The sequence below is a fragment of the Pollicipes pollicipes genome, unplaced genomic scaffold, assembly GCF_011947565.3.
Source record: "Pollicipes pollicipes isolate AB1234 unplaced genomic scaffold, Ppol_2.1 Scaffold_4219;HRSCAF=4965_pilon_pilon_pilon, whole genome shotgun sequence".
In the NCBI taxonomy this organism is placed as follows: domain Eukaryota; kingdom Metazoa; phylum Arthropoda; class Thecostraca; order Pollicipedomorpha; family Pollicipedidae; genus Pollicipes; species Pollicipes pollicipes.
Window position 1 is genome coordinate 33,427,830 of NW_023596448.1, and position 68,980 is coordinate 33,496,809.

At 52.4% G+C, this 68,980-nt stretch overlaps 6 protein-coding genes across 12 annotated transcripts in view; 2 read left to right on the top strand and 4 right to left on the bottom strand.

Moving 5' to 3' along the window:
* Nucleotides 1-12,153, bottom strand: part of LOC119095532 (matrix-remodeling-associated protein 7) — a 15,822-nt gene extending 3,669 nt beyond the window's left edge. Inside the window, exons 1-3 of one of the 2 annotated variants that reach the window (XM_037218384.1) lie at nt 12,084-12,153; nt 511-643; nt 63-241 (exon numbers count right to left, since the gene is read on the bottom strand). In XM_037218384.1, coding sequence (XP_037074279.1) covers nt 63-241; nt 511-633 — 302 coding nt within the window. In that variant the 5' untranslated portion in view covers nt 634-643; nt 12,084-12,153. Of the gene's footprint in view, nt 1-62; nt 242-510; nt 644-3,491; nt 3,951-12,083 lie in introns of those variants that run through there. The other variant, XM_037218383.1, reaches the window with a different exon arrangement.
* On the top strand, nt 12,068-14,114 carry LOC119095533 (putative gamma-glutamylcyclotransferase CG2811). 3 transcript variants are annotated; one of them, XM_037218387.1, is made up of 3 exons: nt 12,068-12,113; nt 12,652-12,963; nt 13,698-14,114. In XM_037218387.1, the coding sequence occupies exons 2-3, from the start codon at nt 12,683-12,685 to the stop codon at nt 13,882-13,884; spliced, it is 468 nt and encodes a 155-aa protein (XP_037074282.1). In that variant the 5' UTR covers nt 12,068-12,113; nt 12,652-12,682; the 3' UTR covers nt 13,885-14,114. The 3 variants fall into 3 exon arrangements, with proteins under 3 accessions (XP_037074282.1, XP_037074280.1, XP_037074281.1); XM_037218385.1 differs by having other exon boundaries at nt 12,089-12,162; XM_037218386.1 differs by having other exon boundaries at nt 12,104-12,162; nt 12,634-12,963.
* Nucleotides 14,115-14,216: 102 nt separating this feature from the next.
* On the bottom strand, nt 14,217-19,120 carry LOC119095225 (uncharacterized). Its single transcript, XM_037218092.1, has 6 exons — nt 18,984-19,120; nt 18,621-18,765; nt 18,445-18,514; nt 16,378-16,526; nt 15,656-15,775; nt 14,217-15,262 (listed from the first exon to the last, which is right to left on the bottom strand). The coding sequence occupies exons 1-6, from the start codon at nt 19,118-19,120 to the stop codon at nt 15,116-15,118; spliced, it is 768 nt and encodes a 255-aa protein (XP_037073987.1). The 3' UTR covers nt 14,217-15,115.
* A 10,577-nt stretch (nt 19,121-29,697) lies between these two features.
* LOC119095950 (Golgi to ER traffic protein 4 homolog) lies at nt 29,698-38,788 on the top strand. Of its 4 annotated transcripts, none has more exons than XM_037218810.1 (8): nt 29,698-29,917; nt 33,376-33,516; nt 34,002-34,175; nt 34,803-34,945; nt 35,664-35,802; nt 36,375-36,518; nt 37,201-37,343; nt 37,920-38,787. In XM_037218810.1, the coding sequence occupies exons 2-8, from the start codon at nt 33,404-33,406 to the stop codon at nt 38,054-38,056; spliced, it is 993 nt and encodes a 330-aa protein (XP_037074705.1). In that variant the 5' UTR covers nt 29,698-29,917; nt 33,376-33,403; the 3' UTR covers nt 38,057-38,787. The 4 variants fall into 4 exon arrangements, with proteins under 4 accessions (XP_037074705.1, XP_037074706.1, XP_037074704.1 ...); XM_037218811.1 differs by lacking the exon at nt 29,698-29,917 and adding an exon at nt 32,125-32,209 and having other exon boundaries at nt 37,920-38,788; XM_037218809.1 differs by lacking the exon at nt 29,698-29,917 and adding an exon at nt 32,125-32,244.
* A 1,457-nt stretch (nt 38,789-40,245) lies between these two features.
* On the bottom strand, nt 40,246-58,692 carry LOC119095226 (uncharacterized). The gene is made up of 8 exons (XM_037218093.1): nt 58,675-58,692; nt 57,941-58,059; nt 55,258-55,305; nt 44,898-45,007; nt 44,254-44,377; nt 41,105-43,051; nt 40,828-40,948; nt 40,246-40,644 (listed from the first exon to the last, which is right to left on the bottom strand). Exons 1-8 carry the CDS (start codon nt 58,690-58,692, stop codon nt 40,246-40,248), a joined length of 2,886 nt encoding a protein of 961 aa, XP_037073988.1.
* A 4,053-nt stretch (nt 58,693-62,745) lies between these two features.
* On the bottom strand, nt 62,746-67,309 carry LOC119095577 (prisilkin-39). Its single transcript, XM_037218431.1, has 4 exons — nt 67,228-67,309; nt 65,264-65,484; nt 63,994-64,088; nt 62,746-63,733 (listed from the first exon to the last, which is right to left on the bottom strand). The coding sequence occupies exons 1-4, from the start codon at nt 67,232-67,234 to the stop codon at nt 62,944-62,946; spliced, it is 1,113 nt and encodes a 370-aa protein (XP_037074326.1). The 5' UTR covers nt 67,235-67,309; the 3' UTR covers nt 62,746-62,943.
* Nucleotides 67,310-68,980: the final 1,671 nt, after the last annotated feature.

Consider the following 68,980-nt stretch of genomic DNA (forward strand, 5'->3'; position numbering starts at 1 on the left):
CCCAACACATCCCACTTACTGTCTCTCCTGGCGTTTCCGCTCTCCCAACACATCCCACTTACTGTCTCTCCTGGCGTTTCTGCTCGTCGGTCATGTCCTGCTCCAAGCGGCGGCGCATCGCGTCTCGCTCTGCCCGCTTCAGACGGCCCGGCGGCAGCGGCTCCGTCGTGTCCACCAGCAGCGACAGCGGCTCGTCAGCGTCAGCGGAAGGAGATGTGGTAGAGCTGGGCTCCTGCAGCTCCTGCGGTGAGGCGAATCGTCACTGCGCTGTTATGTGCAGATCAATACAATCAGGACACTATCATGGCGGCCGTGATGGGGCAAGTGATGGGGCAACATATGCCGTTCGGCTGTTACGTCTCATCCCCCCCCCCCCTCCACCTGGGCCGTTTCCCATCATCCGACCTACAACCCGACCGCGCGGATGCGACCAGCCTCCTCATCCCTTACACTCCCTCGAACCGACCCGCGACAGCCGGTTCTGCGGCCGGCCCGGCCCCTTCAGCTCACCGCTTCGCTGCCTGTGTCCTCAGCGCGCCGGCGGGCGGCCTGCCGTCCGGCCGACAGCCCGGTGCCGAGGGTGTACAGCCCTCCGAGCGTCACCGTCACCACCATCAGCACGCAGGTCATCATCAGGTACCAGCTGGAGGGCACGGCGGAAGCACGTGAAAACGGCGACAACGATTAGTGGTGGGCATTGAAGGCGTTTAGCTATAGGATACCTTATTATGCGTTAGGAAAATGGGGCAGAACAATTTTTCGACCTTCTAAATGTCCGCAAAAAACTTTTCGTTGTGTTTTATTCAAATTAAGAAAACAAATTCTAGAGATTTGATAAGTTTCATTCAGGGTAGGTGATTGTTCAAGTGTATGAGTACTCACATGGAAGCCCTCCCTGGCATCAGTGTATAAGTACTGACATGGAAGCCCTCCCTGGCATCAGTGTATAAGTGCTGACATGGAAGCCCTCCCTGGCATCAGTGTATAAGTGCTGAAATGGAAGCCCTCCCTTGCATCAATGTATAAGTGCTGACATGGAAGCCCTCCCTGGCATCAGTGTATGAGTCTTACATGGAAGCCCTCCCTGGCATCAGTGTATAAGTCTGACATGGAAGCCCTCCCTGGCATCAGAGACAGCACGCATTGCATCCAATCGGTTCACGAAGCCAAGGGTACCGCCCCTCGTTCACAGTGTCGCCACCAGGACGCAGGACGACCGGCTCTGCCGACTGATGGGACCGTTCGCTGTGGGAACCGACAGTTGCCTTGGCCTCAGTGAGGTCGCGGCTGCGCTGGCCCTGCCTTCTGTGGCGCTGGTCGCCGCATTTTAAGTCTGGTGGCCCCGGCCGCGAGCCGGCGCTGGTCGCCGCGTTGAGTCTGGTAGACCTGGCCGCAAGCCGGCGTTGGTCGCCGGGTTATGAGGCTGGTAGACCTGGCCGCAAGCCGGCGCTGATCGCCGCGTTATGAGGCTGGTAGACCTGGCCGCCAGCCGGCGCTGGTCGCCGCGTTATGAGGCTGGAAGACCTGGCCGCCAGCCGGCGCTGGTCGCCGCGTTATGAGGCTGGTAGACCTGGCCGCAAGCCGGCGCTGGTCGCCGCGTTATGAGTCTGGTAGACCTGACCACTGCGCAGGCGAGGCTTGCGCCTACGTTTCCGCAGCAGCGGTCAAGAGCTGCTGACGCCGAAAGCTGTAAACACGTAATAGGGTACAAACCGTGCACTACGCCACAAGTGTAATGCAGTGGCTGTGCCATGCGCACCCATGTAAATTTGACTGAGAAAACAAAACTGGCGTTAGTTCCCTCTTGGGAGAGGAAGTCCCCTAAGTGACTCCAACGCCAACGGGAAGATTTACCAGATCTTAGGTGCATTGAGTGACCTCTGATCGGTCTTTACCTGATAAGGAAAATGTCATGCAAGGGACCTTTTACTTGTCTTTTACCTTCAGAATGAAACCAAATTAAACCAGAATAAACTATTCCGAGGCATTGAATGTTGGGCCATGCTAGGAATCACGCCTCCGTCAGGGAACAACTAGGGCTGAAGGGTCAAATGTCTCGATGAATTGCCCTCAGCTTACAAATAAGGAGGGACTGTCAACCTGATGATGCATTCAACAGAGAATGTTTGGCGCGGGTAGGTCATCGGACAGAAAGCTCCGTTGCTACGTTACCATGTTGCTACGCTACCATGTTGCTACGCTACCATGTTCCGTTGCTACGTTACCATGCTGCTACGTTACCATGTTCCGCTGCTACGTTACCATATTGCTACGTTACCACGTTACTTTGCTACATTACCATGTTGCTGCGCTACCACGTTCCGTTGCTACGTTACCATGTTGATGCGTTAACATTACCATGCCCGTCATCAGTCATTTGATATCCCTGAATCTTCATTCGACATTGCTAGCCATAAGGTTCTTAAATGCTCTTGAGAGTGCTCAGGCTTTGAGAAAGCGGTGAGCTCATTGGTGCATCCTTAAAAAGCCCAGTTCCCCCCACCCCCACCCATTTGTTAGATTGTAGGCAAGCCAGCGGATCCTGCTCCCAGCATGAGCTGGAAAATAGCATCTTCTGATCGCGTTCGCATTGGGAAATAAAAATAGTTTGTTTGATATAACTCCCATATGCAATACAAAGCCCGCCGCAAATGGGTAATTATGTCATAAGGAGGGGTCAGCGCGATAGGACATATCAGCTGGTCTAAAACCTATGTGATTTGGCAATCATGGAAACGACGGACCGACCTCCATTCTTGCTTTTTCTGTTCCATAGGGTAATGACTTGTCTGTGCCTACTGGGAAACACACACATGAAAATAGCCTTTCCTACACCAGGGTGCACACTTATTTGTCGGAGCTTCCGGGTCAAAGCTATCATGACTGTACAAGGAACCATCTAGCACCATCTGTCTCGGAGATGATGCATTTTCATTGCTTCCTGACTACGGTGGTGGGAATCGCTGGAGAGCTTACCCAACAAGAAACGCAGCGTGTTTTTGGCCTAGTGGTGAAATGCTGTTTGACCGTATATTTCTAGCCAGTACTTTATTAAGTTGTAAGTTACGTTCTTTTCGTGCGTGAAAACACCATCCTCAGTTTATGCAGTGCTTATAGAATTGAGTCCAGTGCTAATGCTATAAACTAGTCCCTGTGCGAGTCCCAACCTCACCATCCGATCGTGCAATTCCAGTTCAACGGCAGAGTTTATTATTACATATTTCAAAATATTCATGATGTAAATCAATCAACACAAGCCATCAAGGTTTCATACTCAAAACATTGTTCTACAACCATGTGAAATAAATGATTTTAACGAAATACCCCTCTTTTCGTCCCAAGAGGTTATCGCTTCTTGCTAGTTTATCACAATTATGCAATTAAAGTATTTAGGCGGGATTGGAGCCCGAAAGCGTTGAGTGACGTACCATTTGTAAACTTCGTCAGTCAACATACATCGGTAGGTCACCCGCGTTATTCCCGACACTTACTTGGTATTTTCCCAGAGAACGGAGAGGAACACCTTCCAGGCCACGGGTTCCTTAGCCAGCTCCAGCAGAGTCCAGAAGCTCTCCATGGTCATGGTCACGCTGTCCTTGGTCTGGAGATCACCACCCGAATGTATACACTTAGGTCTTCGGCTGGGGTGGTCTGACAGCCCTCGAACAGTGGCACCCGTGGATGAAACACCTGAGTGGGTTTACGGCCGCGAACGAGGTATTTCGGAAGCTGGCGAAAGAGGGGCAGCTCAGAATCCGCTACTGCGCCTGCGCGGCGATGTCTCCACACGCCGTCTGTACGTGGCAGACAGCTGTATGGCTGCGACCGGCGCTGAAGCCAGAAGAAGAAGCCAGAAGAAGAAGAAGCTGGTGAGAGCCGTCACGGTCGACCTCACGAGCGCTGCCGGCGCTCGGGGCACGACGGGGGCACGGGGCGCGTGCTGCCACCGAAGACGTCCGAACGCCACTGGCGCCGATCTCGGAGGATGATCGTGATCCGGGCCCGCCGACGGCGCGAGATGAGCCGGAGAGCAGTGAGGGGAGGGGCATCATCGATGACCTCTGCGAGGGAGGAGGGACGCGTCTCCCTCTATCGTCGTTGAGGGGGTACAGTCCCCTTATCCTTGCAATCCTAGCAATCTTCTTTCAGAAGAAAATACATTCGTCGCAGAGATTTTCACTAAGGAACAACATTCCCAATTTTTCACATAACGAAGTTCCTTCACACCAGTACCATTGCATTCCTATAAATATTACTGTGGCGCTTCTATTAGGACTCCACAAGACCCCCTGACAAGCGACTGAACACATGCAGTGCCTTTCGCGTGTAGAGTTGAAGGGGAATGCTTCACATTTGCATGAGATGTTACCCTGGAACAGCTATCCTGAAGACTATTCGATGCAGTTTATAGCCCCGCCCTTCTAAAAACCTAAACTATGATAGTTTCTAAGCTACACGCCCACGAAGATGTGCAGATTATTCCGGGGAAACTATTGCAAAGTCACCAGGCATCCATGACGTCATAATTATGTTACTTAGATCCTGACATTCCATTGGTCATACAGTGATTAGTGGCAACAACAATATAATTGTTGAGTCGTTCATACCTGACGTTTGTGAGCACGGTTTCCAGGCATCATGGCCGCAAATTAACTTAAAACCAATGTTTTGCAAGGCATGATGACGTAATCAAACAATGACGTGACGTGATGACGTAGTCAAACGATGACTGTTCTCAGAGCAGCCTTTTTCTATCAAAAGGTATCTCAATAGGTTTAAGTGAGTTTCTTGCATCATATATCATGCTTGCTTCAATGCCTTCAAATGTGGAATATTCCTTTTAAAGCTATATTAGTGGGTGATGAGAGCAACACGTGCCAGCAACCTATAGGATAATATAATTTTTGAAGATAAAGGTGAGAACTGATATTTCAAAAAGCTCATTCCCAAAAGTTTGCATTCTTGGCTTTTGGGTCCAGGGTACAAGCTTAGCATGGTTTGTCACTTAGCTTGAACCCACCACCCAAGTCGTGTCGCCCATTTCAGCGAATAAGTTTGCCCCCGTCCTTAAGCCAGATAGGAATGCCTGTCTGGGTCGACCCTCGTTCCCTCACAGCGGTCGTCTTACATCGTTACAAATGCCAGCACGATGCCACTAGGACTAAAAAAAGTCGCCTGGCGATATTTTTATTCGCCATATATATATATATATATATATATATATATATATATATATATATATATATATATATATATATATATGGCGGTATATTATAGTAATCCCCTACACTGGCCGAGCGCACGCGTATATACACATACCAAATAATTGTAGTTTACGAACTACGATGCAATATTCTTTGCATCCTAGGCACGGCAAGCACATCTCCGTCGTACTTTTGCGGTGGCTATAAAACACTAAATAGATATGTCCCTGCAATTTTCCAGATCTTTTCTATTCATTACGCACCTTGAACTGTTTTGTATTTAAGCGTCCCGCATGATCGCACCATTGTATAATAACTTTTCACCCATTAACGTACTGGGATGATAATTCCGAGGACAAGTTTATGAACTTGTCTGTTGTAACCACACTTTTAATGCAGTGCCAAAAAATGCAGCACCCTAGAAAATCACCTTTTCGACAGCTCTAGTGCGATTCAGTTTAGTTTTGAGATGAAGTCGATCTGAGCCGGGCTTGGCCGACCGGGTCAAAATTCTATCATCATTAATGCCTTTTGGGCTAAAAAAAGAGCGGAACGAAGCAAAATTTGAAGTGACCCCTCTACGGATCGCTTTGCACGCAGGACAATTTTTAGGTCCCAAACAGGTTTCTGAAGCTCTAAGTGACTGGGCCCATCAGGTACGGATCATTGCTAATTCAGCACATTCGAAATTCGCTTGATATCTTTCCATCCCAGAAAGTCTTTGACACGCGCTCGGGTGGGAGTGGGGGTCAAATTGCCCCCCAAAGGTTTTTTCCAAAATGGCCTCCGGACGACGCGGCGCAGCCGCGCCAAATTTTGCACAGCTGTAAAAAATGAATAGCAGATCGTCTGGCATCACAAATTTAGATTTACCTTGTAAGGTTTCTGATCTATGGCAGGTCAAAGTCAGGCCCTGGTTTCAGCGAAAGCAATTTCTAGGGAATCGTTCAATCTGATCCAACAACGGAGTGTTAGGCGGAGCCATGCAGCTCTGAGGTGCTTTCTTAGTCAACGCAACAATTGAATGAGCAGATTGCTTTAACCTAAAGTCAGGTATGAAGGTCAGACCAAGGCCAAAATCAACCTGTTTTATGAGATATATTGTGGGATAGTTTCTGGTGCTCATTTCGAATTCATTGATAGCAGGAAACGCATTATACATATTTCATTGACTTTTGCAGGTCAGAATAAGTCATTCACCTAAAATGACCCAGGTCGACATTTTTTTAGGAACATACTGTCTAGCATACATACATACATCATACATACGTAATCTTTGTCGATTATTCCAATGCAAAACTCAAAGCAGTCCTGCATGATTCTGGCCACCATGACGTTCAGGCGGTCAAGCAAGGGCACTGACCTGAAACAAGCATGTGACCTTTTGCTTAGAAACAGTTATGTAGGTTTTGGGGGTACTTTGGGACCAAGCTGAAATTTGACCTTGTTTGACCTTATTTGACCCGAAGGTCATGACCTAGAAACCCTAAAATTTGACCTAAGTGAGTCCACGTACAGGTCAATACCCCCTGTAAATTTGGTGTCTCTAGCTTCCTTAGCTCCTGAGATCTCAGGGAGGTCAAATTGACCCCCACCCGAGCGAAAGGTATCCAGCCGGCCACCCGGGCGCGTGTTAGAATAATTAATGTTAGCATTTAAATAGTGCACTTGAATAAATAATGAAGCAATACTTGGATTAAGGAGAGGAATGAGCGGCAGTTGGTTGTAATAGCTGTGGCGCTTTAATAGTAATGGTTATGGTGCTGATTGGTATCAGCAGCTGGCTGCCAGTTTGACCAGCAGCAATTCCACGCCACTGCTTTTCTGCCCGTGACTGTCGCCGGCTGATATAGGACGGAGACGTGCCGACTGTGACTGCACCTTGCTGGATGGCGTCCCTGTGATAAGTGTGTAAGCTGACGTGTTAAAATCACCAAATACAGATTCTGATGGCATGAATTTTCAAATTGTTAGCGGTCAAGCCTTCTACCTTGGCCATAGGGCTCAGGTGTTCTTGGACGTGCCGTGCAAGCCCAGCAATGTCCGGCATTGGAACTAAAGTACGACAATGAATCCGCTTAGAGCCGGCCACTCTGTGTTCATTCCACCAGCGGCCAATGTTCATGGAAGGAAGGTTCGGTCTGGGGGTTTAAAGTGGTGACGAGACGAAGACGGAAGACGGATCACAGGAGGAATATGGCGTCCGAACTCGCAACAAGTCTGGTCTACTCCAAAGCCACAAGTTTCACACGCTCTCATAAAAGAGCGGTCTAACTCGTGGTGTTTGTGACCCGGGCGAAGTCTTCATGTGAACCTGTATCGAGACAGGGACGACCTATGCACTCGCTCCCGCCTGCGTTTCACGTTGAGAGCCATGTTCGACCAGCCTGACGTCAATATCGGACGTAATGACCAACGGCAATAGCCTGCCGGCAGGGTAAGTGAAATTGTCCTGGCTCACCCGGCGGCGAGGGCCCTTATTGCCACAGGTGGGCGCCTAGTCGATCATGTCGATCTCATCCAGCGTCTCATTTCTGTCTGACACCGCCACGTGCTCCCAGGCGCTTATTGTTGGGCGGATCGATGCTCAGCACGCGTTGTCAACTGGAGCAGGAGATTAGACTGCCGAAGAACAAGCCGCTGGACAGGACCACTGATGCCGTCCTGCCAGACCAGACTTTTCGCGACGAGTTGGAGCAAACTGGTCAGAACGCGGCCTTAAACCGGTTCTGCGATGCTCGAGATTCTTACACAATTGTTAAATAGAAGACAAAAACAAACCCTAAAAATTTGATCCGTTTTATGCGAATAAGCCGTCTTGACAGCCAAACCAAGTCTCAACTCCTGATGTTGATCGTCGACCACCAACCGGCGAGGGTGACCGTGGCACGCCTTTTGAGGTCGCGTGGCTGGATTGATTTGCCAAGATCTTAGAATTAGAGATACCTGACCTCTGAGCTTGTCAATGTGGCTTTTGGAAATTCCACCAAAACCTGGCGCCTGCTCCGTGAATATGTAGACTTCTGACCCTGCACATGGGGACGCATTTGATGTGCCATCGGCTTGAGGCCCTATCGTCATAGAAGGATACGCGCCCTGTGATGTCCCGATACACTTAAATGCTTTTATTAAATTCGTGTACTTTCATCGGCTGGGGTTTCGTTTGAGGTGCTGGCAGTTAGTCCAAAATAAGAGGCCTCTGTTGAAGCGCCCGTGGAGTGCGAATTATGGCTTTGCGGGCACTCTTTCTCGAGGGGCGAGAGCGCCACGTCGACTTGACGACTGAAGCCGGGCCAATGATCTGTTGAGGCTCATGATTGCCCACTCAATAATAACAAACATTGCACGCGTTGCACGTCTTCGATATTATACAATTGGGTCCCCAAAACAGCGCACCGCCCTGGCTCAACAGCCCTGAAAAAGAAGAATACAGGCTCCAACAGCATTCGGCAAGCTATCCGCATGCCATTAAAGAAAAATAAGAAAAAAATGATGCAAGGGTACACCTCATGTCAAACAGAAGCTGCACTGGTTACCTACGGCTACCCGCTTTTCGGGGAGGGGGAGGGGGGCACGACCACCGATCCCATGCAGGGGGCTAGTCACTTAGCATGATTGTGTGAGCAGATCATCACTGATGGTTAACACTTGGCTGAGATTTAGACTTATTACCGGTGCAGAGTGAAAAAATGCATGGATACCTTTGAAATTTTAGCATGATCAATTGAAAGTGGTCCGAAGAAAAAGGACGATTTCCAAGATCATAGTAACTTTTCCAAGGCCTGCATTCGATAAGTTTACGAGTACTTGCCACGTAGCACGGGGTCCAGGAATGTAGATCGGGTAACATTCTTGTAAATTGTACTCCTGTTAAACTAACAACTCTCAGAAAATGGTCAGCGGAAATCAGAGGTAATACTTTCTTCCCTCCCCCCCCCGCCGGTCAGGCAAATTATTCTAATTATTTTGCTGCTTAAAGTTTTTCCGCTCATTTAAAGACCTTCCTACCTTACATCTAGCCGGCCTTTCCACAGGATTAAGGGGTACGTGTTCGTATTTGTTACGCACAGAAGTTTGCCCTTGATTACATAATTAGAGTACAACTGATGTCATTCAATGTAGCATCTTTAGGTGCACTGCAAATATAAGCGATTGGTTAATGGGGTAGGATTCAAGTGTTCGAAATCCGCCGTCCTGAATCCGTAGCACATGCATTTCTCATGAGCTTTCCAACCTCTCAGGGCTTGTTTATCCGACTCGAGCAGCCGCTCTTTGTGGCCAGCCAGCTGGCTGGAAACCAACCTTGTCACTGCCACGTCGGAGTTAAACAGTGCAATGAAGGAAGGCATTGAACCTCCTAGGTTTACTGGGCTGTGAGGTTTACATGAACGAGCAGTCTGCCTTTCGAGGTGCCGTGAGAAATTGTACAAACAAGCATCGCATTATGATAAGGAGTCTTGTTAAGGGCGTAGGCCAGAGAGCCACGTATTTCATTCTATGAACTGGTAACCTCCAGTTCGTCCCATTTCATCACTGTTCCTACCGGTGCGATAACAATCAGTTAAATACAGAAATAGGTACGAAGGAACGATGTTCGCATAATCGGTGAACCACTCGCGACATATTCTATTTTTAAGGGCACGCAACGCACGTCATCGTGCACCCTATTCTGGAACAATCGCCACTTCACTGGTCATATTGACGCTTCACGGCTGTAGTGCAGCCATAGCAATGTGAGATTCGAAGCAGGGCTCTCCACGTGGGCGTCGGAAGGCTTGTAACCGCTTCGCCTTTACGCTCCCGTATGAGTGGGTACTGTATGGGCGTATTTCTGATAGCGTCCCATGTAAATGGCTCATAATTTCACCACTCAGGAGGCTCATAATATAAAACGCAGTTACCGCACACGAGTAGGGTCAGTAAGACCAACGGTATTCGCTTATTCATAAAGATAAACGGCTTAATATGTCTTGTGGCAGAGAAAATGGGGGCAGAGGAACCCAAGGTCGAACTTAGCATATTGGACGACACGCTCATGATGATCTTTCCTTCCAAATTACTTGTGCAATGTATTGTTTCAATGACACATGAAGCATCGACTGCAAAAATACTCAATATTGGAAAAATGCGTGGCTGAAGGCACGCAAGCATGAAGTCAGCTACCAAACAACAATATTTAATGATTTATCCGCGTCGCTACCGTATTTCAAAACAGAAGGCACACTTTCCGTATGGTATCGCATGCCATGGGATAATCACCAAGATAACATCACCAAGATAAATCACATCTGCAATTACCAGAGGACATATTTTCTAATGGCAGTACACATACATATTGCTTTAGGGAGACATAGATGCGTTAATATCTCGAAACATATTACATACTGCCTTGATCAAGGGATGTTACATCAGCAACCAACAACATTATCACCGGAATGTTTGTCTCAAGAATGTGTCCGGTAGTGACAAATCAGGTTTCCCTTCCGAGCGAGCACCTTTCCACATACGACATTAATATGCAAGCCGACCCCACTGCACAACTGAACATGCCGAGTAAGGTTCTCTTGCCGCGAGAACTTCTTCCAGCAGGTACCACGGCGGTACCAAAGGCCTGCTATATGTGTACTTTGGCGCTTATAAGGCGAGCGCTGAAAGCAAACAACTTGCCGCAAACGCAAAAACCTGTTTCACATGCCATTTGTTCAGCTTTGACTACATTTTGGGAAAATGTGCCAAAACATGTTGCTTTATTGCACTGGATCTTGTGAGCCATCAGCCATGCGTTTGCGGCATGCACATCCCTTTTAAGTCCCATGCGCTTAAGTCCCTTTAAGTCCCTAATTAAGAGGCCCGAATATTCCACCATTTACCGACCAAAAACGAATCGGTGCACATCGGTCTCCAGCTAACCAATTTTTGGTGTCCGAATGACATCACTAGCAGAGGCATTATCGGTGAAGCGTTCGTCGTTTACGCTCATGCAAGAGCTGCATCTCGGTGATGACGATGGAGTTGTTTGAAGAGCACGTTGTGTTGGGACTGAGCAGGACCATGACGCGGCTATTTCTGTTCTAGCCGTTTTAGTTTAACAGCAAAGGGGCGGGCCGCTGGCCGCTTCATGACGCGTGAACGGACCTCTGTGTGAGTGACCCGCTGGGGTGCCATAGGACGTGTGAATGTGACTGGGTATTTGACCTGTGCCACCTTTGAGCGCATGAGCTGAACTGCATGGACCCTACCGAGGCCGCAGTGGCCACTTTAGAATGAATAAGCTAAACTGTTTGTGGAGCGCGGCGAGGCCATAGGAGCCACATGGGGTCGCGTGGTCCGAGCTCTTTATGGAAGCTGCTGAGGTCACAGCGGCATTCGCCACCCGATTGCGCACCTGAGGCCTGCTCTGGAAACAGCGCGCCGAATGCCGCGTTCGCCAACAGTGCACCAAAGTTGTCTGACTAACCCCAACCAGATTGTCAGCCCAGATTGGTGGGGTCGACCTTCAAACTGGCCTGGCTCGAGGGCCGTTAGCACGTGTGGTGACACGGAAGCCGGCGGCGGTAAAGACGAGAACGGTGAGCCTGACTGTGTGAGCCCGACTGCGAGATTCCACTAGGTGCGCACGATGCAGTTTAGCTCAAGTTTCCTGAAACCACACTGAGTTCATGTCTTGGTAACAGAACATTTTTCGGTGAGAAGAAAATAAAAATTGTTTACATTTCAAATTCTACATGCGACATGACCGCGCACAGCAGGCGCGCATACGCACCGCACTGGACCGCGCGCGGGGCTCAATGAGGAAAGGATCCAGTGACGTCACATTAACGTTGGGCGGAGAGGGGCCAAAGTCGTCGGTCGGTCCGCCTTGTTCCTACCTCCATTTACCTCGATCATACTGCCTCGAAGAGAAGAGAGGTGCGTGCTGGTGGCCGGTTAAAGATACAAAACTGTTTCGATACAGAAGGTGATGGTTTTTAACTCTGCATTTTAGGCGCCATATGATGCATTGATCGCTAAAAAGGTTATATGACTGCTTTGCCTGACTGACTGTATTTGGAGTGCTTGTAGGAATGTTGCTGTACTGCTGTTTGCAGGATTATTGATTATTTCTATCAAAGTAAACCACGTTCTTGTCTGTTCACATGCTGTTGACAGAGCAGCCGGTCACAGCCCGCACGCCGGTGCGCGCTCGAGCATGCTGGTATGAATTCGGTGTGCATGTGCGCCATGATGCAGAGCTTGAGTCTTACGCCAGCTGTTGGTTTTATATGACGTCATAGTTTGTCAGTTTCCTGCGTCCGCTCACATATAAGACGTTTTGTTGGATATGGGTTGAATATCATTAAATACACGATAAAGTACGTCATGCGGCGTTAAAAAAACGTTCGCTTTCATCACGTGTGGGTGGTAGTCATAAGCGGATTCTCCATCGCAGGGTTCTCCCCGTCAGCAGACACGCTGCGGCAGCTGACCATCAGTGCATCATGTCAACGATGCACGTATTCGTGTACGGCACGCTGAAGAGAGGCCAGCCGAACCACCACTGGATGACGTCAGAGCGGCCTGAGCACGGCCGCGCGTCGCTTGTGGGGGTGGCGCGGACAGTGCGACCGTTCCCGCTGGTGGTGGCCGGTCCGTGGAACATCCCATACTGCGTGGACCGGCCCGGAGAGGGGCACAACATCACAGGCGAGGTGTACCGGATCGACGCGGAGAAACTGCGCCACCTCGACGTGCTCGAAACGTATCCGACGCACTACAACAGGTAAGAAGCTTGGTCTCGGTCACTGCTGTGCGCGTGAAGCGCCACGCGCGCAGGTGATACGCTGCTTTATTACGTCAGCTCGCGTGTGCTTACAAAATCAAACCTGCTCTCGAAGTCTGCATTGACATTGGCAATGCATTGTTCACTCCTTGCGAGGGAGATGAGTGTAGCCATATGCGGTGAAGAGGTGGGAACAACCTGAACGTGGGGTATTCATCACGCCTTGGCGTCGCATTGCAGGGAGGGTTTAACCTTTGCCGGGGCATCAACTAATAGACAAATCAACATGACGAATGAAAAATTCGGGTGGGCTTGAGGTTGTCTAATGGACCGGGAGGGCTGCCATGAACGATCGCTGCCACATGGTTGCTCAGGGAACTGTAGGTGCGAAAAGTTGCGATGATGTTGGTGAGACCGTCCGCAGCAATCAATTCCTTCATCATCTTGACAGCAAATAGCCTGCTTTGCACCCTCGTTGAATGATGGTTGTTGCGATCGAGGGAGTATTCTGTCCGGCTTAATAGATGCTCCTTGGCTTCATCGACGTTCTTGATTCTTCTAAGTAGAGCATAACGTCCGCTTTTTTCGTGAGGGCGGAGCACGCGGCCTTGCACGTACTCCATCAAGGCTCCCCTGTTTGTAACACTGTTCGCTGTACGTGCGACAAGAAGTCGATGTGGGAGCCATGCGTCGCTCCAAGCTGCCTACTTAAAAGCGTGACCACCCTGTTGCAGGAGGTTGGAGGAGGTTACGCTACTGGATGCGCCAGATGCCACCCCTCTGAGCGCATGGGTTTATTTGTGGGAAAAGTACACAGAGGATCACCTGCAGCTGCCTTTCCTGGAGAATTACGCAAATGACGCGGCTTCCGAGCGGCGGTACGTGCCGAAAGACCAACGAACGCTGCAGACTACCTGCTAGCAAAGTGACAATTTGATGTTATGGTAGTGATATTATGATAGAGTGGTTTTACGACCAGCACAGAAGTAACGGCTTTCCGCTCGTAATTTACTTCTCGGGTGATAAGGTGTGGGTTTATAGAAATTTAGCGTCGGTGGCAGGGTTATCTATCGAGAAACCTGGGTTTGACAGCCATAGCGCCGTCGGCGTCCCAAAGTTCCAGTGAACCATCTATTCCATGTCCGTTGAACTGTGCATGTATATATATATATATATATATATATATATATATATATATATATATATATATATATGTTTATATATATGTTATATGTATATGTATATAAATCGTATTGACTTCGAAGTTCCCAACAGCATATTGAGTCTTATGCTATGAATGTATGACTATTTCATAAAGGTATTATATTGGCACCAGTATTCGCGTTCTCCGGTGCATGCGCATTTCATTTCATAAAAAAGCAAACGTCAACATAATTTATGTGTTGGTATGCATGGGACGCAGCGGCGACAGCCACAGCGTGCCTTTGGAAGATGGTGAATTTATTACTGAAAATGGGCAATGACTAAATACATCGCGCGTGGTGTTCGCAAAATATAGACGATACATCAACGCCAGTCATCAAACTCCCGCCAAACCAACTGGACTTAGGTGTTTTGTTTGTTTTGCAATAACAATATTCGCCAACCGCAGAGATGGCAAGGTCATGCATTGCAGCTGCCACACGGTACGGTGCATTTTAGCGAGTGTTGTCGGCAGCCTATGTTATCCGCGCGAAGACGCTGCCAGTGCAACTGAAACCATAGTATGATGCAAGTCATTGCGTGGGCCAACGCAACAACGGGGACCGACGCACGAACACGCCATTGTCAACATGAGTGCCCCCGCAGCATCGTCCTCTGCGCGATCTCGTGCAACTGGCGTCAAACCACACATGACGTCACCGGTCGTTTGCACATCGCACCTCGTAGCAGTGATGCGCGAACCCGAGTGAGTTTTGTGACGTGATAACGTGAGCGAGCCGTGAGTTCTGGACGCATCACCACGTGGCCCAACGTCGCCATGGCAACCCTCATCATCACAGCACCTAACGTCACCATAGCTGGGCGGCTGGCTGGGGTTCGCGCAGCAGTCGATGCATGCTGGCGACGTGATCGTCACATGGCTTCACTGGGGGCTGTGCTGGAAGTCGCTCAGTGCGCTGCGAGATGGCGGCGTGGATGTCACATGGCGTCATTGGACGCCGGGATGGAGTCCGTAGAGCAGCCCGCACAGGATAGCGGCGTGGTTGTTGTCCCACCCGGTCCACAGCTCGGCATCGGCGGCCAGTGCTTTCAGTGTGCGTTCCAGCGCCTCCAGCTTACGTAGATGCTGCCAGATCTGACGGCAGGCCCGATGGCATCAGCTTGGATGCGAGCGCGTGTCGGCATTGCAGCTGGTGACAAAGCCCATGGCGTGGAGAGCGTGTGAAGTGTTTGGTGCAAAGGAGAAAAACGTCCGCCGGGAAAAGCGCGATGATACTCTGTTTTAGCCGGAGAGCACATACCACTGTTCTGATCCTCTGTTTTAGCCGGAGAGTCCTGTAATGACTTCATGAAGCACGTACAACCGACCAACCTTGTAAGTTGTATCGTATTTGCACCACACAGTTCATCACATTGGCTGACGCCGGTGGCGTTCATCTGCTTCGACGTTCGCGGCATTTATCTCCAACACTGCTCTCCACATCTGACATGGTTACCCTTACCGGCGCCAGTGGTCGTGCCACCTCACCTCCGCGCTGTCGGCAAGCACCACCGTCAGCGTGTAGCACGCCCACCGCGCCAGCACCGCGTTCTGAGCGAAGTTGTAGACGCACTCCACCAACGGCTGGACGCCGCCTTGCGCGAACAGCTGGGGGGAGGGGAGACCACGGCGTCCGTCAGCAGACTGGGGGCGCGCGCAAGCCAGACGGACGCGGTGTTTTTAAGTAGCGTGGCGTACTCCCGCACGCGGAGCTTAGCTGGACGACCGCTGTAGAGCTGCTTTGTGTTGAGCCGATACTCCGCTTGATGCCCAGCAGTGCTAAACGTGTACCCCCCAGGGTGTACCTTGAATGGGGTAACGGATACTCCGGCTGGGTGCCAATTTATAGAAACGATCTTCTCTTGAGTGATACGTCTCCCAGGTGACCTTACCTAGGTCACCTGGGTCACCCACTCAAATGACATCCTCGCGGAGCACAGATCCGCTGAATCTACCCGCTCCCAGCACACAACTCCACCCAACCGACCCTCTGCTGGTGCGGCCGCCGAACCGACCCCTTGCTGGAGCGGCTGCCGAACCGACCCCTTGCTGGAGCGCCCGCCGAACCGACCCTTTACTGGGGCGGCCGTCAAACCGACCCCTTGCTGGAGCGGCCGCCAAAGCGATCCTTCGCTGGGGCGGCCGCCGAACCGACCCTTTGGCGGGGTGGCTGCAAACCGACCCTCTGCTGCAGCGGCCGCCGAACTGACCCTCTCCTGGGAGGGGGCGCTGCACCAGCATATCTCGCCGATCGCCTTGATGGTCAGCACCCGTCGTCGCTCGGGCGCAGCCGGGTTCTGCAGGACTTTCAGCAGCGTCTCCAGCGTCGCGTCCAGCACTGACGTCATTTGCGCCCCGGCTGCAGCGTCAGCAGGCATGAGCAGCGAAACGGCGAGCGACATGAGTGCGTACACGGAGGCATGATAAAAACAGTGATCGATTAAAAATGATGATAGCAAAAGCGCAGAATGATAATAATAGCGAGAGGAAATAGCATGGTCACACGTACCTTTTTGCACAAATATAATAACAGATGCGTACACGTTATTGCATACATATGAACAGCGATAATATACATATGGTGGTGAGACGGCAGGCGTGACGGCAAGGTTTGAAACATAGCGGCGGGAAAAGCGACAGGAAATTACATGATCATACGACCTCATGACCGGGCCTTTTCGCACAAATATGATAGCAGATACTTACGCATTGTTGCATAAATATGGGCAACGATAATATACATATAATGGTGAGACAGCAAGCGTAACAGCAAGGGTTAAAATATAGTGACGGGAAGAATAACAATCCTGCTCGCGACATGACTGGACAGATGCAGACTGCAATCACGAGAGATGAGCGCAGATGTTCGTTATAGGGGCACACACAAAACTGCCCTCGCCATGACGGGAGGGGGTCGATGCGGTCCTCCTCTTAGGCTTTCTATGGATGACGCTCCAGCGTGTTATGCGATGGTGCCCAAACTTTCGGTAACCTCTGGGGCATACATTGCTGGTGTTTTGACACGAAACCGTGTCCATAGCATCTCTGGTCCTGAGAAGCAACGGTTTTCAAGTTTTCAGAACACTACGCGGCGATCCAAGGTCGTCGCGAATAGCGAGTGGCAACCGACGACTCGGGAGACTGCGCGCGGTCGGCCAACGCGTAATGATATTTTACGTCAGTGAGGCCATATGTCATAAAGATGTGCTCAAAACACGTGCAAATGGATACCATTACGCTCAAAACTAAACAAAGAGCACGCCTGGTTTGGTTTATTTTAGCGCGGGTGTGGTTTTGTACATTTCGTGCATATGAACATATACAGCTGAAATATTTATTTTCAAGAAAATTTTGACCTTTGACCCGGTCTGCTGGGGTCAGTTATCGATCTGGCAACATACAATTTACTACCAATCGTGGGTCCGCGACACTGCCTTTCTTAGTTTCGAAACGGCAGGAGGAGGGGGAGTGTCGCACCGTCCCCTGCTATCAACGCGCATTAAAAGATTGGAAACCAGGCGATGGTTAACTATCAAAACTCTGAGATGAATAGTTAGAAATAATTCGCAACTTGAAACATACAAAGACACAGGGTAATGAAATGGATTTGCATCCATGAAAACACGCATCGTGGGTGCTAGCCTTGGTAGTACATGCAAAGAATATGAACAAACACAGGAATTCCAAGGAGGATAACTATAGGCAGATCAGCCGAATAGAACACCAAATAAAACCAAAGATTGAGCCGCACCGAAAAAGAGCCAGTGACATTAAAGGGGGAGAGGAAAAACCGGGGCACGCACCAGATTTGCATTGTCTTCAAAACCATAATTTGTATACCGATGAATATGCACATGAATAAATGTCGGCAATGAATACATCAACGCACACCCAGATAATATTTAGATGCTGACATGCCATGTCGCTATAAGCCATACAAAAAAATTCGCACGTCTACAGTGCTCTAAAATGTTTGGGCTGTGCCTCTCCTCCGTCATTGCGAAGCCGCGCACGCGGCGCTGTCGGCCACGACGGCGGCGCGAGACGACGCCTACCCAGGTAGAAGAGGTGTCCGAGACTGACGACGGCCTCGTCGGGCGTCTCGGCAGCGACGCGAGACGACGCCTACCCAGGTAGAAGAGGTGTCCGAGACTGACGACGGCCTCGTCGGGCGTCTCGGCAGCGACGCGAGACGACGCCTACCCAGGTAGAAGAGGTGTCCGAGACTGACGACGGCCTCGTCGGGCGTCTCGACAGCGACGCGAGACGACGCCTACCCAGGTAGAAGAGGTGTCCGAGACTGACGACGGCCTCGTCGGGCGTCTCGGCGGCGGCACGAGACGACGCCTACCCAGGTAGAAGAGGTGTCCGAGACTGACAACGGCCTCGTCGGGCGTCTCGACAGCGACGCGAGACGACACCCACCCAGGTAGAAGAGGTGTCCGAGACTGACGACGGCCTCGTCGGGCGTCTCGGTGGCGGGGCGCGACATGGCGCTGGCGACGGCGGTCTCCAGGTACAGCCAGCCGCCGGTGTCGTGCACGGACTGGGGCATCTCCTCGCCCCGGATGACGTCAATGAGGCGCAGCGTCTCTCGCCTGAGGATAGTGGCCGCAGGGCAGCACACAGGTCACTCGGAGCTCGCCAAACCATGCCCCAGCGTTCATAAGCATAATCTCGTCATCAAAGGCCCTCGGGATGCAGGCTGTATCGTTGGCGTCCAAGACGAGTCCGGTCTGAGGTGCCCACCCCAGCCGTGGCGTGGCCTCTATTCAGACCTCCGCAGAGGCTCGGCCGCGTCCTTCTCCGCGCTCACTTGTTGCAGTTTTGCACGCGCGAGGCCTCGTCGCCGTCGCTGAGCTGAGCCAGCTGGGCGAGGATGGCGCGGTACTGCGTCCTCTTCATCTCAGTCTCGGCCGTGTTCAGGCCGCGACGGTCCTTGGTGTCGGGCATGGCTGTCCCTGGAAGGGGGGAGGGGGGGGGGGGGGGCAGCCGCACGGTCAGAGGGTAGCGGTACCAGAGAGCTCAGGCCGCTCGGGAAGGAGGGGACAAGTGTTGGGGTGACTCGCACCACAGGATAGCCCGACCGCAAAACTGATCTGTGTAGAGTCATGACACGCGCTCGAGTGAAGAGGGGACAATTTGACCCCCGACGGTCCCTCCAGACTTACCTCTGAACAGCGCAGCGCTGCTACACCAAACTTTCTCCAGCTGTAGGCGAGTGAAAAGCCGATATTGTGGTAAAGAAATGCGTGTAACTTGTTGGGTCGCTGACCTATGGCAGGTCCAAATCGAACCATGGCAGTTAGCGAAGGCAACTCCTAGCGAATGGTTAAAATTGATGTGACAACGGTGCGTTGAATCAAAGCATATATCTTTGAGATAATTTCTTGGACAATGAAACAACATAATTTGGAGTTATGACTGATTGCATGGACCTTGGGTGAGGTGTTGCGGTCAAACCGAGGTTAAAATCAAACATCTTTTCGAAGAATCTATTTTATATAGTTTTAACGCCCACTTCGAGTTTCCTGATCGCAGGGAGTTCAACAAACACCGGATTTGAACTTCATGAAAGTCACAGGAAGTCGTTGATCAAATATAACCCCGATTAACTTTTTTAGGAACGTATCGTCTTGCGTAATCTTTGACGCTTGTTTAAACCCAGAAATCAGAACAATCGCACTTCTGAAGGCCATGAAGTTAACACCAGTGACGTTTTGATTAGGACAGCTATCTAGGTTAAAGGTGGCTGCACGGAGAGGTCTGAGGGCACTTTGGACGACAATCAGTTTACGACGGTTGGACGAGTTCACATACAGACACACGCGCCCCATGGTTTGGTGTGTCAAGCTCTCATGCATCAGGGGTAAGCCGACCCTCACCTTCAACCGAGCGCGTCACATTTAACCGGCCACCCGGGCTTAGTATTTCTTTGGCTCCTATGACCGTCTTTATAATGCACGCGTTTCACGGTACATTGGACCGCCAATAATATTTCCTCTTTGGGCAGTTGTGGCCTATGAGTGACGTACCTCATTTTTTGGACACAAATGCATCCAACAGGGATTCATATCCACGGTGAGTGCATTTCGTAACTTCACTGGAATGATCTTTCACGAGCTGGCAGAAACTAATCGATGACAGAGCTCAAAAGGAGACCGAGACATCTTGCAAACCACCACTAAACGATTGCAGACAAATCGTTACCATTCGAGCATCATCTGCGATATCTGCAATGGTTTATGCGACAAACATGCCGCGCCGCGATAGCCCGGCATCGACGTCCAAACAAATCAAAGACGCGATGTTTGGGAAGTTTAGCGCACGTCACCGTCCAAACACTCTGCCATACCTTGTTTCGGCACGAAGGGGGCGAGATGTGTTCAACGCTTGCTCCGTTTGACACTGGTGATGTAATCAACAGCCCAGGTTAACCCTGAGTCCTTAGATAGTCTTCCCCTGAGCTCGCACAGCGGCTGTAGCGAAGGTTCGATGGCGCTGAACACCTTCGATATCCAGCTGGGTATTCACAGTCGCCTACAGACGCCCAGTCCAATAATGAGGCGAGCGAGGTCTTCGCAATCAAATGAGCCGAGGTGAAATGCAGCCAAAGGGATGCAGACCCTTCGAAAAACGGCGAGGAAGACGAAACAAGAAAGCACGAAATAAAAATGGCTTGCAACGTGGCGAATTTATTGACGTTGCCTCTCTCACAGCTCCACTAACCCACTAGTGCCCATACTGGTCTCGCTCTCCGTACGTGTTCGTAGCACGAATGGTTTTGTTACGTTAAAACCAAGAACAAGCATGTTATGCTGCATAGTTGTGCGACAAACATGGTACGTTTTGAGCGAGGTGTCTTGCGAGAACATCTAATATCCTCACATCGTGGTCTGCTACCGCAACAATGCTCTTAAATAAATCCCATGTTACTCAAACAACGTTTTTTAAGGTTCTCCTTTCCCGTTTTATTTTATGCGAAACCCATTGCTGAGTAGATATAGACAGGCACATATACATACACAGCCTTAAATGGCGAAGCCTGTTTAGGCATGATCACATCGGTTTTCCAGAAAAAAACCCAGCATTGGACAGTTCTGATCCTGCAAATCAAATAGCGTACCTACCAGGGATATAATTTCGCAAAACCAGCTGGAAGGGCCCTGACCTGATCCCTGATCAATGATTTTAGATATCTGACATATAATTTTGCCATTGGATTCAGACAATCCATTTGGTTGCCTGGAGAAAAACGATCCAGTGTTTCATGGCTTTTGTTTCGCTTGTATTGTTGGAGCTTTTCTTGAGCACGGTGACGGATGTCGTGCCTATAAAGCTGGAAGACTGAGCTGCGGGTTTGAAGGGGGATCGAGCCATTCCAACTGGATGCGACCCCACACCCCCGGTTATCACAAGCCACAGAAGGCCTATCATCGCATTTGCCAACAATGCCACCTTATAATGCCTCTTAGAATTATGTAACAGCTGAGCCACTGCATTCCTTCAACTGTTACGACCTAGGTACGCAAATGTCGCCCTACGTGTTAACCACACCAGTCTCTAAGCATAATTATGCAAAAAAGCGAAAGTCGCCTCTTACCAAAAACAAACGCCCTCACATTACTCACACGATATGAATTGGTGTTAGCTGGCATCACTGCGTGTCAGGGGCGTAGTTTCGCCATACTAGTTGAGAGGCCTGAACCAGGTAAAGAGGCACAATGTACCCCACAACGTTCACAAACCCTTTTCCCCGAATTTAACGCACTCTCTTCAAAGCTGGTGGCGGACTACCGATCCGCGAGGCTGCGGCCTCCCTTATTGAACAAGAAGCTGCATCCCCGCCAGGTAGCATAATGTTTGTACTAACGCCCCTGGTAAACATCATCACAAATACAGAAAAGCGGCCCTCCAATTCACGCAGCGTCGCCCACATCTACATCAAACTGTCGCCCCTGCCTCGCCAGGCCTCCCCGTCCCCCTCCCTCAGCGCGCGCCACGCCGCCTCCGCCGCCGCCTCGGGCGTGAAACCGATGATCTTTGACCCGGCCAGCGGCCGGACGCCCGCCGGCCGCGCCAGATCGGTCACGTGACGCTCGATCGCCTCGGGCGGTGTGTAGAAACCGCCCAGCACCGGCACCATGTCGGCGCTGACCGCCTCCGGCAGGATGTCGACATTGCAGGCCACTTCCACCCGGCCCTGGTGCGAGAAGGCCATGGCCTGCACACCTGCGGCGGCGGTCATCAGTCAGCAGGGACGCTCCGGAAAAAGCGGGCTTTGTAGAGAGTGGGGAGGTCAGCAAACGCATGAACTGAAAGCGAGCTGTGTGAAACGATGTTGCATGATCCTTGTGCCCATCGCGAGGGAGGCCGCACGCGGAACGAACCTTATTTGGGCTACGCTGTAAATATTCGACTTGGGCGGCGTGGTTCGGCCGCCCCGCTGCCTAGCAGCAGATTCTTTACGGCCAATGGCTGCAGATACACGCGTTTTTCAGCAATATCAACTTGTTAACAGAACAAGTGCCGCATCCATTGCTGGACGTTTACATGCGAGTTGTTTGGTCTGAGAGTTTTGTTCTGCAACGATGCATTATCACGATTTCATCACGCTATCCTGTTGATGGAAAAGTAACATTTCAAATTGCGGAACAGCCGAAGACTATTGGTCGGATTGCGACTCAAAGTACAAAGACCCAGCGCCTTGACACGGGAGAAAACGTGCACCAGCAACAGGGTATGTCGACGTACTTGGAGAGCAACGTTCTCTCGTGCGCAAGCCGAGAACCCACCCATCCTTCGACATTTTTCAGAATTGGTGTCAGGTTCCAGCAGCAAAAGCCGTTGGAGGCGTGGAACCATCTGCACAGTGAGGCAAATGTGGCGACTGCAAATTATTAACAGTCTCAAAAATCCCCAACTCGTGGATGTGCCAATGACGGTGCCCCACTGACGTCACTCTCTCCGAAACCAATCTTACATGCGAGATGCCGTGCTTTAAATGGTAATATATCGGGCCAAGGAAGTCAAATTGCGTGTAATCATGTCTGTTGTAATCAGTTCCTTCTCACTTATTTGTGTTTCTCGCAACGCTTTCATGATTATTGCCGAAACCATTAGCACTGCAAATGCGCCGCGTTTGTAGATCACAGCCTCCGACCTTGATTATTCATGACGGGTCGTTTTCAAGCAGTGGAATTCGTGAATTGGTGCGCGAGCTTCGCATCACTTTAACTTCAGCTATTAAATTATCATGAACGGGAGATTTTCCGACGCTCCGGTCAAACACATTGTCAACAGCTGCCGAAGGTGTTCGGGCCTAGTAGCTTAGTTTTTTTACGTTATCTTCAAGGTAACAAGACAGCTTCAAGGTAAACTTTACAGTCTTCCTTCTCTCTCTCACTCTCTCTCTCTCTCTCTCTCTCTCTCTCTCTCTCTCTCTCTCTCTCTCTCTCTCTCTCTCTCTCTCTCTCTCTCTCTCTCTCTCTCTCTCTCTCTCTCTCTCTCTCTCTCTTTTTTATAGGCCTGCTTGTGCCGCGCCATACAAGCCCTCCCAGTGTGGATTTAATATGTCAAAGCAGATACAAGCAAAGGCAGGACATCCTCGTGCACATGCAAGACTAAACCATGATGCGGTTAGAATACCGCAGTCGATTTAAACGTAAATCGTGAATGGGATTCCTAAAAGGACACAGGAGACGCAACAGTACAATTCAGTCATGCACAAACACGACGTATTATCGGATTAGTATGCCACGGTCATGACTGATGGGGATATTGAACGAGCCATGCAAATACAAAGGCAAGTATCCATCACAGCACAGTCGTTGTATTAGGCCTGAGTCTGGAAAAGGCTTATGCGCAAAAGCAAGCCAAACATAAAACGACCCGTGCCAGTCACTGTTTGTGAACCTATTCACGTCTTCACGTGAATCGGAACTTATTCGGGATACAGGGGGCATCCTTTGCCCCATGCCACTTCATGGTCAAACAAAAGACGAGAGCTATCACCGCTTTGAGGTACACGACAAACCCGCACTCTGGCAGGACACAGATGCGGCACTAGGCACCTGGCAACCCGCCGGGCGTTTTGCCTCGAATCTGCCGGGCGATGGATCGGCCCAGCTTCAGGTCATCGGAGTCCAGGGTGACGTTGCAGTTGGTCATGTACGGGATGGCGCCGAAACCTTAAAACACACGCACAATGCACGTCTTATGTCAAACCTGGCAATGATGTTCCTCGGTTTTTCAAACGTCCTCGCAGAACGTAATCAGACCGGGATAAAAAACAACACTTGATTTTCTATAGCAGCGAGCAAAGATATTATCAATAAGTGACGCTGTGATCTTAAATCTGCGCTACGCAAAGCTGACTTCAGAAGATACAACTGGAAGACGAACCCTGACCCCCACGTCCCTCTAGCCTCCTCGGAGGCCCGCGCTGGCCCCCACGTCCCTCTAGCCTCCTCGAAGGCCTGCGCTGACCCCCACGTCCCTCTAGCCTCCTCGGAGGCCCGCGCTGGCCCCCACGTCCCTCTAGTCTCCTCGGAGGCCTGCGCTGACCCCCACGTCCCTCTAGCCTCCTCGGAGGCCTGCGCTGACCCCCACGTCCCTCTAGCCTCCTCGAAGGCCGGCGCTGGCCCCCACGTCCCTCTAGCCTCCTCGGAGGCCTGCGCTGACCCCCACGTCCCTCTAGCCTCCTCGGAGGCCCGCGCTGGCCCCCACGTCCCTCTAGCCTCCTCGGAGGCCCGCGCTGACCCCCACGTCCCTCTAGCCTCCTCGGAGGTCTGCGCTGACCCCCACGTCCCTCTAGTCTCCTCGGAGGCCTGCGCTGACCCCCACGTCCCTCTAGTCTCCTCGGAGGCCTGCGCTGACCCCCACGTCCCTCTAGTCTCCTCGGAGGCCTGCGCTGACCCCCACGTCCCTCTAGTCTCCTCGGAGGCCTGCACTGACCCCCACGTCCCTCTAGTCTCCTCGGAGGCCTGCGCTGACCCCCACGTCCCTCTAGCCTCCTCGGAGGCCTGCGCTGACCCCCACGTCCCTCCAGCCTCCTCGGAGGCCTGCGCTGACCTACACGTCCTTCTAGCCTCCTCAGAGGCCTGCGCTGACGCCCACGTCCCTCTAGTCTCCTCGGAGGCCCGCGCTCCGGCCCCGCCTGACCTGTTACGCCGAGCCGAGGTCCGGGCGAGCCGAGCTCCACCTGGGCGGGGTCAGCAAGACCCGCGAACCAGCCCAGCTGGCGGCGGCGCAGCGGCAGACTCCGGCGCAGCGGGTCCGCCTCGCCGAACCAAAAGCCAGCGGCGCCCTCCACGCGCGACGTCACGTAACGGCCGATCGCTGAGGAGACGGGGGGGGGGGGGGGGCAGGCGGGGTGAGTCAAAATAAGGCCTGGTCGGATGAGCAATGGATTCAAATGGCGCGCTAGGGTGTCATATCTTAAGTATGCGCAAAAATATACAGCCAATCATAAGATGCTGACGTTATGAGCAAGATGGCGTGCTGAGGTCAAAGAGGAAGTTGAAAAGTAAGAAATTTTCTGACTTGAGCGGCACAGCAGGTCATCACGATCTCTCAAGGTCAATATCCTTACCAAAACCGACCGCAGCATAATGCGGCTTTCCGCGACAATAACAATTTCGAACACAAAATCAGTAATCCGGCGTTACAACACGGTAATGCACACAGTAGTGCCATCCCCGTCCTATTGACAAGGCAAAAGTAAACCCCCAGAAAAACTGCGCGAGTGAGAGCAGACCCGGGCCCGGCCGGCGTTGCGCCAGACCAGACCATCAGACCGTGCGTTTCACGAAGTACAGAGCGAACAGTTGCACATTTAAGGCTGCGGCCGATATGTCCAGCGGATTATGTGCCGCTCAGCAGCTAGAGCGTTCTTGAACCGGAACCAGCTGCAGTGTATTATGTGAGCCGTCTACAAACCAAGTGGCGATCTTAGCGCTGTCTGACCCAGAGGAGCGCCAGGAACCGCCCCGCCCATGCAGACATTTCCGAAGCCGGTCCCGAATGTATCAGGCTGGATCCGAACCGGGCCAGACTGGGCCTCGAAAACGACAGTCGTTTGGTCGAATCCGCTGATACCAAAAACTACCCGAAATATTAGCGTTTTCGGGTATATTAGTCGCTAACACCAAGCAATGAAAACACCTTCAATGAAACCTCATTGACTTTGTGACCTGGTCGTCTGGGCCCAGCCGGACCAACATTAATATTTCAGCGATGTGATGTGTGAATCATTGCCCTAGTTTTCCATGCAGGCCACACCCGCTTACATCCTCAGATTAACACATGTTTCAGTCGCAGAGACACGCACATGTCTTCTTAGATATACTGAGACGACTGCGGAAAATCAATCCACGCACAAACTGCAAACCCTTCGATCCAAACGTCGATATGACGCTGCCGCGGACATGGTCTGACACCGACGGAGCTCACCTCTGGCCAGGGCACCGCACTCGTCCAGCGTCGTGTTTGCTGTCAGGGGATGTACAGGCACGAGGTCGACGGCGCCCAGGCACGGGTGGTTGCCGCGGTGGAGGGACAGGTCAATCAGACCACAGGCAGACTGGCAGAGCGCCACCACGCTCGCACCTGGCGGCGGCGGAAGAGAGCTCTGTGAAGTCAGGGTCTGGCGGATTCGTCGAGGGAAACGTCGGCTTAGAAATAATTGGTAACAAGGACACACAGAGGCGTGCGTGTGGTCTTCTAGTTAATTTGTCTATTATGCAGGGGAAATTACGCGGCTGAGTGGTTTGAAGGCGTTAAACGTGATCAAACTACCCGCGGTGAGCTTCCACTACGAGAAGCTTCCACGGGTCCTCGGTCGTCTTGGGAGGGGCGGGGGGGGGGGTGACAGCACTAATGACCTAACAGTTACATGGGTCGACCGAAAAAAATGAGACAAATATCGCTTCTCTTCCGCCTCAGCGCCCGCCGAACCCCACCGAGCGTGGCTGTCGGCGCTGCCACGGTGAGCACGGTCCGATCGTAGTCCTCGTCCGAGAAGATGCTGAGCACGGTGGCGGCGGCGCGCAGGCCGTGCTCGCGCAGCACGTCCCGGGCGGCCGCAGCGTCGCCGGGCTCTAGCGGCTGGCCCTGCTGCAGCTGGGGGGTGACGCGCAGGGCGGCGGCGGCCACCCGCTCGACAAGCGCCCGCTGTCGGCCGCATGAGACGTTCACCAGGCAGGCGGCCAGCTTCAGTCCGTCCGGCACCATCTGCCGGCGGAGGCTGGTGAAGCGCGCCCACTGACAAGGTTCTGCAATTTTGCAGACCGCCCCGGATGAGTTTGAACTCACAGGTTTGATGCCATCATTCACTGATTATATGTGTATATGAATATTCATCTAAAGTTTTGTACATCTGGGCCGTACGGTGCTGCAAATCATAGCGAACTCATGACGGCGTAGTTGGCTGGGTACATCACAGCAAGGTAACACGAGTAGATAAGCTTAGATCGACCTGTGACATCGAATCTTGATGAGGCCGGACAAGCGGCCGCACCGACCTGCCACAGCGGGCACACTACAGACGTAGGCAGGGGCGCGAGCCGACGGCGGGGGAAATGTGCGCGTGATTTTCGGCACAAAACACCCTGCACTGCTCATCCTCCCTAAAGGGAGGTCTGCCGCCGCTGGGCTCAGGTGTTTATTTGAGGTTCGAGTGACCCTGGCCAGCGCCATTGACAAGAATCGCCCCACTCTACGGCGTGAATCCAAATAACGCAACCAAGAAAACCACCGTTTCTTGAATTGGATGGGGAGAGGGGGGGGGGGGGGCTGAGCCAGTAAAGGCGACCTAACCGAAATATCGATTTCCCCAGAACTCGGCCACCTTGATTTGCGTGCTCGATGCCAAAATTAGATAAAAGTATAGGTGAGTTTGAATTCTTGTATGTCAAAGGAATACCTTCCGATTTGAAGCCAATGTGATGGTGATAGTGATGCGATATGACTATGATATCCACGGTGGTGTGTTTAGGTACCTAGTGTACCAGCAGTCCAGACACTTGCTGCATTTCATTAGCCCAGCATTCCCTTATTTGCTTATATGCTCAGACCAGGTAAAAGATACGAAAAAGATATAAAAAAGAAATGACACCCCGGACGTAACCCACCCACCAAAACACGCCAACAAGCGAGATTCTCTCCGGAATCGCCCCACTTTCTTCTTCAAAGTCCGTCCCGCTGGCTCAGTTGATCAAATCTCCTAGCTTCCGATTCATCCACCGGTGACGGGGTGGGTTCGAGTCGCATCAGGCGCTCGCTATTTGGCCTTGACAGGTATGCTCTGCGGCCATACCATGCCCGGACACTCTTGACTGATCAGGGGTCCTCCGTGGATTCTCCCCATTCGCCCGACAGGCTCTAGACGCTTTTGCCCACGTCCAGGGTCATGAGTCCCATGTGGCGGGAAACGCTCAGTTGCTTAGGGCCCTTCATATTGGTCTCGGGTTCGTTCCACTTGCTCGGAGGGCCTTGCACTGTTCCTGGGGCCCGTACAGGGTAAGGCACCGAGCCACTCGATTCCCAGAGGCCCTCTCCATTGATCTGGGCCCTTTTCTTTTGATCTCATTTTCGGAGGACCCTTCACTCCTATCGGGACCCTTTCCGTTAACCTGCCCGGACACCCTTGATCGCACAGGGGTATTACTGCGGGTACACTGGTCTTGGGTAATTTCCCTTTGCTCAGAGGGTACCATGCTCTGGCCGGGATCTATATGCCAGCCTGCCGGGGAACTTCCATCGTGCAGGGGCCCACCATGTTGGCCTTGGTGCCTTGGCCGTGGAGCAGCAGTTGGATATCCGTCGATGAATTTTACGTGGAGTTGTGCATAATTTTGCATGCCGCCGACGTCGATCTGTGTGATTTTCGTTGGTTATTGAATTTGCGACACCTGATGTACTTGTTCATCACATTTTGATATATTTTGAGTGCTAGGATATTGTGTGGTCTCTCATATCAGATAAAGCGGATCTGCATTAGTCATCAGCCATCAGCTGATCACATCGACCTGCCGACTAGCCGTAAATAAGCTGGAAATCAACTCTGCACTTGATTCTGATAGTATTTAGCGACCAATCTTAGTTTCTTCGCCAGCTTTTTCAGAAAAACACACCCTCAAAATGACACCGTGACCTGGAGAAAATTAATAAGCTCTACGTTTGTGTATGCGTAGCACGCCTAGTTTTCAAGGGTTGTGCACTGTGAAATGGGCTCCCGTATAAAAAACATAGCACAATTCTTACAACTTACTTCTTGTAATGCGATTGTGTATTTTTAGGAGGGCCTCAAAATCTACGAGGGATACAAGGTTGCGTACCCGCTTCCCACTTGACGAAATCCTGGACCCGCCCCTGCTCTTAGCATTGGTTTTGAGATGGAGGGAAAATGTATGTTTAGCAACCAGCCAAGCCTTGATTCGTTGCACGCCACCGTGACGTCATGAGCTGCAATCAGCTGTCGGAAGCACGATCTCTCGTATTTATCGGCATCTTGACCATTATGGCACAGGGCAATCGTAGAAGCGCGAGGGCAACAAGTGGTGTGGGACTTTGAGGTGGAATGGTCCTTGGCAAGTGGATGCGTAGTTCAAGGGGGGCCGAGTGAGTGTGCGTGGCGCATGAGAAGTCACCAGTACATCCAGTGTGCTGCGCGAGCGACCCCGAATTCCTCTCAGGGAAGCAATATAACTAGGCGAATTTGTCAGCAACTATTTCGACGAGCTTGGACAGGTGGGTGACATCGAGTGCCCAACTCCGCTCAGCGATGGAACGAGAGGGTGCCATTTAAACGTACGTACCGCCGTGGTCGTGCCTTTCGGTATGTTATGTTTCTTCTAATTCACCCGAATTATGTCAGGCGTAGATGGTCAGCCATCAAGCACACAGCTGACTGACCAACGAAGATTGTTTGTGTTCTGACCTTCAGATTACTATGACGTCATGTGGGCTCTCAGTCCCAGTTACATTATGCGATGCCCCGAAAGTGCCATTCAGAAAACATCCAAGCTGGGTTTTGTGCTTAATTTCCAAATTGTGGCTCAATCTGTCGTGTATGAGCTGAACGTGCCGCTCTAAGTATGTTGTAGGTGTGTGCTGTATATCGACAAAGTTGTAACTAGGCTGAGTCGATGAAACACTGCTTTAAAAAGCACAACACCGGGCCATTTTTGGTTCAGAATTCATGAATTTCGCCACCTTAATTTTGTTATATAGAACAGCTTGTAAACTCAAAGGCGTACCAACAGTTAGAAGTAAGCACATTTGATGGTCAAATCATATTTGATGCCTTGCCTCCATGTTTGAAATTGTGAAACATTCCCTTAAATGTGCTTTTCAAGTGGAAATGGTACCCCGTCTCACTGTGCACGCACCGACGTATCTGTAACCTGACATGACTGCAAGTGAAGGTCTTCATCCCTATCACTCTCAAATACCATACACTTTCAAGGCTGCGACGCATACATGGCTGAAAGCCAAAGCTAACCGGGCATTCTCCTCAGGGCATGACGACGGTCGGAGGTTAACTTCAGAAAACATTGTGTATGTACTTGGGCAGGAGACGGTGGCGATAGTCCCCCAATCTGTCCCATCCATAACGCCAGCAGCTTGTCTCAATCACTCCGCAGAAGTCTTACGATGTACGTGATGGAGTTTTAGCTGACGCGAAAATGGAATTGGTTTTGCATCACAACGCTGCATCCGCAATGCAGCGTCGGCTGCGGCCTTCCGATTTGGAACTAATATATTCGGGTTTGGGTTCTCGTTCCTTAAGTTCGAATCACGGGCTTTGGATTCGGCTTTACGTTTTCAAAATGCGAAGCCATGAGCTTCGGCTCGCAGTGCGAAGCTTTGAAGCCACCGACTTCGGCTTCACCTTTGGCTTCGTGACATTGTCTAGGATTCGGTTTCGAAGTCAGAAGCCTGCCTGTGTTCTGATATCTGAACAAACATGAACTATATCTTAGTAATTATTGGCTACATTTGCATCGTTTAACATTGTTTAACGTGGTTTAAACGTCGAACCAGTGTCGTTCATTCACAATTCTCTGATGTATTGAGCGCATGTTATTATCAGAACAAAGCACCTTTCTTTTGTTGTAAACTTCAAGTACTCTATGGGATAAATAAAACCTCAGCAATTTTCTTGGTGTTTCTTTTCATTTACACTTTCATGACGACAGCCATGTACACTTTGTACGCACAATTGTGCGCTACGTTCCCTGGGACGCAGGAAGAAGTTCCATTGGGTAATGGCCCGACCGCTTTCGTCGGTGGTCAGGTTTGTTTTATTGTGATGCGCGGATTTGTTTCGGCTGAAAAACGAACTACGGGAAAACGGGCCTACCCAGTTCGACGGTGGTATTAAGCTGTTCCTATGTCCCTGGGCATAGCTAGTGTTTTATTTAATAAGCTAACAAGGTGTGACAGAAAGCATATGTAAGTATACTAGGCTGACATTTGAGTTTCGCTGGCCCTTCCACTTTCCCATCCGACACGATTGCCTCAACATTGACTTTGAGTCTCGCGCATTTTCAAAGCAATCGTGATACCTTGACGAAGACAATGTATTCATTGGAGTGGAGTACAACTCCTGCCTGAATCAGAAACAAGTCAGGAGAACACCGACGCCTTATCTGCCGGACCAACAGGAACTTGATGGGTACGGTAAAATTGTCTTGTCATTCTAGTTACTTACCATGAACTATGCGTGCCAACGTCTGACATGTCTTTACATGTGCACAATTTTCATGTGTAAAGGCGCAATTTCCTTTTGTAACGTAATGTGGTGGCCAGATTCTTTGGATGGCTTGCGATGAAGCGCCACAGGGGTTGGAGCAATGACGTCATTTCAAATCCGTAAGGGCGACCAGAACAACCTTCACAATGCGTCGCTTCCTCGCGTCAATTTCGTCGTTGTTTTACATTGCCATGAACGCTTCCGATATCATTGCGAGTGATTGTTGCTTGCCTAGTTTTGTGCTATGACGGCGATGAAGTGAAGACGGAATACCTGCTCTATTTGTAGTTTCTGGTCCATTTTATGCTCAATTCTGGTCGTATGTATCCGTTGTAACTGATTGTTGCCTGTACGATGACACGGATGTTCCGGATAGTCACTCAATGAAATTATATCTATGTGCATTGAGCCAGATCAACATACATGATGTAATATCTGTGATTTGTACTGGTTGAGCATGGTGCGAGGAATTTAGAACATCAATTTGGACCTGCCGTAATATGCTACACCTAGATAATGTGGAGGAATGCCACTGGCAAAATGCTGTGATGTTTGGCCTATGTGTGTAATTCAAGCTGCTAGTATCCACTATGAATTAATTGTAACCATTTGGCCATGTGCTGTATGAATTAGTGCTAATAAGTAGTGGGCCATTAGAACTGTATGATTTAATATCTTTCTAGAACACACTTGGATTTTAAAAGCTTGCAGAATAGTCACAAATAACCCAGGAAAAAGATGTGTTTTAAAGCAACTGTGTAGAAAACTCACATCACTTGCCCCTGATATGGTGTGGTCCAATTTCAGCTTGATCAAAATAACATGTTTGATCATTTCTTCTGCAGATCCCAACAGTACATGATTTTCAGCTCCCCTGAATATTGCTTAGAAATAGATGTTTTTTCATTGCTTGCTTGTCATGATTGATGGCACCCAGAAATAAAATGATGAAGCTTAGACCACTGTTGTAACAAAGAGCTCGCAAAGTTTCAAATATACCCATGCTTGCTGGTCAGTGCGCATGTGCCGCTGCCCTTGACAGGCACCACTGTATGGACTGATTGTGCTAGCCGTTGTGTGGTGTAATGTGCACACCAGCTTAGTTGGCTATATCTGCATCAGTCTCAAGTGTAACTTGTAAGGCTTTTCTGGACTTTGAGCCCATAATCTTAATCTATCTAGCTGCTACCCAATTCTTTGGAGGCTTTGGCACATAAATGCTACTTAAACCAACCTCAGGTTCTGGTCAGGACTGACTATTGCCTCACAGTAACCTGACAGTATCTGACCTCGACATTGTTTGTACTGCTATGTCATTGAGGGGGGCAGCAGTCTTTAATGTAGACTATAGGCAGCTATGCAGATTGCACATTTTCTCCATGTGAACACATCATTACAAAATATTGTGTCCTAATGTCTGAACCTGCTCATATAAGCAATGTTGTTTCAGGCAGCTCTTGTGATCTGGTGTGATAACCATGGCAACAAGAAAGGGCATGGGAGCTGACAGGGTCCTTGCCAAGCTGCGGACATCAGTGGACAATGGAGAGTACTATGAGGCACACCAGATGTACAGGACACTGTACTTTAGGTAAGCTCTGCAGGGGTTAACAGTTTATATAGCAGTAAGCATCACAGTTTTAGTGACTGGAAGCTACTGGTATCATGCTGCATGTCAGCACAGTCATCATGACAGTCAAAAATGCCGACCAAATGATTGAACAGATTTATTGAGCATGATTATGCTCTATTGGCTGAAATCACTTTGCTTTATGGCTTTATTTAAAATGATCAGAATAGTCCATAAGCCATGTCAATGGGATATTTCTATTAGTGCATTCACAATTTGCTTGCATATCAGTATGACTCAGAAGCAATGAGAAATCAGCAAGGCATGGTTAGGATAGTGTATCAGCAACGAGCAATTGTTTTAAGCCTAGGCTGCTTATGACCTGTAACAAGACATACTTAGACAGACCTTGTAATGCAGTGCTTGCCATGCTGGCTCACGGCAGTGCATAGTTGTTTGCGAGCCATTTCTACACTGACCCAGTCTGGCGCCTGACATCGTGGCAGGTACTCCGGGATGGAGAAGTGGACGGAGCTGAAGACCCTCCTGTTGGACGGCGCGCGACTGCTGCTGGCCAAGGGCCAGACCGAGAGCGGCGCCGACCTGGCCTCCCTCTACATCGACGTGCTGGCCAAGTCGGAGACGTTCTGCGACGCCCAGACCGTCTCCAACGTGGCCAGGTGCGCGGACACCAGACGTCGTGCCCTCGCGCGGCGACAGACTGCGGTCCAGTCCGCTGTGTGTGCGGACGCCTCGCGACGGGGCGGGCGCGGCGCTTTTCACAGCGGGGCCTGTCGCACGGGCTGCGGCGCGGGCGCGCGGCTGCCACCCTTTCGCCGCGCTGGTGCTGCGCCATGCAGATCACAAGCACTTTACGGACGGCGAGGCGGGGCCCTGTGTGCTGGAGCGCTGCCTCATGACGCGTACCGCCGCCCAGGAAGTCGCGTGGGGGTGGACGCGAACCGCGGCGTTGGCGTCATACCCGGGACCCAGCACTTCGTGCGGGTTTTCCTGTATGGTACTGTATGCCTAAATCCGAGGCTTCGTGTGGAAATGATATCTCTAGCTGGCCATTTCGGACTCTGAGCTTTGCACATCGTTCCCCCCCCCCCCCGTCCCCATTCCTGGATGGGTCAAATTCTCCCCAGCTTTTGGTTGCTCCTGGTACTTTTGACAGCGATGTTTCGGTGTGGCCGGCACCCTCGGCTGCGACGTGTCTGGTCGGCCGGCGCGGTCAGCAGGCCGGCCGCTGGAGCGAGGGCGGCGCCGCGCTCGAGGCCGCCTGACCCGCGTGTCGGCCGTTGCAGCCTGTTCGCCGCCATCGACGCCGAGTCCGCCGACCGTCCGTCGTTCCTGGGCCGCGCCGTGCGCTGGTCGCAGGAGGTGGGGCCGACGGCCAAGGGCGGACACCCCGACCTGCACCAAGCCATCGGCAAGGTGCTCTGGAAAGGTCAGCGCAGGCGGGGCGCGACCCGTGCGTGCGTGCGTGCGCAGTCTCACGGCGTGGGCGGCAGGCGATCAGTTAATGCCATCAGGGTGGGTGTGCTGGATATGAGACGTCCGAATCGTGACAGAGAAGAATTGCGACATGAGCGCGGGAGCGTTAGCCCAGGAGTTTGCTTTTCGTGGAAGCCATGTGTGACGTAGCTTCCACGAATGATGAGACCGGTTATCCCCACGGATTAACGGACGGCTGCTAAGTAAGTTCGTGGTTGCAGGATGGCTTGTCTGGTGCCACGTTTTAGCCCAGGCACAGAAGCGAGGAGGGCTTGGGCGATCTGGAAATCCCGATGGCTTGTTGACTAGTTCTGGTGTTCCCGCTTCCCGGTGTTCGATACTAGCCGCTGTCGTTTTTCGCACATTCGCTAGTTGCCTCGCTGCTGATTTCGATGTTATGACCCACGGGCGATGGTTCACCAGATGCCTCTTGTATGGTAAAGTCGTAAAGAATCATGCGTCTCCTGTGCGGTGCTTTCGCTCGTGCCCCAATTTTGCCAAAACAGGTGACGTCATCTGACGTCAAGCTTGGTGAGGCTGCCCTGACGTTGAGCCGGTCGGTGCTGTACTGCTGTAGAGGATGACTTGGCCATGAGAGTGGTGACGTCATCTGACGTCACGCCTGGTGAGACTGCCCTGACGCCGAGTCGGCCGATGCTATACTGCCGCAGAGGGTGACCTAGCCGGAGCGCGCTACCACCTGATACGCTCTGACGACGGCCAGACATGCGCGCGCCTCCTGGTCGACCTGCACACGCAGCGGGGCGCCGCCGACGAGATCGACCTGTTCATCACACAGGCCGTCCTACAGTGAGTGCGGCCACATCGAGATGACACCGGTCCGCTCATGACACGGCCCGTTCGACGTGGAATAATAAACTCATCGGTGGCCTTTGTTTGTTGATTGTGCGGATCCTTCCGCAGCCGTGGCACTGCCAGACGTCTTTGACGATGCTATCACTTGCCACGATGGTCTCTGTGACGAGTAGTCATTGCGCTCTGCTCTGCCCTACGGATGAGCACGTGACCTGCAGACTATAGTCGCAGTGCTATCGCCTGCACCAGAACTCCCCCGCTACATCTTAAAGTACAGAGATTGATCTCGCGGTATATGCGTTGTCCTCAAGTCCGAACCGTCTCCGCCATTGCGTTGTATTTGCTGCTATTCAGCTGGTGTATAGGCACATTACGATGACGGCGGTTGCACGGCTGTACTGAGCAATAATCGTCATCTTCAAGAGGGAGTTTCGGCTGATGTGTTTAACATCATCGCCGCACTGCAACGCGCGTGGGGAACATCAGCCAACCACCACACACGGAGCGCCATGGCCGTACCGCCGGGAGACCCTGGAGACCCATCACCGGCGTTCCGCTGCCGGCAGGTACCTGGCGCTGAAGAACAGCCACGCAGCGGCCGCCTGCTTCGCCGGCTACCTCAAGTGGCACCCGCTGGTGCAGGCCGACGCGCCGCCCTTCACGCTGCCCCTCTTCAACTTCCTCCACTACCTGCTGAAGGCGGTGGAGAGGTGAGACGGGCCCGGCGGCCGGCTGTCATTCCGGGGCCGGAGAGGCGCTCAGCCCGTTTGTCTGTGTTGACCGTCATGGCTGTGGTCTGCGCTTCGTGTCGAGAGGACCGGCGTTGGTTTTATGTGGCGCCAGTTGTGCGTGTAAGACGCCATCAGGTAACGCACGCGTGGACACGTCCGAACCGGTCCCCCGTGGCGCCTTACAGCGGCAACGGTGCGTGAACGATCTCGCAGTCTGTCGCAAGCACTCAGGTTTGAGCCTCCGCGCACGTGTAGCTGCCCGAGCGTCTGCGTCTCGCACATGACGGCTCGGGAACAGACTGGCTCTTGGTGCCGCACCGGCGCCGGCCGCTCTGGCCGGCCGGTGGGTGCCGTGCCGACCACGCGTGTGTCTGACCGTGCCCGCTCTGGCCGGCCGGTGGGTGCCGTGCCGACCACGCGTGTGTCTGACCGTGCCCGCTCGGGCGGCCGGTGGGTGCCGTGCCGACCACGCGTGTGTCTGACCGTGCCCGTTAGGCAGCCGGTGGGTGCCGTGCCGACCACGCGTGTGTCTGACCGTGCCTGCTCGGGCGGCCGGTGGGTGCCGTGCCGACCACGCGTGTCTGACCGTGCCCGCTCTGGCCGGCCGGTGGGTGCCGTGCCGACCACGCGTGTGTCTGACCGTGCCTGCTCTGGCCGGCAGCGGCGAGGCGGGCCAGTTCCGCGCCCTCTGCGACATCTACCGGCCGAGCCTGGAGCGCGACCCCACCTTCGCCAAGCTGCAGGCGCGGGTCGGGCTCGTCTTCTTCAGCATACAGCCGCCGCAGCGGCAACAGGGCATGCTCGGTAAGGGGGAGGGAAGGAGGGAGGGAGGCGGGCTAGTGAGTGAGTGAATGAGTGAGTGAGTGAGTGAATGAATGAATGAGTGAGTGAATGAATGAGTGAGTGAGTGAGTGAGTGAGTGAGTGAGTGAGTGAGTGAGTGAGTGAGTGAGTGAGTGAGTGAGTGAGTGAGTGAGTGAGTGAGTGAGTGAGTGAGTGAGTGAGTGAGTGAGTGAGTGAGTGAGTGAGTGAGTGAGTGAGTGAGTGAGTGAGTGAGTGAGTGAGGGAGCGAGCGAGCGAGCGAGTGAGACCGCCGCTGGAGGTGTCGGGAGGGCCGGTAATGTGACTTTATGAAATGTGACTTGTCTACATACCTCATTGGTCCTTGCTAGCCTGCCGCCGGTTTGTTGCAATGCTCCCTGTTTGTCAGAGCATTGTCTATCTGCACCAGTGGCTTTTCATTCTGTTACTTGACCAGCGGCCACCCCTCTCACGCCGTCCTGAGCCCCAGCCGCCATCGCCGTCCATGCCGGCCGCTAGTGCTGTGTGCCCGCGTGTGAGGTGATGGCCCAGCCTCTGGCAGCACGTGCCCGGTCGGCAGGTAACCTGATCCAGTCGCTGATGTCCGGCCTGGAGGGCGGCGATGACTCGGACTCGGACGGTGACGCCGCCTCCGGCACCTCCACCAAGTCGCCCGTGCCCAAGGTGGCCAAGATGGACACGGGCGAGCTGGACTGACGCGATCGGCGCCGCCCGGCCGGGGGCGGACGACGGCGCCCGGCCAGCTGATGTGCTGAGGCCCGCTGGACTGAGGCCCGGTGGACTGAGGCCCGCTGCACTGAGGCCCGGTTGATTGACGCCCACTGGACTGAGGCCCGCTAGACTGGAACCCGGTGGACTGAACCCGGAGGCTCACTGGACGGAGGCCCGCTGGACTGACGCCCGGTTGACTGAGGCCCGCTGGACTGACGCCCGGTGGACTGAGGTCCGCTGGACTGACGCCCGCTGGACTGAGACCCAGTGGTCTGGAGCTGGAGACTGACGCCAAAAAGTGTTCGCTGGTGCGCCGGTGCGAGGGACGGGTGCGGAGACGGACGCCGAGGGTGGTCAGCCCGCCGGGCCGGTGGGGTCGGCGCCGCCGGAGGGCGTCCGAGCTCCCGGTGGCCCTGGCTGGCGACGAGCTCGGCCAGGGCTCGGAGAGGCGCCGCCCCAGTGAATCTCGGCTCGGCGGAGGCCCGCCGCACTGAATGCCGTCGCGCCGGCGGCGTTGGTTTGTTTCTAGTCGGCGCGGCGCGGGGTCCGTTCGGCGTACTCGGCCACGGGCTGGGGTCCGATGCGAACCTGTCGCCGCCAGTTTGCTTCAATTAACGCCAGGTGGCAGGGTGGCACCCCGGTCCCGATGACGCGGCCGCCGGAGGGGACATTTGTGATCAGGGTGGTGGCTGGCCGCCGGTATGCTTTATACAATAAATTAATGACCTGGTTAACGTGTGGCATTACTGAGTGTTCGGAATGGATGCTTACCGTATTGTGTCGTGGTCGGCCTGGGTATTCGATGCAAGATGGTCGTATCTTCAAAACTGCGGTCGATGTGGACTGAGAGATGTAATGTCTCGGGTCGCTTACCTACTGCCAGGCAAGTCCAATGTTATGTGTTTTTTTCATTAACCAAACACGTTACGAGCGTGGGCGAATCAGACGATGGGCATAGATCTGGAGCGCTGGCCGCGGTGCCGATGTCGAATGCAATCCCGTGCACTGAGAGCGAGAAGAACGATGTCTTGGTACGGAGCTGACGTAGAATATTTCTTTCAAGCTTTGATCATATGATAATCAGGCAGCTTTGGTGCTGCCACCGATTGCCAAATGAAACTGCTGTCTAGGCTGATTTAAAACTCGCTGCCAAAACATAAACATGTATTGTTTCACTTCGCTATAACGAGCAATGGAGCGATAACGACGCAGTCGAGACACGGTTGCGCTGCCAACAGCTTCTCCAGGAAAACCGGGCCTAGGCTTATTGAGGGTCGTTGAGTTCGTATGATGTCGCCCCGGTTTGCAATCAGTCCAGATGCCGATCAAACATCTCAAGGGTTATTTTATTCCAGGAGGTGTGAATGCCGTATGCACCGCGTTTGGGTGACGTTTTGGTGACGCAGGCGAGTATACCTTGTACCGAAACGAGCTTCAACCATTCGGAGAAGACTGGCGTTATCTGCGAATGTCGGCGAAACACAACATAATATGATGTTCTGAGTTCAGCTTAAAGACTGCCATTGCACGCCAGAGCTACAGAAAGCTGAGGCTTTACAGCTACGATAAGGCACTGATTCCCTCACACACACACCACTGCAGTTCGCGACACATATTCGCCAACGTAAATCTACAGCATAAGAGCACTAGCAGCGTAGTCGGGACCAAATCCAGGGATGCTTCATTAACTCGTGAGGATTGACATTGCTTCGAAGTGTTTGTCTTGTTGCGACAATACACATCATGGGTAAGCGCAGGCGCTTTTAGAAACGTGGCTGGGGATAGCTCGGATTCATGATGGACGGTATGATATTTGATTATTTAGGTTGTTCTTTCGACTCATCAGAATCGACACGAACTGAACCAGGGTGTGCCGTAGGTGTGCCTTCGCCTACAACACGGAACGTCACCACGCCATACATCTTCCTTGGTTTGAACGAATTTGCACATCGCTCATCCATAACATGATGCATGCCATAATTGCAGTAACCGCACGCAAGCCCACATAGCACAACCAATACGTGTGTGGGTGCATATTCCTCTGTTCGCCCAAAGCACAGCAATACGTGAGCAAGGCAGGCCTGAGCGGCCGGGAGGCCGTGGTTTGCTCGCCACAGCTCTGCGTAGCACGTGCGTTTTCGGGTGCTGCACCTCCATTCCGGAGAAGCCGTCCCTTAGATCATCGCCGGTGCCTTGAACAGCTTGAGTGGGTCGGCGTTCTTGTACTTGCCCTCCGGCCTCAGGCCGTCCGCGGCGTTCCTGCCGCGGCCCGCCGGGCCCTTGGCCCCGCCCCCCTTTGCCGGGGGAGGTTCGCCACCCCCCGCCTTGTTCGAGGCGTCCGCCTTCTGCGCACGTCGGCCGAACTTGGCCGGCGGTCGCTGTGACTCGCTCAGCCCATCGGACAGTTTCCCCGACGCCGCCTTCGACGACGCGCCCGACGACGAGGCCGACGACGCGCCGGACGATGACACCGACGACGCGCCCGACGCCGCCCTGCGCGTCCTCTGGCCGGCGCCGTCGAACATGATCGGCGTGTACCGGTCATCGTACTCGGTCAACCCGGCCATCTCGCCCTCGGGTCGGACATTGTCGGCGGCGCGGCGGCGCGGCGGCCGGTCGGCCGCGTGGCCGCGGTACCGGTCGGCGGCCTCGGTCACGCCGGCGAGGTCGCCCTCGGGCCGCAGCTGGTCCGGCATCGGACTGCGCTCGCCGCGCGGTCCCGGCCGGCCGCGGAAGCTGTCCTTGATCTCGGAGACGCCCTGCATCTGGCCCTCCTGGCGCAGGTTGGTGCCCATCGTGAAGCGATCCGGCTTGGCGGCGTCGTGGCCGCGGTAGCTGTCCTTGGTGTCGGTGATGCCGTCGATGCCGCCGTTCGGCCTGAGGTTTGCCGGCATCGTCGGGCGGTCAGGCTTCCTGGCGTTATGCCCGCGGAATTTGTCATCGGTTTCGCTGATTTTGCCCATGTCACCCTCCTGTCGTAGATGTCCCTGCATGGTGTGTCTGTCAGGCTTTTTTGCGTCATGCCCTTGGTACCTGTCGTGGACCTCAGTATTGCCGTCAATGCCTCCTTGGGGCCTCAGATTTCCTTGCATGGTATATCGGTCAGGCTTCTTCGCATTGTGGCCTTGGTATTTGTCATGTACCTCGGTATTACCATCAATGCCTCCTTGGGGCTTCAGATTTCCTTGCATGGTGTGTCGATCAGGCTTTTTCGCATTATGCCCTTGGTACCTGTCATGTACCTCAGTATTGCCATCAATACCTCCTTGGGGCTTTAGATTTCCTTGCATGGTATGTCGGTCAGGCTTCTTCGCATCATGCCCTTGGTACCTGTCATGTACTTCAGTATTGCCATCAATACCTCCTTGTGGCCTCAAATTTCCTTGCATTGTATGTCGCTCAGGCTTCTTCGCATTATGACCTTGGTATTTGTCATGGACCTCAGTATTGCCATCAATACCTCCTTGGGGCCTCAGATTTCCTTGCATGGTGTGTCGATCAGGCTTCTTCGCATCGTGCCCTTGGTACCTGTCGTGGACCTCCGTATTTCCAGCAATACCCCCCTGCGGTTTGAGACTTCCCTTCATAGTGTATCGGTCAGGTTTTTTTGCGTTATGGCCTTGGTATTTGTCATGGACCTCGGTATTACCATCAATGCCACCTTGCGGTTTAAGGTTTCCTTGCATTGTATGACGGTCAGGCTTCTTTGCGTTGTGACCTTGGTATTTGTCATGGACCTCGGTATCACCATCAATGCCTCCTTGAGGCTTCAGATTTCCTTGCATTGTATGACGGTCAGGCTTCTTTGCGTTATGACCTTGGTACCTGTCGTGGACCTCGGTATTACCATCAATGCCACCTTGCGGTTTAAGGTTTCCTTGCATTGTATGACGGTCAGGCTTCTTTGCGTTGTGACCTTGGTATTTGTCATGCACCTCCGTATCACCATCAATGCCTCCTTGAGGCTTCAGATTTCCTTGCATTGTGTATCGGTCAGGCTTCTTTGCGTTATGACCTTGGTATTTGTCATGGACCTCAGTATTACCATCAATGCCTCCTTGAGGCTTCAGATTTCCTTGCATTGTGTATCGGTCAGGCTTCTTTGCGTTGTGACCTTGGTATTTGTCATGGACCTCGGTATCACCATCAATGCCTCCTTGCGGCTTCAGATTTCCCTGCATCGTGTACCGATCGGGCTTCTTCGCGTCATGCCCTTGGTAGTTCGAGTTGAACTCCGTGTTCCCGTCGATTCCGCCCTGCGTCTTCAGATTCCCCTGCATCGTGTACCGATCAGGCTTCTTTGCGTCATGCCCTTGATAGTTTGAGTTGAACTCCGTGTTCCCGTCGATTCCGCCCTGCGGCTTCAGATTCCCCTGCATCGTGTACCGATCGGGCTTCTTCGCGTCATGCCCTTGGTAGTTCGAGTTGAACTCCGTGTTCCCGTCGATTCCGCCCTGCGTCTTCAGATTCCCCTTCATCGTGTACCGATCAGGCTTCTTTGCATCATGACCTTGATAGTTCGAGTTGAACTCCGTGTTCCCGTCGATTCCACCCTGCGGCTTCAGATTCCCCTGCATCGTGTACCGATCGGGCTTGCTGGCATTGTGGCCCACATACCGATCATGCACCTCTGTCGTGCCGTCGATTCCGCCCTGCGTCTTCAGATTCCCCTGCATCGTGTACCGATCGGGCTTGCTGGCATTGTGGCCCACATACCGATCATGCACCTCTGTCGTGCCGTCGATGCCTCCCTGCGGCTTCAGATTCCCCTGCATCGTGTACCGATCGGGCTTGCTGGCGTCGTGGCTCTGGTAGCGGTCGTGCACCTCGGACGTGCCCTCCATGCCGCCCTCCGGACGCAGGCTGTTGACCATGGTGTAGCGCTCGGGGGCGCCGGCGTTGTACGTCTGGTACTGGTCCCGCGCCTCGCTCGTGCCGTCGATGCCGCCGCCCGGTGCCAGGTTGTTGGCCATCGTGTACCTGCCAGAGAGGAGGCACAGTAACATCTGCTCGGGCAGGACGATTTGTCAGGGAGTGCGTCTTCCCACCTGCCGATCGGTGTTCGTTACGCCGGCCGACCCACCCGTGTCGTGTTCGGTTAGTTCGAGTCGGTTTAGGTGCCCAGTATTGGCCCCTGACCGGGATGGCCCGCAGTCTGGGGCAGCGACCGCACTAAAGGTCAGATGACGTCAGAGGACAGACCGGACCGTGCTGAGCACTGCGGCACGTGAAGATGCACCGTGATTTATTCACTCCTTAAACATTGCGATTCTAAATAGAAAAGCAAAACGAAATGCGGCTTCTGAATGGCAGGTCGACACCGGAAACAGGAAACGTCAAGTCGTGTTACTTGAGTGACTGCGATAAACGCACACCGTTTAGTTTCATGACAATGGTACTTTCCGTGATTGCCTGGTCACCTCATGCCACGTCGAGGGCGGTGGTTGTGAGGTGGCTAGAACGCTCAGCTCTAGACAGTTCGCCCCTGGGTTCGGGTCGTCGCCACACTAGTTTCATGTCCCACATGGAACCTCACACAGGTGTCCCGCCTCGGAGTGGCCCCAGTGGTCGGCGAGACGTAAAGCGCCAGTTGTCGTCATTATTACTATTGTATCCGTAGTCTATGGGAAAGATGCTGGATTCGCAATCCAGCAGCACCGGGTAGGAGTTCCAGGACAGGCGCATTGTTTTGCTCGACTGAAGAGGAAAGATAAGCTGGCAACTGGCCAACGCGGGTTGGCCCAGGCCTGGAGCGGCTGTTCCGCAGTATTGTGCGGCACGCAAAACCCTCCACATTCATGTCTGGCGAAAGGGCAGAGACGGCTTATCCGTTGAACTGGACGGCACGACTTGGGTGGTGGGTTTAGGGTGCACGCAACAACCTCTGCTTAGCATGTACTCTGAAACCAAAGGCACTCATGCAAGCCATCCGAAATAAATTAATTAAAAAAACACATCATGGCCACATCCCTAGCAGAACCGGCAGCTGCTGTATTGGTCGGCCTGCTCTGACCCACCTCTCCGGCTGCTGGTACTGGTAGTTGCTGTACTGGTCGGCCTGCTGTGACCCACCTCTCCGGCTGCTGGTACTGGTAATTGCTGTACTGGTCGGCCTGCTGTGACCCACCTCTCCGGCTGCTGATACTGGTAGTTGCTGTACTGGTCGGCCTGCTCTGACCTACCTCTCCGGCTGCTGGTACTGGTAGTTGCTGTACTGGTCGGCTACCTCTGACGTGCTGGTCATATCGCCGCCCGGCACCAGCGTGTCCTGCACGGCGTACCGCTCCGGCTGCTGCGGGTCGTAACCTGCGACCGGGTCAAGGTCACACTCGGCCAACAGGTTAGAGTTGAGGTCGGCACGGTGTTAGTAGGGAGCTACGCGCACCAGCAGGGAGCTGCGCACCAGTGGGGAGCTACGCTGCGCCGAACAGCCTTGTGCGACATGCAAATGACAACGATTCCAGTAGTGTGCTGTACTTGGCACGTCTTATTATTCGCCGGCAGAAAATTGTTGATACGCATATTGCGCGGTTGTAATACTTATGCTCGGCAAACGTCATTTATAAACAAATCTGTCCGCTGTGTCAAACACATCGATGCAGTTCTGACCCATGACCACGGTTCCCACATTGAGACATTGTAGTTAAATATAATAGCGAACTGTGAAACCACCGCTTTGAGCTACACAAACCATCACACCATAAAACAGCTCATACTGGGATTTAGTCACTTAACTAACGGCTCCCGAAAGGTTGATATCTTGGACTGGAATGTCAGCACCTTGCTGTACCATGCTGATTCACACTAAGCGGCGCCAGCACCGTACCTGGGTACATCTCCTGGGTCTCTGAGGGCCCGTACTGGTACTGGAGGTCCGGGTACGTGTAGTCCGTGCCGGTGCCATAGTCGTACGGACCCAGGCCCGAATACGGATCGCTGCGAAAGAGGCAGTGTAAGGAGAGCAGGTCAGGTCGGGCCGGCCACGACGTGAGCGAAAGCCGGGGCGATTTGCATTTCCCTGCAACACATACTGGTAAATCGTCCAAGGAGGCGATCGCGGCTGTAAATCCAGGGAATGAGGGAGGCCGAGTTATTGATGCGTCAGCGTGTTCCGGCTATTCTTCAGGAGTGAGTTGTTGACCGCCGGGCTGTTCACTATGCATTGTCCGGGGGGTCTGAATGGAACGCGTCATGGTGCATCGCGTTAACAAGGGGGAACGACGGACAATAGCCACAGCATGGAAGAAGGTGGTGGTGGGGGGGGGGGGGTGGGTAGGCTTCATTCAAGAGTGCTGAAAAGAATGTCGGCCCCTGTTCCCTGAGGTTACCGAAAATCCACGAGGTTCGTGGAAGGTAACCGAGTCACGTTTAAAACGCACCGTATCCCTTCCGTAATTGTCACAATCTAATCGATAAATTACTGCTACCATCAGCCGAGTACAACTGAATCGGTTTGACATTAATAGAATCCTGATATGCAACGTGCAGCATCCCCAATTTGCCGCATTGGTATGTGTGAACCATTAAGCAATTCGTTTTACCCATGGTGAATAACAGAAGGGATGTGCTATGCAAATTACATATACTTTTTGAAACATTCATATCCAATCCATCACGTCCGAACAGATTTTGCAAGTGAACGGTGTAAGCTTCCGGATGAAGACGCGCAATGGTGTGTGTTTTAGTTTATGGCGATGTTGACGACGCTGTTATCTCCGCCCCGTATTTCGCCTACGAAAATCAAATGGAAACCAGTAAAGGCAAAACACCGCCACGCGCTAAGCAGGTATCGACAAAACGGAGTGTGCATAGAACCAGTAGCCTGCATTCTTTCCCTCCACGTTTAGCTGCGTGCAGCCCCTCCCCCTCTCCTACACCGTGAAATCCAACCACAGCCGACCGAAGCGAACGGCGCAAAACAGCCGTGCTTCACAACGCCACGGCATGGTAACCGGTTCACCCCGTGACCCCTGCCCTCCGGCCACTCGGTGGCTGGGGTCAGAGGGCGGACTTACCCGGGCAGGGGCCGGCCGCCGGCTGCCCTGGGGCCATTGATCTGCCCAGGTGGTCTGCGGCCTGTTATGGATACGCCGCACGTATCGACGGGCTGTGACGGCCCCGGCCGGCACCCGCCGCCGGCCGTGCTGGGTCAGGGGCAAACAACGCGGCCACGGCTGGGCGGGGCGGCGAATGCGTGGCGCACGGGCCGGCCAACACGTCACGCTCGGCGCGTCATCACGCCAGCCGACGCTTCCACGGGTATAGCTGGTGTTTGATCTGGCTACGTATCGGGTGGTGCCCTCTACATGCAAAATGGAACATTGATACATTTTCATCTGTTCAGCTGATATTGCCCGCAACTCTTTGCTCACATAGCACTCGCTCGGTGATATACAAGTTGGCCGAGTGCTCTTATCAGTTTCAATATGTGCCCCTAAAAAAGGTCAAATTTCGCGCGTACGTCTTCACGTAGTTACGTCTTTACGTGCCCCCAGAACCTAGATAATTGTTTTTTAGCAAAAGGTCACATGTTCAGTCAAGGTCAGTGACCTTGTTTGGCCTGTTGAAGGTCATGGTGACCGAAATCACACAAGACTGCTCTGAGTTTTGCATTTGAATAGGCGAAAAAGATTGCGCTAGGCAGTGTGTTTCTAAAACCAAAATGTGACCTAGGTCATTTTAGGTCAATGACCTATTCTTATCTCTGAGAAGTCCATGGACGATGCATAATGCGGTTCCTGCTAACAATAAACTCGAAGTGAGTACCAGAAACTATCCCATACAGCGAGCCCTAGAGAAATAAATCAGGTTGGTTTTGACCTTGGCCTGACATTTATACCTGACCTTAGGCCAACGTAATTTTCTCAATCAATATTTGTGTTGCCTAAGAAAGCATCTCAGAGATGTATGGCTTCGTCTAACACTCCCTTGCTGCATCAGATTGAACGATTCCCTAGAAGTTGACTTCCCTGAAACCATGGTCTGACTGACCTGCCATAGGTTAGCGACCTTACAAAGTATATATACATTTTTGATGCCAAATGATCCGCTATTCATTTCTCTACAACTATGCGTTCGGAAACCACTCTGGAGAAACTTTCGGGGCGAGTCAATTTGACCCCTCACCCGAGCGCGTGTTGAAATCAACGACCTGCAGAGAACATGCGTTTAACGACCGCATTGAATAAATCCCCGGTGTCCTTAATTTGCAATGGCTTAGTTGACTCTTTCTAAACCGACTGAATTCACAAAATTTTTCATAATGTTTCATCTGCGTTCCAGACATTGAGGACATCGCGAGGGTAGATTGTAGATCGATATGTTTGATCGAAATTTGGGGGTGAACGTTTTGATTGTAGATCGAGTAGTCAACAATGCGTATTAGCATCGCCAAGCCATGTTTGTCTGAAAATGTTTAACATTTAGTCAGAATCGATTAGTGATACAATCTATATAACGTGGTTTTTAACATGCGTGCTCGCAAATCTTAGCAACAAAAGCCTCGACACCAGGCGTTGCAGTCTCCATAGGCCGCGGAGCACTAGCTTAGCAGTTAACTTTTCTTCATGGTCCACTGGTGGACGAAAATAATAACAGTTCTGAAATAATTAACTTTAAAAACTTGAATCGGTTAGTAATACAACTTATGTGACATAATGTAGACCATGCGTACTTGCAAATCTTAGTAAAAAAATGCCGATTCCAGGCGCTGCAGTCTCCGTGGGCCACACAGCTTCGACTCAACAGCTAATACTGGGCAGTGGCCAACAGGTGGACGAAAATGATGACGCTTCTGAAAGAAGTACCTTTGAACGCTTCCGGACATCAAATCTCACATCTACAAGGAAGTCTGGGCGTATATTTCGCGCGTGCGATTTTTAGACTGATGATAAGACCGGATTGGCCCTTAAGCACCGCGAAGTGGTGCCAGAGTACGGCGGTGGAACTGGAAGAGCAAATCTAGATTCTCTATTTTTCGTGTTTCTGTAACTATATATTTGTCCAGAAGACAGACTAACACGGCGCCCGCCGTCTGATGACACTTGCAGTGGTCGAAGCCTTTCGGTTTTACGGAAGCTGCAACCCAGACCATCGCTGTCCTTGCTCTTGAGGTTGCAGGCGGGCATGTTCAAACTTTTTTATGTACTTTTTATTTATGTTTTGTTTGTGTTTATTTTTACTTTTCATCTTTAGTTATGTATCTATGTCACTAATCCATTCTGAAAAAAATGAGCGTTCTTAGGCAAATATGGGATGGCCTTGTTCGTTTCTTTAAAAATTCATTTCGACCTGCTCTATTCAGCAATAATGAGGCCTCCCTTCTACTCAACAATAATGAGGCCCCTTGTTTCCTTCCGGGCAAGGGGTCCCTCGAGAAGAACACTAAGGGCACATTACCGGTTCCGGTCAAGAGCTGAAGGTTCACTCCGTCCCATCGCGAAGCGTCTTCTGGCTGTCATTCTAGCGGCACGGGGTGGGATCTCCTGGCGATCCGGAGGCCATTGGAAGGATATATCATATCACATTGTTCCCCCCCCCCCCTCACACGAGAGGCCTTCTTACCCACACGGTTGGCCCCGTATCAGCACAGAAGCCCCCATTGACGTAAGAACGCCCCTGATCGCCAAAGGTGGTCCAGTAATTGTCACACAGGCTCCAGTTCCGGGTTTTTCTGCTTTCTTCAGAAATATTGAGGAATCCCTGAACGTAGATTGTAGATGAAACGGGTCCTAAGCTTGTATTAACATGGCTGATCCATGCTTGTCTTAAAATGTTCAAGATTCAGTCAGAATTGATTACTGATAAAAATATGCAGTATGGTTTTGAATATACGCGCTCGCAAGTCACAGCAACAGCAGCATGAACGCCCGGCGTTACAGTCTCCATAGCCCGCATGGCGTCGGCCTGCAGCTGTGATACTAAGCGATGGTCAATAAGCAAACGAAAAAGATGACGCATCTTGGGGAAGATGGCTAGTGAACTAGGTAAATTGGCGTGTATATTTAAATTTGGTGCAAAAGTCAGGTAAACACAACCTTAACCTGAAAAATGTGTGTGTGTGGGAGGGGGGGGGGGGCAGTTAACACTGCTGGCCCCCCACCTTGTAAAGTGTGTGTGTGGGGGGGGGGGGGGCATGGCCCAACCGGTCCCCCTGTTCCTAAGCCCATGGTGGCAAACTCTGGAGCTGATGAAGCTACAGCGGGCTAATTCGCTGTCGAATGACACATTATCCGTCTCAGCAGAAGCGTTCACAACACGCAACGTGTGGGGTCCAGTGACTAAAAACGTGAGGCGCAACATCGGAAGACTTATGGCATCAACGCCGCGTGCCTTCGACACACTCATGCTTCCGAGCATCTGCCTCAGTTCCGGGAGTGTTGGCGGTTTTACCCGGTAGAGGTCACTGCGCACCCCAGGCGGGCACGGGCTCAGCGGCGGCGCAGCCGCCTGTTTTGTGGCGGCGGCAGCGGCAACGCCTGAACCTACAGCAGTAAAGTGTGCATTGAGGCGATCAGCCAGTCGAGTCGCCTGCTCGAGTGGAAGAGGAGCTGGTTCTGTCTTGTTCGTCGAGATCACAAACCGTCAAATATCTCTCCATATTGTTTTCCTGGAGCACCGGTAGGATGTTCCAGTGCAGTGATACTTCCGCGATGACCCAGTGCGGTACGTCAGCCTCTCGACACGATGATCTTCACGGTATAGTAAGGTCACGCTATTCCCTCGCCGATCCCCACTCACTCCCGCCAATCCCTCACCCCTTCTCGCCGATCCTCCATCCCTCTCGCCGATCCCCCACTCCCTCCCGCCAATCCCCATCCCTCTCGCTGATCCCCCACCCCCCTCTCGCCGATCCCCCACCCCTCTCGCCCATCCCCCACTCCCTCCCGCCCATCCCCCACCCCTCTCGCCGATCCACCACTCCTATCGTCGATCCCCCACCCCTCCCGCCGATCCCCCACCCCCTCTCGGCAATCCCCCATCCCTCTCGCCGGACATGCGGCCGCCCAGGAACACGAGAAAATTACCCGAAACGTTTTCCGACAGACACATCATGTCCAGCCTCCCACCACGCAAAAGTACAATAACGGCGTCAATTGGTGGCATCAGAGGCCTTATGTCCATGTGTCCTCAATCTCAGTGTGACGGCAGCTGGCTGGACAGCGCCAGCACCGGGCGTAGGGGCGCGGCTGCACGACACTAGTGCTACAACAGCAACAACTCTTACCGACAGGAGTGGTACGATATCACTTCCGCTGTCAATACTTAGGCACGACATTAGTGCTACAACAGCAACAACTCCTTCCGACAGGAGTGGTACGATATTACTTCCGCTGTCAATACTTAGGCACGACATTAATGCTACAACAGCAACAACTCTTACCCACAGGAGTGGTATGATATTACTTCCGCTATCAATACTTAGGCACGACATTAGCGCTACAAAAGCAATAACTCTTACCGACGGGGGCGGTGCGATATTACTTCCGCTGTCAATACTTAGGCAGGACTTTAGTGCTACAAGAGCAACAACTCTTACCGACAGGAGTGGTACGATATTTCTTCCGCTGTCAATACTTAGGTACGACATTAGTGCTACAAGAGCAACAACTCCTACCGACAGGAGTGGTACGATATTGCTTTCGCCGTCAATAATTAGGCACAACATTGTCACTACATTAAAAACTTAGGCTTGTCATTGCTTCTACGGCAAACATTTATACAACTATTTCTTACGTAGGACGTTGCTTCTACTGCAAAACCGCATATGCGGCGAAGTGCTACATGACAAAACGTATAGTCAAATCATTACTTCCACTGCAAAACATATAGTCATTGCTTATATGCAACTTTTCTTCCACTACGAAGAATTATACACAAAGTTAATATTAATGCAAATATTTTCCCGCATCATTAGTGCTACACGACAAAACTCATGCTTCACAACTAATGCCCATCATTCCTCTATTACAGAAACTTATACAGTCATATGTTATGCACGACATTACTTTTACTGCAAAGATTCGACGCGACCTAAGTGCTACAGCAGATTTGTGGTCAAGCCTTTGCTGTAGACATAATGACTGGTATATGTTTTTGTAGCGTAAATTTTGTCGCGTGGTACGAGTTTTGCAGTAGTTGCAGTAGTAGCAGAGAGAGTTTTTGCAGTAGAAGTAGTGCCGCGTACAAGTAAAGCCTATAAAATGGTGTACTGTTTAAGCACTGGTCAGTATGAGTTTTGCAGTACAAGTTTTGTCGTGTAGCACTCACAACGTGCATGAGTTTTTACCGCGGAATTAATGTCGCGTATGTTTGACTGTTTGCGCTTTTAACATATATAGCAGCGCGTACAAGTTTTTGAAGCATACATTTTGTCGTGTAGCACTTGCGTCGTGTTTGAATCTTTACAGTAGAAGTAATCTCGCGTGTAAGTTGAGCCTGGATGAGTTTTTTTTTTGCAGCAGATGTAAAGTCGCGCATAACTGATGTCAGGGCACTCCTTTCGAAAGGCGGTTTTGCCGTAGCAATAATGTGACACCGCACACAGCCCGGCCGATGACCGGTGCGGTCAGGAGTGCAGCGGCCGCCTCCGGTGCGGTCAGGAGGGTGGCGGCCGTCTCCAGCGCGGGAGGGTGGCGGCCGTCTCCTGCGCGGTCAGGAGGGTGGCGGCCGCCTCCGGTGCGGTCAGGAGGGTGGCGGCCGCCTCCGGTGCGGTCAGGAGGGTGGCGGCCGTCTCCTGCGCGGTCAGGAGGGTGGCGGCCGTCTCCTGCGCGGTCAGGAGGGTGGCGGCCGCCTCCGGTGCGGTCAGGAGGGTGGCGGCCGTCTCTGGTGCGGTCAGGAGGGTGGCGGCCGTCTCCGGTGCGGTCAGAAGGGCGGCGGCCGTCTCCTGCGCGGTCAGGAGGGTGGTGGCCGTCTCCTGCGCGGTCAGGAGGGTGGCGGCCGTCTCCGGTGCGGTCAGGAGGGTGGCGGCCGTCTCCTGCGCGGTCAGGAGGGTGGCGGCCGTCTCTGGTGCGGTCAGGAGGGTGGCGGCCGTCTCCTGCGCGGTCAGGAGGGTGGCGGCCGTCTCCTGCGCGGTCAGGAGGGTGGCGGCCGTCTCCGGTGCGGTCAGGAGGGTGGCGGCCGTCTCCTGCGCGGTCAGGAGGGTGGCGGCCGTCTCCTGCGCGGTCAGGAGGGTGGCGGCCGTCTCCGGTGCGGTCAGGAGGGTGGCGGCCGTCTCCTGCGCGGTCAGGAGGGTGGCGGCCGTCTCCGGTGCGGTCAGGAGGGTGGCGGCCGTCTCCGGTGCGGTCAGGAGGGTGGCGGCCGTCTCCTGCGCGGTCAGGAGGGTGGCGGCCGTCTCCGGTGCGGTCAGGAGGGTGGCGGCCGTCTCCGGTGCGGTCAGGAGGGTGGCGGCCGTCTCCGGTGCGGTCAGAAGGGCGGCGGCCGTCTCCGGTGCGGTCAGGAGGGCGACCTTTCAGCCAGTGCACGGGTCCCAGCCCCACACGCGGCTGACTGTTGATTTGTCGAAGCAGGCGGCACCGGCGCAGCTGCTCCAGGCGTCCGGCACGAACGCCTCTGTGCCCCCCTGCCCCCGTCGCCGTGTCACGACGCAGACCACTGCTGCAGCCGGGGCGCCAGGGTCGCGTTTCCCATCGTCAAACGCCGTCCATCAGTCGGAACCTATGAGGTAAACGTCCTATGAGGTAAATGCGTCACAACGGTTCTTACGGCTTGGAGGATGGTTGCTTGTAGTGGGCACGTGAGCGTTTGCAACGTCATAGGTATCAACTCAGGTAAGTACTTTTTAAATGGGGAACGTGGCTCTCGTCACTGGTAAGCAATAATCAGGCATCGGTCAGCCCCAGTTCGGCGTCTTCCCTTGGTGGCAAAGTCGGAAAGTGGAATCTTCATCATGGACAGCCCTAGATTCGGTCTCCATCTGACGGTAGAAAGGGGAGGAGTTGAGCTTGATTACTGTGTTTGAGCGCTTGCAGAAAACCTTTCCTGCGACCTGTAATCTGAGACAGTTCTCTTCATGATTTCACACGAGTGAGCCGTGAGGCACACCTGAATGGGATAGGATGGGACTTCCCGTCACCCTGCAGCTGACGGGAGGCCGCATATATCCTCGGAAAACGAGAAGCGAGCTCTCACCGGCCGCCATAGTCAGGCGCCAGCTGTCGTGCCAAGTCGACAACCCAGCCGGTGGATCGAGTTAAGATTGGAGCGGCCAAATGAACTCGCCGCATGTGTGACGGAGAGGATGCTGCGCTGAAGAGGACGGCAGGGAGTGTCTGCTCCCAAGAAACTAAGCTGCTTGGCTTGCACTGGATGTCACTGTGTCCATTAACATGTTGTCATTGGGATAAAGTTTTGAGGTACAAACCCGAAAATTATAGTCTTATCTCAACTTACATTGGACAAGTACTTGGGCCACTGACGCATTAAAGCGAAGTAAGTAGCGCTGAAGGCTAACCATTCTAGCAGTGGCGGATCAGAACTGGCATGTGAAATGCAAGCGCCGTGAGAACAGTTATTTCGAAATGAAAAATGTCTGCTATTGACGAGCAGCTGTCCGTCCGTCTCGTTTATCAGTCACGGCGGCTTAGTTGGTTAGAGCGCCTGTCTTACGATCCACCAACCCGCGGCAGGGTGGGTTCGAGTCGCGCTCCCTATTTTCCCTTGACAGGTATGGCCTGCGGCTGGTGGCAGCGGTCGCACTAAAGGTCAGTTGACGTCAGAGGGCAGGACGGACAGTGCCGGGCACTGCGGCATGTTAAGCTTTCGCCACAAGATTCTGCCGTTGCCTGGAATTGCGTGATCGGATGGCGGTGCTCAGTGCTCACAGAGCAAGCCCTGCTTAGCGTGAGCACTAATCTCAGAAATCCATCCATTCAAAGAGTTCGGATCAAATTTATTTTAAAAAATTGGGGAAAGGTCTAGAAGCTTAAATTCGACACGCTTAATTTCATGGCTACATATGTACAAAGTAAAGCGTCAACTTGAGAGGTGATGTTCACCTACAATCTCTTAACCGCCGTGACACTCTTCAGTGGGACACACGTGACCACCCAACCATTGGGTGTTCCTTAACGTGGCTCTCGGACCTCAGGTCATGGCCTCCGGCGTCCATCGATTGAAGAGAGGCTTAATGACCTGCAAGGCTGATGTAAACTAACCCAGCGTTAAGAAGAAGCCTTGGCTTCTGTGTCACCTTTATCCATCGCCTCGGGTAGATTTCTCCACCTTCGCTCCAATTGAGTTCTCTTTACCCTCGCCCTATAAGAGTTTTGTTCTCTTTCGCTCTACAGGAATTTTCTTCATCTTCGTCTTTCGACGGGTTGCCTCGGACATTACTGTTTTGTGCGGTAAAAATGGATCGCAAAACATGGTGTTGAGGATCGCATAAGCAATTCCAGACGGCCATAGCAAATTTTGAGTGTTTTTGTTATTGACTTGCGTTGATAAAAAACCGTTAAATATAGACCGCCTTGTCCTGAGGGTTCCTAGAATTGCGGTGCACATTTTCAGGACGAATAAGAGTATGTCCGTCTCGATAATAATGTTAGTTTTTGTTCGTGGATGAAAGCTGATGACAGAGGAATAATATCATAGACTGTAGTACCTCTTCATGTGTGTTTTGTCTGGACGGCTCGAATGAATTGGTACTCCTGTGCTGAAAGTAGTTTTAATATAATATGGTAAAGGCATCTTAGTGGCGGTTTATCTTGAGTATGAACTTTCAATGAAAATTTGTGCCTTCCACTTTTTACATTCGTTTTAAGGGGACGATTTAATCCCCAGGAGCTCGATGACTAGGCCACTCCGACACGCGCCGCCCTCCATCCCGGATGGCAAACCTCGCCGTCACGTGACCTAGACAGCTCCGTGCCGCGGTAACTGATCCAGCAGCGCATCGCTTGTTATGCTCGCGATTACAGTCTGCGCCCTCAGTGCTCCTCACGTACCGTACTTGTGTTTCTTCCCACAAATTGAAGACTACATGTTTTCACGGGCCGCGCAATGCTCTGAAGTCCTGCGTTCGCTAAATGATGTGAATATTCGACAAATTATGAAAATGTATATGCAGTAATCGCGTACCTGTTAGTGTTTGCACTCAGGTTGTACTCACGTGAGCGGTATGTTTGTCTGAGACCGATAGCTGTTGTAAGTGCTGTAGCTGTTAGTGTCTGCACTCCGGTTGTACTCACGTGAGCGGTAGGTTTGTCTGAGGCCGATAGCTGTTGTAAGTGCTGTAGCTGAAAACAAAAAAATAGCATATTAATTCCCGAGTCATGGTGGAAGATTTTATACCTAATCCATCCTTTTTCATTCATAACAAGCAATGGTGCAATCAGGTGTGAGGGAATGGTGCCGCCGATGCTAACAATTATCTGAAACAGATTTGCGTTGCCATTATCAAGCAATTGTGAACTCGGCGATAAAACGCATGCAGTTGATTTACACGTGCTAATTGTCATTTTAAGGAAGATGGAGATCGCGTTTCGCCGTGTGCTCTGCAACTGTCCTGTGACGAGACAGAGCTAATAAAAAACTAGCGTCCTTTATCGCAAGCTACATATCATTGTACCTCATACAATCTGCACGTTGAGAGTCGCGCGATCTGAAAACGGCACCGTGATGTTTACATTGGCTGAATTGGCTATGGTCGACACAGACATGTACACTAGCGGAAGTTTGCCAAATATACCTACTATGGCATGGCTATCATGAAGGGCAAATTATCCGATGGAGTTTTCGCGCGCACATGTGACAAAGTGGGCGGGGAGGGGAGGGAGAGGGGGGGGGGGGACGAATCCTTCACCAGAGGGCCCGTAAATGAGTTTAACCATGGGGCCAATGCTGGTGGGTAGCTCGGTACCGTAATACGGTAAACGTGACATCTTCAAACAGCGAACAAGCCGACTGCCTTCTAAAAAATGGAACCTTAAGTGCAGGGTTGTTGCTTGCCGTTCAGTCGGGGAAAGGGCTTCAGCCTCCCCCCAAAAAACTTTTAAATGAAAGAGGGCCAAATCAGGGGAGAAACCCACTTGTGTCGTCTTTTGGAGTAGGTCAAGCTATTTTCACTGTTCAGCCTGTTTCTTCTCCAATTTTTTTTTTGCGAAGCCACGCCCATGGTCCAGCGTATATGCCTGATGGTATACCACTAGTGTCACCCGCCATAAAGTTGCCTTTCGTGAAGGATACGACAAGCAGACTCACTGTCATAGGATGTTGGTTTAGACCAAATAGAATGAGTACCAGAAGTGAGGAATGCATCTGAATCAAAAAGGTCATGTGCACATTTCAGTGACCGGAAATAATTGCGGTATGGGTGTTATTTGTGGAGTAACTTTAATGTCATGTGATGAGACGAAGCTGAGCATCAAATACGAAATATTGATTACCGGGAAAGCAAAATACCTTGCGGTAAGGCCCTCACCGAACTATGGCGTCAATATTTGTTACGCAATATGCATCAGGCAAATAAATGTGCAAAGGGAACCATTTCATCTGCACACAATTTTAGGGAGCAATCAATAACTGCCCGTGACTCAAAAACACAACTGAGCCTTTCGCCCGGCGAGTATTCATTTTCTTGAATCCATCCGCAGCATAACTGCGTAAGATTTGCCAATGCAGCCGTTCTCAGCTTGGGCAGACGAATGTCAGCGCGCCCAAGGTGTTGACAGAAAGCTGCATAGTCACGGTTCATCGGCACAGCGCACAAAATACAAACGCTCGTTGTGGAGCACAGCGCCGACGATATTCTTGACGTGAGCGGATCGTGCTCTGGTGCAAGGAATGCGGCAAAGGCGGCCGCTGGAAGGTTCATTTGTGTATAGATTTGTACTAGTTTTTTTTCGTTAAAATATTGGTACCTCACAGGGTGGCTCTTTCCCTGCTGCCTTTCATGTGAATCACTGACAATGTGAATCATTGATGAGATGAGTCACTGAATCGCTGATGCTCCTGATGACCACTGTGTGCAATAAATGGTCAAGAGCTGCGCCAATCGAATAGCTCGTACTCGTAAGTGGAGTGAGCGGTATGGGCTGATGTGAGTTGACGTTTGCAGAGCATTTTTCAAACTCCTTTTGTGCTCAAGTCCCTTTAGTATGAGTAGGTGCCTTTACGTAATTTTTGAGTAGAAGGAAATCACGGGCACAAATCCGTTGATCGCCAAGCTAGCAGAAAATGCATTGGAAACATATACACACCTCTCAACAAGACGCCTGGGAAAATGTCCCACAGGTCACGGGCGCTCTCTCCATCGCTGTAACTGTCCGTAAACAGGCGAGCCGAAAGTATTGCTCTACGATTAGTGCAAGGACGCAATATTATTGATCGTCACTTAACATCTGTACGAGCACTATTTACGAAAAAGCTGAAATGTATCGGGCGCAGAGGAGGCTGAAAAATACCTTCCAAATTATCTTTTCCACTTACATAAGACTGTGATTCAACGAGGAAGGAAGTGTAAATCTAGGATTACAAGCGGACAGGCTGGAACATGACGTAGAACACGGATAGGAGAGAACAGCGACGTTGGAGTTGTAAAGAAAGCTCAAGGCAATCCAAGCTCCATGGAGAGCATTTCTAAGACTTTTCATGCGTTTCATGACCAAGCGCATGAAACCCTTTAAAAACCAACTTTCTATCTCCATTTCTACGGTCTATTCTCGGAGCTAAATGCAACCGCAACTGCTTGCCAATGAAGGCACACAAAATAAACACCCGATATATGATTCATTAATCATTCAGTTGTCCTATATTCTAAAGCAGCCTTTAAAGAATGTGGCTCGCTCAGATCAGAATGCCAAAATTCACCGCCACGCAGGACGTCAGCTTTTGCATACACAAGCATTTCTAGATGACACCCGTCACACTCACCTGTTTTTGGTGTAATCATCGGCATCGTACAGGAGCGACATGGCTCCTGACTTTTCCCCGCGAGAACCCGGGGGTGACAGCTCCACGCCTTCTCCGAGAAGGGCGGAGGCGTCGGCCCACTTGGGGCAAGACGCCGCAAATCACTGACGGTTCTCAAAGCCCAACTGAGGGCCTGCCACCGTGTCATTGAGGAACGCCGACTGAAAAGGCCCGCCGTAGCCGCATACAATCGCGGCCCAATAATCAGAGCGGCCGTGCTGCTAGAGGTCGGCATGGTCCGTGGGGGAAACCAACAACCAGAAAGCCATGAAAGCTGTTGCGTTCATTCAATATGCATTATGGTGTTTCGGCCAATGTGGTCTGCGACATCTTGCATGCGATATCAAGAGTGGCACATTAACGACATGAGGCTTTCTCTAAATAAGTCACGCGCGTTCTTCAGTTTGGGATAATTAAAGTGATTGAGCTGTAGCCACCACATTGAGGACCTTGTTGATAAAATTTGCAACACATGTCTTTAGTATGCATTCCTGACCTCAAAAGCGACAAAATTGTAAAACTATTTACAATGGGTGACGCCGAAATACATGCTACGATCAGTTTTTACGCTGACATCAATTTCTACGGAATTTTTGCATGGCTATTATATATATATATATATATATATATATATATATATATATATACAAGGTATATATTTTATTGCCAATACCTTGGTAAAAAAAACCGCGAACCTGCTCCTTGATGAACATCGTCGCGCTAGTGCGAGTATGAAGCAATGCCAACACAAATAAGCACAGGTCTGCCCCTATTCAGGGGAGCAAAGTGATCATGCACTGCCACGCGGGGTCTCTGTCGATGGCACTACAACGCAGTCGAGCAAAGGCATGAATGATAACCGGGACAGTGTTACTCCATGCGGAGAGCACTCGCATCCACAGGAGCCGTTAAGCACGGTTTGGGTCTGGCTTCCTTGTACAAATTTCAGTTCCGTAGTCCCGTAAGCCCCCCCCCCCTCCGCCCCTTCCTCCGTTGCCTCCGTGGAGGTCGGCCGAACTGCTTTCGACGCTAAATGAACTGAGCTGCTGAAGAAGTGTTAACCCCAATCCAACGGCATGGGTCATCAGCTTGAATATAAGCGCATTGCACTGCGTTGTAAGTGTCGCGCCGAAGAATGAGAACAGCACGCCTGTGCGGATGACGTCATCTGTCAAATCGCGCAGAGACCGCAGGCAGCCCTGCATCCTGTAGTGCTTTGAGACTGCCGCATGAGCACCCTACGCGCATGCGCAGACTGAACTGCATGCCACGTCAATGCGCCTGATGGGAAATGCGTGACAGACACCTCCACCTCTTATGTCTAGTGTCTAACACGAGGGGTTAAGTCGTTGGTTTCGCAGAGGTTGACATCGATTAAGTTTGATTTCTTGTGCAAGGTGTGAAGAGTTCAGTTATCGTCGATTGTTTTTCCTGTTTCGTGCAGCCGTCCCTTCGAATCCGTAAGGTACACACACAGCCTTCAGCAACACTGCCGGGCCTTAAACCCATACTCTGTCAGCCTTGAGCCACACTTTATCGCCTTTAGCGTTCACTTCTACCCAACACAAGCACCAAAAACACCAAACACCAAACATGCTGCCCGAGTCCCCATCCCCATCGCGCCGGGACCCACCCCCGCCGTTGGGCCCACGCTCCCCCGTCACCCGAGCTGCCGGACGGACCATCGTTTCTCTTAATAGAAAATAGTGACGGAAAAAACTTTGCCACCCTTAACCAATTCGCGATCCGCCCCGCTAAATAGAGCGCAACGTTGGAGAGGTGGAGGGGGCCAAACCCCTTCACTCGGCAGCTCTATTGATAAAAGTCCACGGCGCCCATCAGGCGTTCGCGCTTCTAAGGCTGAATTGCTTTCTGGTGCGAGACGTCATAGTTGTGATGGCAGACCGCCTGAACAGTGTTCAGGCGGTCGTGTACGTCCCGGCCCTTGCCGAGATGTCCGAGGAGAACATTCTCGGCGAGTGTCTAGCCCAGGGCGTAACGGAGGTGGTGCGCCTGCCGTCGCGCCGTCCGGAGCTTGGGCCCAACCCCTGTTCCGATTGCGTTTCCGGGGCACGGCCCTTCCGCCGGGTACATGCGGGTACATTCGTAAAAAAGCCAAATGCCAAAAGCCAAAAGCCAAAAAGCCAAATGCCTCTCAGATCATCATGCAGTACACGCATCAGAATTAGTGGTAATCTTTTCAACACTTTGCCATGTTAAAGAAACATGCCATCAAAACAAACTGTAATTTGCACCGATTCCAGCTCTTCTCTGCACGCCATATCAGCTATACACAATTCCTCGCGCCCTTTTATTTACAAAATCCTCTCCACACTGTCATCACTACCAGCGGAGTCACACGTTATCTTCCTCTGGATACCAGGCCATGCGGGCATCCAGGGGAACGACCTCGCCGACGCTGCTGCAAAAGAAAGCATCACCATGCCAGCCCGAAACCATCTTGCCTGTCCCAGTACCAGACTATCTCACTGTTATAAACTCAACATATCGCTGCTTTTTACAACGCGAATGGGACGAACACGGCCGCCAACACATGCACAATATCAAGCCAACACTCTCACCCTTGAGCTCAGGCAACCAGAAAACGCGCCTTAAGGAGATACTTCTCGCTAGGCTGCGAATAGCCCACACAAAACTAACTCATGCATGCATCATAGAACGCAACCCACGACCACTCTGTCACTACTGCCACACACCATACACGATAGCACATTTCATGCTGGCGTGCCCAGTCTACAGGCGCTGCCGTGAAAAACTCGTGCAGTACACAAACAAACACAGACTCCTATTGACGCTGCCTACGATACTGGGCGACACACATCCTGAACTCTTGACGCTCCTCCTCGAATGCCTACACAAAAACAATTTAGATAATTACATGTAACAACGTAAATGTTGCGAGGTTTTCACCTGCTCCTCTGCCAACGAGCAGGTTTTTCTCATCGCCGTGAAATTTTTTTCACGCACAACTCGGCCAAAACGTGCTGGTTTTCCTCAATTGCAAAGGGTGTTTTCCAAGCACAATTCGACATAAACGTGCTGGTTTTTCCCATAGGTTTAGGAGTCCAGTTTTTTGTGGTTAGGACTTTTTCCGGATTACACTACACAACACGGCAAGGTCGCACCGGGCCGCTTCCCCCATTCAGTGTGGGAGAGCGACCCAGTTCAGGTCGCTGACGGACTTGACCGCCGAGCCGGGGGCCCGCCGTTTGCCGTGCGGGAAACCTTTGCTGCGATGAGGTGGTCGTCCGCCATCCAAACGTATTGCGTTTGTTGAACACAATCAATGTGTGTGTGTCTCGTGTTTTACTTTGCATTTGCTACCGGACGAAATTAGCCGGTTTAACGTCGTATCGAGCGCGTTTTCTTGCTTTGATACCAGGCAGCATTACCCGGTTTAACGTGACATAGCTTACCTCTGTCCCTTGCTTTGCGCCTGATATCACAAGCTGGCTTAAGGTAGCCTTTTGCCTGGCCTTAAGCCAGAAGTTCCCCAGCCCCGGCTACGACTAGGTCGCCGCGGCAAAAAACAAAACAAAAACAGACACCTTACGGCGCACGCTTCTGCGGCGTTTTGACGATATTGGTGTTCGTCGGCTCCGCAGCGGGCTGCTCCGAACGAACCTACCCTCAGCCCTGCCCAGTGACGCCCCGGCCCCACGTCAGAGGCCCAGCCGAGAGAGCGCTGCCCAGACGCCGCCGTCAGGGCATTGTCTGCACAGTGGGATGGTGCGCAACGGGCCGTGCAGAGCTCTATTCCAGACCCAACTGGCTGTGGTGCCGTCTCTATGTTACGGACTGTTTGCCGTCGTATTACCAAGGCAAAGCTCCACTTACCTGCAGTGCCGACCTCATTCTGCCGTGTTCCTGCGCGGACGTAGATTAGGCGTTATGAGACACGATGTACGCTATCGATTTGTGGTGCAACTGATTTCAGGCCATCCGGGTAGTGTAGGCGGCAAGGAAACACCATAATTCTGCGCCACTGTCGGGTGATTGCGGTCATCATCGATTCCATAAGGGTGTACTGTGTTTGCCCTCTCGCCTGCATCAACTTATCCGTGAATCTTTAAGGTAAAATATACTCTCGGTTTCCTCACTGTTTCGCGTTTTATGAGGGATATTGCAATAGGTGCATCAACACAAAGTTTCATGAAATGGACGCTTCCGCACCAACCACAGATTCCAGTCGCCGTCTAAAGGCGTAATGGAGCAGCGCTGTCTTGACCAGGAATGCAGTCACTAATTGCATAGAACTGGTCCGTGAAATAAACTGACTGAACCGCTCGAAAAAATGCATCTTTTTTATAAAACTATAGCCAGCTCAGCACGACTGAAGCTTATGAACTTCCTTGTAGATCGTGACGGAAAAATGTTTTCAGGTGATTTTGTTTCAAGTATTTCTCAGCCTGTCCCCGTTATTCTTCAGCCGTTGCTTCTCAATTGCCTGTAACGCAGACATTAAATTGGCAGCACTGGCAACACCGTATCGCATTTCGAGGCCTACCAAAAATGATTTACTTAGTGCTATCAAGACCTGTCGTACCGGCAACATTGGCTTACAGTCCGGACAAGTGCTTTGCGAATTCATGTCGCAGTGCATTCCATGGATGCCAGGCATACTTCCCCCACTCCCATTTGATAAGTTCGAGTGAAGGAAGAGCTGTAATATGAAGTCTGGAGAAGCAATTCTCTCAGACGTGGCACGCATCTTCTCATGTGCACAAACTACGAAAAGAAAGTGCCAGACACCTCTAGTATATTCAGTCCATTGCAAAACAAAACAATCACGATAACAGCCCCCAAATCTGTCCCCTCGGTTTCGACAGCAATACTCCACTTATCACAAGCGTTCGCCAAGCATTCGCCGCTTCGAACGGCTGTTTGGACCGCGCGCCCGCTCGGTAAAGCGCAGTACAGCCGCTGCAGGGGAGTTCAATCCTTCAGAACATGCGCGACGTTCTGGCGCCGACTGGGACTGGCGGGTCGAGGTCGACCGGCCCGCTGGCGCCGCCGCGGGTTGGTGACCCCTGGCTTGACTGCTGACCCTCGACCGGGGGTCGGTCATCATCCTCGGGGGCAGAGCCCTGGGCAGCGGCCGAGAAGTACGGGATCGCGCCGTAGTGACTAGGGTACTGCGGGTACGGAGAGGGGTAGTAGGGTGGGTAGGAAGGGTAGGGCGAGTACGAAGGATACGAGGGATAATGAGGATATGAAGGATACGAGGGGTACGAAGGATAAGTGGAATACGAGGGGTGGTGGGACTGGTACGGGGTCTTGTACGACGGATATGACGAATACCCTCCTCCATAGCCCGAGGAATAGCCAGAGTAATGATCAGAATACCCCGAGGGATAGTAGCCGTGATCATTTGAATAACCCGACGAATAGCTTGGGAAGGGTGTCTGATAAGTCGAATACCCTCCGTACGAGGAGTGGCCGCCACCATACGGCGCGTCCCCGCCGTACCCAGAGAACGAGTGGTACGGCTCGTGATACGGCTTAGGGTACGGCTCGTGATACGGCTTAGGGTACGGCTTGGGGTACGGCTTGTGGTACGGCTTGGGGTACGGCTTGGGGTACGGCGAGTGCGGTGGATAGCCAGGTGGGTGGTGGTGCGGAGGCGGCGGGCAGTACGGCCCGTGGCAGCCGTGCGCTTCCTTGTGAATAAACTCCTTTTTGCAGCAGATTTTGTTGTAGCCACAGCTGGACGAGGAGCGCCCCTCACCGAACCTGGAGGAGCGCAACATACACGGCGTCGGACAGGAGTCAAAAGAAGCGTGAATGACAAGGACAACACGCAAGGCTATCGTAAGACAGGCACCGACCGTGCCGGGTGAAGGAGCTGCCTACGTCATGCTGCAGCCATCCGCGAGCATCCACATGATAGTGATATCAGAAGCATGACGAGGAAGAGCCCAAGAAACACTACGCGGTGTGCTGCACGGTGGCGTCTGAGCGGGACGAGCGGAGCCGGCCCGCGGCACACTCACTGGGCGGAGCGAGGGTGAACGGGCCCGGTCTGGCCGGACCGGCCGTAAGGCGGGCACGAGTACTCGTCGACGCACACCGTGCCGTACGGACACTCCTACCGAAAGGAGGAGTCAGAACAGTGTGGTAATAAATGTAATAATAGGGTAAGAACCGATGTAAGCACTGCCATCTGGTGGGAAATGGCATGGGGCAAAACTGGCAATGGGCTGTGACGTGGCACCGGGAGGCATGAACCTGCACGGTTAAAACTCGACAAACCCGCCCGACGCGGATAAAGCCGACAGACGTCAGCGCATGTAAATTGTAACGAGCATCAAGAGTACAACAGCACACTCCTGCTACAAGCATCACGAGCGACAAGAGGCGTCACAACGGACTAGGAACGTTCACGGTGAACTTGGGACACCACAGTAAAACGTCACGGCAGGCTAGAAACGTCACGGCAGACTAAAAACGTCACGGCGGACCAGGAACGCCACGGTGAAATAGGAGTCGAACCAAGCACGTCAGCGGACTCGGAATATCAGCGGAGTGGGGATGTCAGAGGGGGAGCGGGGGGGGGGGGGGGGCGGAAGAGTTTGCGAAACATCGCTGTTAACCTTTTCCGCCAGGTGATAGCCAAGCCGAAGATCGGCGAGTGGCAGACTAGGCGGAAAGACATTCCCGTAAAGCGACGTGCCAGGACACTTTCGTGCTCAGAATGAGCGTGCCTGCCATCTGGTGCGAGGGAAATTAACAGTTATGACCCATTGAAGCACAGATGTCTGCTTCCCAGGGCCCCTTTTCACCGTAAGAAATTCATGCAATGCTCACCGTTAGTCATCAAACACTAATTCCGCACAAACGGCTTATCCGGGATGCACGATATAGCTCGACTACCCAAGCAGAGAAACAACATGGAGTGGAGGGTATTAATACCGGCGCGCACAACACAGACCAGCAGTCCACCTCTGTCCTTATGGACCTGGGCTTGGACTGCCGCTGGTCATACAACCCTGATCAGTCATGAAAGACTAACGATTGCATGGAACGTGATGTAGCTGTAATATCGTAGCTGCAATATCCGTACGTTAATCGGCGAGTGGCCGCATGCATGCTGAACACTGCTTGTGAGCTTCCCTAACAAAACTTTACGGATGATCGAATAGGGATGAATCTTGTCAAGACTAAACGCAATTATAAATTTCACGTAATTCGGCTGGTCAGTGGGGAACGCAGAGCTCCCACTCCGTGCAACACTTTCGCTCGGTGGATCACTCAGTCACTTACCTGATAGCTGTCCGAGATGTGCGCGTACGAGTCGCCCAGCGGCCCGAACCCTGCTCCGCCCTGCTGAGAGGAGGCGGTCCCGAGCGCAGCCCCGTGCCCGGAGGAGGCGTGACCCTGGGCGTCGCGTGCCGCCGGCCAGCCGCCGAACGGCGCCCCCGGAGCGAACGGCTGGCCCGCGCATGCGCACAGCGCGGCCGCCAGCAGCGAGCAGAATAGCGGCGCTGGAAGCAGGCCACGAACGGTGATAAATCTCTCTGCCCCGGCTGTGACCTTAGGTCACCGGGGCAAAACAAGCCATGAACGGCAACCGCCAGGAGTGCGGAGGCATCTCAGACCGCGTTCTTGCACGTCGTGAATGTTGCTCAATTGATATGCGCGTCGCGGCGTCGATTGGGACATTAATTATATCACATGGCTGCAAGTACAAGACGGACGCAATTACCAAGGGCAGAAACGGGCTTGGATGTCGGGTCCCTCGCCATTCGCTTTTGCCATCACTGTAGACACGGGACACGAGCAAACATTGACCAACCAGCGTGACCACACGAGCAAAATGATATTCCGACCCGGGTCGGAGCACACTACCACGTCAAAAATTCCAATAAATCATTCATGGAGTGAGTGAGGGATTCCAGACAAATTAGCGCCAAAATACCGCGAACCCGATGACTCCACGTGTTCACGGGCTGGCGGCAAATTCCGTCCCTGGCGTCCGCACCTCTGGCGCCCGGACCCGCCTTCGGCACATGGCTGCGTGGTCGGCTGAAGAAGAAACGGCGGCAGTATGCGCCTCTATGGTGCAGATTTTTCCCACAAATACTGAACAAACCAAATGCATGAGCCCAATACGAACGCTCTTCAAAGGTAAGACTTTTGCGTTTAGCATGCTAGTTAGTGCACACTAGAAGCGGTCGTTGGTCAAAAAAGAGGCAGATACTTGCGGAAGACGCGTTAGTACGGGAAAGCGCTGAAGAGGTGCATCGCAATACAGTACAATTCCAGCTGGTTCGTTCGGCCGAGCCTGGCACATCATAGCTCAGCGGATGAACTGTTGTTTCGACGGAGCTAATCATCATGCTGCCCGATGACAATGCCCATTTCCCAGCGAACTCTTAACCAGCGCAGCGACTTCGTGATTGTTTGTTGAAAAAGCAATTTGGCCAGCGAACCAAGTCAGCAAGAGACACTGATTTAAGGATAGCATAGTTTTTGAGTTTTTGAGTTTTGAATTTCAGAGTTTCTGCTCGGCAACGCACGTGATTATAGATCGGGAATAAAGAAACCAGTTACCGACGAACTGAGCTGGATCAAAAACGCCAGCGATGTCGAGGATGTCGGCGACGCAGCGTGCCAATGCAGGCGGGCCGTTACCGGACGCCACAGCTCGCACTTCTCGCTCGAGAAGCCCGGTGTGAGAAATTAGGTCGTATCTCTATCAAGCAACGACTTATATAACAATTCGGTGTTCCTTCTGGATGATGCGTCACATCAATGTGCTTTGAATGATTAGACATACGCAGCCCTCGTCAATCTACCGTAGTGAATTTGGACACAGGTGGACTTTTGAACTGCATATTCACTGCATGGAACTCAAGCTCAAAAACAAAAAGTGTCTAGTCTACGAATGTATACATATATGCATGGTTTTCTGATCTTTAATCAAAGCATAAATAGTTTGCCATAAGACTTTGATAAGTTTTGCCCAGCAAACCAAATTTCATGTAGCTTGTGTTGTACCCAGTTTTACTTTGGTGGAGGAGGGCACCATGGCCCATTCGTGCAATAGTATAGTTTAAAGTAGCTAACCATCTCATACTGTGTTTAGCTAAGTTACCAGCACTAAGCGTCTGATTGTCCCAGTCAGCTGAGAACTGCGCTACAAAAGCTTTTGCAAATGCTAATTTGGTTTTGAAACATCACGTTCTTACCATCCGCAGACGACTCCCCACCTCAGCGGAACGTACCGTTCATGGCGGCCCTCCGGGCTGGTGAGCGCGAGTCGGCAGAGTGACCGAGAGGGCACGGCGGCGCCTCTGTCCCCGCTGACCCCGCTGACCTCTGCCGGCTTCGCGCCCTGCGGCCGCGTGGTGGCCTCCCGCAGCGGGTGCGTTCGGCCGATGTCGAGGTCATGGTTCTACATCGGTTTTAAAACTATTTTCGGACTCTCTTTCGCTTGCCGTTTTTTTAGCATGATATTCAACGTGTCCGGGCTGTTCCCGTGTAAAATATTCACGCAAACCTCATCATATCCTTAATTTATCCGCAAGTTTAATGTCCAACAAGCGCAGGTCATCTCTCAGCCAATCAGCGCAGAGAGCGTGGCGTCGGGCGGGACAGCCTACCAGGCCAGGCGCTCGCTTCCACCTGACAAGCTCCGTTCACATGGTCGCCCTGGCGCAGAACGGCGATCCAGCAGCACCGAGTGAGGGCAGTGCCGCCACGTCCTCCCCTGAACCGGTGAGCGTCTGAGGTAACCCTGCTTTGGTGTGCATTCGCGTTGATAGTGCTGATCAGATCGGTCAGAAGAATTTCGTTGATGTTATGTGTTCGTGCCATGAATCCTTTTACTTACAATTTGCAAGTTCTTCATTGGGTTTTGTTTGCAGAAAAAAAAACATTGCATTTGTCTCCGGCGTCCCGATTGTTCTCAAGCGCTTGACCGTTTATTTCACACCCTAGATGTGCTGGGTGGGCGTGTAATCTCCGCAGTTAGTTAATCGGGTTAATTAAGATTAAATCGGGGTTAACTGGTTAACTCGCTAATTCTGTCGCACCCCAATATCAAGTTTCACAGGCGGCGTTGTGGTAAAAGACACTCGCTCTGCACTTTTAGCATTCGCATGATCTGAGTTTCCGTCCCTATCGTTCAAATGAGTAGTTGCTGTACCTCGCCACTTTCTTACGAGTGGTGTTCTTCCGCACCGCAGAAAATATGAAGCTTCTGCTGCTCTTGATAGTCTGGTGCGCCGCCGCCCGCGCCGACACTGGTGGGCATGTAGTCTCGCACGGAGGTGAGCTGACCTTGACCCGACTTTCCTCTTTCGTCTCGCACGGAAGTGAGCTGGCCTTGACCCGACCCTCCTCCGCCGTCTCGCACGGAAGTGAGCTGACCTCGACTCGAACCTCCTCTGCCGTCTCGTACGGAGGTGAGCTGACCTTGACCCGACCCTCCTCTGCCGTCTCGCACGGAGGTGAGCTGACCTTGACCCGACCCTCCTCTGCCGTCTCGCGCGGAAGTGAGGTGACCTTGACCCGACCCTCCTCTGCCCTCTCGCACGGAAGTGAGGTGACCTTGACCAGACTCTCCTCTGCCGTCTGGTACGGAGGTGAGCTGACCTTGACCCGACCCTCCTCTGCCGTCTCGCACGGAGGTGAGCTGACCTTGACCCGACCCTCCTCTGCCGTCTCGCACGGAAGTGAGGTGACCTTGACCAGACTCTCCTCTACGGGACTACGAGCTTTCGCTCGGTGTTTTGCGGCGGGTCTGGTGCGGTCAGAGTACCAGGGCTGCGTGGGTGGTTGACCTGGCGCTGATCTGACTTGATCCCAGTCTTGACCGGACGACCTCGGCGTGACCTGACCTATCTGACCTGGCACGTAACGCTACCCCTCCATCGCTCCCCACCTCGCTACGAGAGCGCGGTTTTCACACTGGTTGACCTACGCTTTCGTTATTGTTTTGCGGCCACTTCTGGTGGTGCAGTTTCGCAGTTCGAC

What these genes read in the sequence shown, in the direction of transcription:
- LOC119095533 (XM_037218387.1), top strand. Translation starts at nt 12,683, where the DNA reads ATGTCAACGATGCACGTATTCGTGTACGGCACGCTGAAGAGAGGCCAG. An exon ending in TATCCGACGCACTACAACAG is followed by an intron (nt 12,964 to 13,697) that starts GTAAGAAGCTTG and finishes ACCCTGTTGCAG; the next exon opens with GAGGTTGGAGGAGGTTACGC.
- LOC119095225 (XM_037218092.1), bottom strand. Translation starts at nt 19,120, where the DNA reads ATGCCCGACACCAAGGACCGTCGCGGCCTGAACACGGCCGAGACTGAG. An exon ending in CGCGTGCAAAACTGCAACAA is followed by an intron (nt 18,766 to 18,983) that starts GTGAGCGCGGAG and finishes CACTATCCTCAG; the next exon opens with GCGAGAGACGCTGCGCCTCA. An exon ending in TGCTTGCCGACAGCGCGGAG is followed by an intron (nt 15,263 to 15,655) that starts GTGAGGTGGCAC and finishes GCCTGCCGTCAG; the next exon opens with ATCTGGCAGCATCTACGTAA.
- LOC119095950 (XM_037218810.1), top strand. Translation starts at nt 33,404, where the DNA reads ATGGCAACAAGAAAGGGCATGGGAGCTGACAGGGTCCTTGCCAAGCTG. An exon ending in CGGCAAGGTGCTCTGGAAAG is followed by an intron (nt 34,946 to 35,663) that starts GTCAGCGCAGGC and finishes ATACTGCCGCAG; the next exon opens with AGGGTGACCTAGCCGGAGCG. An exon ending in ATCACACAGGCCGTCCTACA is followed by an intron (nt 35,803 to 36,374) that starts GTGAGTGCGGCC and finishes CGCTGCCGGCAG; the next exon opens with GTACCTGGCGCTGAAGAACA.
- LOC119095226 (XM_037218093.1), bottom strand. An exon ending in GATGATTACACCAAAAACAG is followed by an intron (nt 55,306 to 57,940) that starts GTGAGTGTGACG and finishes TTTTGTTTTCAG; the next exon opens with CTACAGCACTTACAACAGCT. An exon ending in CAGTACCAGCAGCCGGAGAG is followed by an intron (nt 43,052 to 44,253) that starts GTAGGTCAGAGC and finishes CCTCTCTGGCAG; the next exon opens with GTACACGATGGCCAACAACC.
- LOC119095577 (XM_037218431.1), bottom strand. An exon ending in ACATCTCGGACAGCTATCAG is followed by an intron (nt 64,089 to 65,263) that starts GTAAGTGACTGA and finishes TCCTTTCGGTAG; the next exon opens with GAGTGTCCGTACGGCACGGT. An exon ending in GTTCACCCTCGCTCCGCCCA is followed by an intron (nt 63,734 to 63,993) that starts GTGAGTGTGCCG and finishes GCGCTCCTCCAG; the next exon opens with GTTCGGTGAGGGGCGCTCCT.